Source organism: Mus caroli, unplaced genomic scaffold (assembly GCF_978045245.1).
Source record: "Mus caroli unplaced genomic scaffold, Mus_caroli_1 scaffold_14, whole genome shotgun sequence".
Lineage (NCBI taxonomy): Eukaryota > Metazoa > Chordata > Mammalia > Rodentia > Muridae > Mus > Mus caroli.
Window position 1 is genome coordinate 22,219,339 of NW_028227269.1, and position 72,089 is coordinate 22,291,427.

Here is a 72,089-nt window from a genome sequence, read left to right on the forward strand (position 1 = left end):
TGGAATTTTAGGGTCACTTATATATACTCTCATATCATCTGGAAATAGTGATATCTTGACTTCTTTCTTTCCAATTTGTATCCCCTTGATCTCCTTTTGTTGTCGAATTGCTCTGCCTAGGACTTCAAGTACAATGTTGAATAGGTAGGGAGAAAGTGAGCAACCTTTTCTAGTCCCTGATTTTAGTGGGATTGCTTCCAGGTTCTCACCATTTACTTTGATGTTGGCTACTGGTGTGCTGTAGATTGCTTTTATCATGGTTAGGTATGGGCCTTGAATTCCTGATCTTGCCAAGACTTTTCTCATGAATGGGTGTTGGATTTTGTCAAATGCTTTGTCAGCATCTAACGAGATGATCATGTGGTTTTTGTCTTTGAGTTTGTTTATATACTGGATTACCTTGATGGATTTCTGTATATTGAACCATCCTTGCATCCCTGGGATGAAACCTACTTGGTCAGGATGGATGATTGTTTTGATGTGTTCTTGGATTCAGTTAGTGAGAACTTTATTGAGGATTTTTGCATTGATATTCATAAGGGAAATTGGTCTGAAGTTTTCTATCTTTGTTGGGTCTTTATGTGGTTTAGGTATCAGAGTAATTGTGGCTTCATAGAATGAGTTGGGTAGAGTACCTTCTGTTTCTTTTGTGGAATAGTTTGTGAAGAACTGGGATTAGATCTTCTTTGAAGGTCTGATAGAAAACTGCACTAAACCCATCTTGTCCTGGGCTTTTTTTGGTTGGGAGACTATTGATGACTGCTTCTATTACTTTAGGGGATATAGGACTGTTTAGGTCATTAACCTGATCCTGATTAAACTTTGGTACCTGGTATCTGTCTAGAAATTTGTCCATTTCATCCTGGTTTTCCAGTTTTGTTGAGTATAGCCTTTTGTAGAAGGATCTGATGGAGTTTTGGATTTCTTCAGGTTCTGTTTTTATGTCTCCCTTTTCATTTCTGATTTTGTTAATTAGAATGCTTTCCCTGTGCCCTCTAGTGAGTCTAGGGTTTGTCTATCTTTGTTGATTTTCTCAAAGAACCAGCTCCTCGTTTGGTTGATTCTTTGAATAGATCTTCTTGTTACCACTTGGTTGATTTTGCCCCTGAGTTTGATTATTTCCTACCGTCTACTCCTCTTGGGTGAATTTGCTTCCTTTTTTTCTAGAGCTTTTAGGTGTGTTGTCAAGCTGTTAATGTGTGCTCTCTCTAGTTTCTTTTTGGAGACACTCAGAGCTATGAGTTTTCCTCTTAGGAATGCTTTCATTGTGTCCCATAAGTTTGGGTATGTTGTGGCTTCATTTTCATTAAACTCCAAAAAGTCCTTAATTTCTTTCTTTATTCCTTCCTTGACCAAGGTATCATTGAGGAGAGTGTTGTTCCGTTTCCACATGAATGTTGGCTTTCTATTATTTGTTTTGTTATTGAAGATCAGCCTTAGTCCATGGTGATCTGATAGGATGCATGGGAAAATTTCAATATTTTTGTATCTGTTGAGGCTTGTTTTGTGTCCAATTATGTGGTCAATTTTGGAGAAGGTACCATGAAGTGCTAAGAAGAAGGTATATCCTTTTGTTTTAGGATAAAATGTTCTGTAGATATCTGTTAGAGCCATTTGTTTCATAACTTCTGTTAGTTTCACTGTGTCCCTGTTTAGTTTCTGTTTCCATGATCTGTCCATTGGTGAAAGTGGTGTGTTGAAGTCTCCCATTTTATTGTGTGAGGTGCAATATGTGCTTTGAGCTTTACTAAAGTTTCTTTAATGAATGTGGCTGCCCTTGTATTTGGAGCATAGATATTCAGAATTGAGAGTTCCTCTTGGAAGATTTTACCTTTGATGAGTATGAAGTGCCCATCCTTGTCTTTTTTGATGACCTTGGGTTGGAAGTCCATTTTATTAGATATTAGAATGGTTACTCCAGCTTGTTTCTTTAGACCATTTGCTTGGAAAATTGTTTTCCAGCCTTTCATTCTGAGGTAGTGTCTATCTTTTTTCCCTGAGATGGGTTTCCTGTAAGCAGCAAAATGTTGGGTCCTGTTTGTGTAGCCAGTAGTCTATGTCTTTTTATTGGGGAGTTGAGTCCATTGATATTAAGAGATATTAAGGAAAAGTAATTGTTGCTTCCTATTATTTTTGTTGTTAAAGTTGGCATTCTGTTCTTGTGCCTGTCTTATTTTAGGTTTGTTGAGGGATTACCTTCTTGTTGTTTCTAGGGCGTGGTTCCTGTCCTTGTATTGGTTTTTTTCTGTTATTTTCCTTTGAAGGGCTGGATTGGTGGAAAGATAATGTGTGAATTGGTTCTGTCATGGAATTCTTTTGTTTCTCCATCTAAGGTAATTGAAAGTTTGGCTGGGTATAGTATCCTGGTTTGGCATTTGTGTTCTCTTAGTGTCTGTATAATATCTGTCCAAGCTCTTCTTGCTTTCATAGTCTCTGGTGAAAAGTCTGGTGTAATTCTGATAGGCTTGCCTTTATATGTTACTTGACCCTTTTCCCTCACTGCTTTTAATATTCTATCTTTATTTAGTGCATTTGTTGTTCTGATTATTATGTGTCAGGAGGAATTTCTTTTCTGGCCCAGTCTATTTGGAGTTCTGTAGGCTTCTTGTATGTTCATGGGCATCTCTTTCTTTAGGTTTGGGAAGTTTTCTTCTATAATTTTGTTGAAGTTTTCTTCTATAATTTTGTTGCCGGTCCTTTGAGTTGAAAATCTTCATTCTCATCTACTCCTATTATCCGTAGGTTTGGTATTCTCATTGTGTCCTGGATTTCCTGGATGTTTTGAGTTAGGATCTTTTTGCATTTTGTATTTTCTTTGATTGTTGTGCCAATGTTCTCTATGGAGTCTTCTGCACCTGAGATTCTCTCTTCCATCTCTTGTATTCTGTTGCTGATGCATCTATGGTTCCAGATTTCTTTCCTAGGGTTTCTATCTCCAGCGTTGCCTCACTTTGGGTTTTCTTTATTGTGTCTACTTCCCTTTTTAGGTCTTGGATGGTTTTATTCAATTCCATCACCTGTTTGGTCGTGTTTTCCTGTAATTCTTTAAGGGATTTTTGTGCTTCCTCTTTAAGATCTTCGAACTGTTTAGCAGTATTCTCCTGTATTTCTTTGAGTGAGTTATTAAAGTCCTTCTTGATGTCCTCTACCATCATCATGAGATATGCTTTTAAATCCGGGTCTAGCTTTTCAGGTGTGTTGAGGTGCCCTGGACTGGGCAAGGTGGGAGTGCTGGGTTCTGGTGATGGTGAGTGGTCTTGGTTTCTGTTAGTAAGATTCTTACATTTACCTTTCGCCATCTGGTAATCTCTTGAGTTAGTTGTTATAGTTGTCTCTGGTTAGAGCTTGTTCCTCAGGTAATTCTGTTAGCCTTTATCAGCAGACCTGGGAGACAAACTCTCTCCTCTGAGTTTCAGTGGTCAGAGCACTCTCTGCAGGCAAGCTCTCCTCTTACAGGGAAGGTGCAGAGATATCTGGCGTTTGGACCTCCTCCTGGCCGAAGATGAAGGCCCAAAACAGGACCTATCCCTGAAGCTGAGTTGCTTCGGCCTTCCCAGAAGCTGTTAGCTTCTGTATTCCACACTCTCACCTGTGCAGAACACTCTCAGAGGAGTCCCAGAACCAAGATGTCTGCCGCAGATGCTCAGGCCCTCTGGTAGAATTTTTAGGGTCACTTATATATACTATCATATCATCTGGAAATAGTGATATTTTGACTTCTTTCTTTCCAATTTTTATCCCCTTGATCGCCTTTTGTTGTCTAATTGCTCTGACTAGAACTTCAAGTACTATATTGAATAGGTAGGGAGAAAGTGAGCAGCCTTGTCTAGTCCCTGATTTTAGTGGGATTGCTTCCAGCTTCTCTCCATTTACTTTTATGTTGGCTACTGATTTGCTATATATTGCTTTTATTATGTTTAGGTATGGGCCTTGAATTCCTGATCTTTCCATGACTTTTATCATGAGTGGGTGTTGGATTTTGTCAAATGCTTTCTCAGCATCTAACGAGTTGATCATGTGATTTTTGTCTTTGAGTTTGTTTATATAGTGGATTACATTGATGGATTTCCGTATATTGAACCATCCCTGCATCCCTGGAATGAAGCCTACTTGGTCATGATGGATGATCGTTTTGATGTGTTCTTGGATTCGGTTAGCGAGAATTTTATTGAGTATTTTTGCATCGATGTTCATAAGGGAAATTGGTCTGAAGTTCTCTTTCTTTGTTGGGTCTTTATGTGGTTTAGGTCTCAGAGTAACTGTGGCTTCATAGAATGAATTGGGTAGAGTACCTTCTGTTTCTATTTTTTTGGAATAATTTGAGGAGAGTTGCAAATAGGTCTTTGAAGGTCTGATAGAACTCTGCACTAAACCCATCTGGTCCTGGGTTTTTGTTTGTTTGTTTGTGTTTGTTTTTGTTTTGTTGGGAGACTATTAGTGACTGCTTCTATTTCTTTAGGGGAAATGGGACTGTTAAGATCATTAATCTGATCCTGATTTAACTTTGGTACCTGGTATCTGTCTAGGAAGTTGTCCATTTCATCCAGGTTTTCCAGTTTTGTTGAGTATAGACTTTTTTAGTAGGATCTGATGATGTTTTGGATTTCCTCAGTATCTGTTGTTATGTCTCCTTTTTCATTTCTGATATTATTAATTAGGATACTGTCCCTGTGCCCTCTAGTTAGTCTGGCTAAGGGTTTATCTATCTTGTTGATTTTCTCAAAGAACCAGTTCCTGGTTTGGTTGATTATTTGAATAGTTCTTTTTGTTTCCACTTGGTTGATTTCAGCCCTAAGTTTGATTATTTCCTGCCATCTACTCCTCTAGGGTGAATTTGCTTCCTTTTGTTCTAGAGTTTCTAGGTGTGCTGTTATACTACTAGTGTATGCTTTCTCTAGTTTCTTTTTGGAGGCACTCAGGGCTATGAAATCTTTCCTTTGCAATTTAGAGTTTCCATGTGATGAACGATCTGAAGAATGGTTTGCAGATGGAGAGGTAAAATAGAGTCAAGAGACAGAAGATACAGTAAGGAGAACTCCTGAAGGAAGGTTGGTGAGAATGTAGCAAGACCTTACTTGCAGATCAGTAACACTGAAATATATAGGATCTCAGCACCATCTGCTCAATATCCCATGAATGTAAGAACTGGTCATTTTCACATTTGTGTGTGTGTGTGCATAGTTGGAATACATGTGCAGGGGTATGCCTGCTTATGGGGCCTGTGTACACAAAGGTTCAAGTTAACCTCAGGTGTCATTTCTCAAGTGCCACCCACTTGTTTTGTTTTTTGAGTTTATTGGTTTTTTTGAGACAAGATCTCTCATCGATCTAGGGATTGTCAGGAAGTTTAAATAGGCTGGGCAGGAAGTCACAAGAATACCTTTCTCTACCCACTACCCCTGGTACTGGGATTACAAGTGTGTGCTACCGAACACAGATCTCTTACATAATTGTAGGGAGCAAAGTCAGATTATCATGCTTGCAAGCAAGCAAATGATTTACCAACTGACATATCTCCTCATTCTTTAAAACAACTTTGAAGCAGTCTGTTCTTTGACTTAATAACTAGAAAGTTGTGAGGACTAAGAAACATTGATATGTCAGTGGTATGACAGTTGAAGCCCCCCCCCAATAAAAGCTGAATTAAGTATATTAAAAATGCCAAGAAAGAAGAGAGTTCTAAAACCTGACCCAAATAAAATGCTATCCTATCCAAGTGAGCAGAAGGCAAAGAACTGGTGTGTTATTATAAATACTGGGCACCAGAAAACAGAATAACATTCTTTAATGTGCTAAAAGGAAACAACTGCCTATCTGGATTTAGAGAGTGAAACTACTCAGAAATTTAACATCAAATGAAATATTTCATCAAGCATAAACACAGTACACCTACTTTGGACCAGCCAGAACTTACAGAATGACAATGATTATAAATATTTGGGATTTGTTCAATGAATCTATGTATGGTTGCTATGACAGCTACTTGCACATCAGCGTTTACGTCAGCAATGTTCATAACTACGTTATCGAATCAACTATGTCACAACAGTGGAGGGATGGATTTTAAATATGTGTGTATACACAATGGATTCTGTCATAAAGAAGAACAAAGTTACACTATTTTTTGGAAAAGGGATGCAACTGGAGCTCATATAAAGCAAAATAAGCCAGCTTAGAAAGACCAACATCAAATGATTTTTCTGATTTGTAATTACTAGATTTTATATCGATGTGTAAAATCACCTATGTCAACCTTAAAAATAAAACACCTATGTTAATAGGCCATTGAAGTAGAAATGAAATTCCATAGAAGAGTAAATGAAACTAATGGGGAGAGTGGAGGAACAAAATGGGGAGGAAACTGTGCTCAATGTACAGCGTAGAGCATCTGAAAATGTTTTGTAACACAGTGCCATATTCAGTAGTTTTACACAGTGAAAGTATGAAAGTATAATAGTGCATGATTGTCTAAACATAATACAATGACACACATCATACCATAATAAGAGCAAAGCAGAGAACTATCATGGCCATATCAATTGTGCAGACAAAGAACCCAACGTCTACTCATGTTTTTAAAAAGACACTCAGAAATCAGAAATACCAGACAGATCCATCAATTTGCCTAAGAATTTCATGAATTCATTGTTTTTAATTGCTGAGTAGTACTTCATTCTGTAGATGTACCACATTTTCTGTATCCATTCCTCTGTTAAGGGACATCTGGGTTCTTTCCAGCTTCTGGTTATTATAAATAAGGCTGCTATGAACATAGTAGAGGATGTGTCCTTAATACAAGTTGGAACATCTTCTGAGTGTATATCCAGGAGAGGAATTGTTGGACCTTCTGGTAGTACCATGTCCAATTTTCTGAGAAACTACCAAACTGATTTCCAGAGTGGTTTATCAGCTTGCAATCCCATCAACAATGGAAGAGTGATCCTCTTTCTCCACATCCTCCCCAGCATCTGCTGTTACCTGAATTTTTGATCTTAGCCATTCTGACTGGTGTGAGGTGGAATCTCAGGGTTGTTTTGATTTACATTTCCGACAATTAAGGATGTTGAACATTTTTTCAGGTGCTTCTCAGCCCTTCGGAATTCCTCAGTTAAGAATTCTTTGTTTAGCTCTGTACCCCGTATTTAATCGGGTTATTTGATTTTCTGGAGTCCATCTTCTTTTTTTTTTTTTTTTTTTTTTTAGTTTTTTTTTAAATATTTTTATTAGGTATTTTCCTCATTTATATTTCCAATGCTATCCCAAAAGTCCCCCATACCCTCCCCCCCACTACCCTACCCACCCACTCCCACTTTTTGGCCCTGGCGTTCCCCTGTACTGGGGCATATAAAGTTTGCAAGTCCAATGGGCCTCTCTTTCCACTGATGGCCGATTAGGCCATCTTTTGATACATATGCAGCTAGAGTCAAGAGCTCCAGGGTACTAGTTAGTTCATAATGTTGTTCCACCTATAGGGTTGCAGATCCCTTTAGCTCCTTGGGTACTTTCTCTAGCTCCTCCATTGGGGGCCCTGTGATCCATCCAATAGCTGACTGTGAGCATCCACTTCTGTGTTTGCTAGACCCCGGCATAGTCTCACAAGAGACAGCTATATCTGGCTCCTTTCAGCAAAATCTTGCTAGTGTATGCAATGGTGTCAGGGTTTGGAGGTTGATTATGGGATGGATCCCTGGATATAGCAGTCTTTAGATGGTCCATCCTTTCATCACAGCTCCAAACTTTGTCTCTGTAACTCCTTCCATGGGTGTTTTGTTCCCAATTCTAAGAAGGGGCACAGTGTCCACACTTTGGTCTTCATTCTTCTTGAGTTTCATGCGTTTAGCAAATTGTATCTTATATCTTGGGTATCCTAAGTTTTTGGGCTACTATCCATTTATCAGTGAGTACATATTGTGTGAGTTCCTTTGTGACTGTGTTACCTCACTCAGGATGATGCCCTCCAGGTCCATCCATTTGCCTAGGAATTTCATAAATTCATTCTTTTTAATAGCTGAGTAGTACTCCATTGTGTAAATGTACCACATTTTCTGTATCCATTCCTCTGTTGAGGGGCATCTGGGTTCTTTCCAGCTTCTGGCTATTATAAATAAGGCTGCTATGAACATAGTGGAGCATGTGTCCTTCTTACCAGTTGGAACATCTTCTGGATATATGCCCAGGAGAGGTATTGCAGGATCCTCCAGTAGTACTATGTCCAGTTTTCTGAGGAACCTCCAGACTGATTTCCAGAGTGGTTGTACAAGCTTGCAATCCCACCAGCAATGGAGGAGTGTTCCTCTTTCTCCACATCATCGCCAGCATCTGCTGTCACCTGAATTTTTGATCTTAGCCATTCTGACTGGTGTGAGGTGGAATCTCAGGGTTGTTTTGAGTTGCATTTCCCTGATGATTAAGGATGTTGAACATTTTTTCAGGTGCTTCTCTTCCATTTGGTATTCCTCAGGTGAGAATTCTTTGTTCAGTTCTGAGCCCCATTTTTTAATGGGGTTATTTGAATTTCTGGAGTTCAGCTTCTTGAGTTCTTTATATATATTGGATATTAGTCCCCTATCTGATTTAGGATAGATAAAGATCCTTTCCCAATATGTTGGTGGTCTCTTTGTCTTATTGACGGTGTATTTTGCCTTGCAGAAGCTTTGCAACTTTATGAGGTCCCATTTATCGATTCTTGATCTTACAGCACAAGCCATTGCTGTTCTATTCAGGAATTTTTTCCCCTGTACCCATATCTTCGAGGGTTTTCCCCACTTTCTCCTCTATAAGTTTCAGTGTCTCTGGTTTTATGTGGAGTTCCTTGATCCACTTAGATTTGACCTTAGTACAAGGAGATAGGAATGGATCAATTCGCATTCTTCTACATGATAACCGCCAGTTGTTCCAGCACCATTTGTTGAAGATGCTGTCTTTTTTCCACTGGATGTTTTTTGCTCCCTTGTCAAAGATCAAGTGACCATAGGTGTATGGGATCATCTCAGGGTCTTCAATTCTGTTCCATTAGTCTACTTGTCTGTCGCTATACCAGTACCATGCAGTTTTTATCACAATTGCTCTGTAGTACAGCTTTAGGTCAGGCATGGTGATTCCATCAGAGGTTCTTTTATCCTTGAGAAGAGTTTTTGCTATCTTAGGATTTTTGTTATTCCAGATGAATTTTCAGATTGCCCTTTCTAATTCGTTGAAGAATTGAGTTGGAATTTTGATGGGGATTGCATTGAATCTGTAGATTGCTTTTGGCAAGATAGCCATTTTTACAATGTTGATCCTGCCAATCCATGAGCATGGGAGATCTTTACATCTTCTGAGATCTTCTTTAATTTCTTTCTTCAGAGACTTGAAGTTCTTATCATACAGATCTTTCACTTCCTTAGCTAGAGTCAAGCCAAGGTATTTTATATTGTTTGTGACTCTTGAGAAGGGTGTTGTTTCCCTAATTTCTTTCTCAGCCTGTTTAACCTTTGTGTGCAGAAAGGCCATTGACTTGTTTGAGTTAATTTTATATCCAGCTACTTCATTGAAGCTGTTTATCAGGCTTAGGAGTTCTCTGGTGGAATTTTTAGGGTCACTTATATATACTATCATATCATCTGCAAAAAGTGATATTTTGACTTCTTCCTTTCCAGTTTGTATCCCCTTGATCTCCTTTTGTTGTCTAATTGTTGTTAAAGTTGGCATTCTGTTCTTGTGGCTCTCTTCTTTTAGGTTTGTTGAGGGATTACCTTCTTGCTTTTTCTAGGACGTGGTTTCCATCCTTGTATTGGTTTTTTTCTGTTATTTTCCTTTGAAGGGCTGGATTGGTGGAAAGATAATGTGTGAATTTGGTTTTGTCGTGGAATACTTTGGTTTCTCCATCTATGGTAATTGAGAGTTTGACTGGGTATAGTAGCCTGGGCTGGAATTTTCATTCTCTTAGTGTCTGTATCACATCTGTCCAGGCCCTTCTGGCTTTCATAGTCTCTGGTGAAAAATCTGGTGTAATTCTGATAGGCTTGCCTTTATATGTTACTTGACCCTTTTCCCTTACTGTTTTTAATATTCTATCTTTATTTAGTGCATTTGTTGTTCTGATTATTATGTGTCAGGAGGAATTTCTTTTCTGGCCCAGTCTATTTGGAGTTCTGTAGGCTTCTTGTATGTTCATGGGCATCTCTTTCTTTAGGTTTGGGAAGTTTTCTTCTATAATTTTGTTGAAGTTTTCTTCTATAATTTTGTTGCCGGTCCTTTGAGTTGAAAATCTTCATTCTCATCTACTCCTATTATCCGTAGGTTTGGTCTTCTCATTGTGTCCTGGATTTCCTGGATGAGTTAGGGTCTTTTTGCATTTTGTATTTTTTTTTTTTTTTTTTTTGGTTTTTCGAGACAGCGTTTCTCTATATAGCTCTACCTGTCCTGGAACTCACTTTGTAGACCAGGCTGGCCTCGAACTCAGAAATCCTCCTGCCTCTGCCTCCCAAGTGCTGGGATTAAAGGCGTGAGCCACCACGCCCAGCTGCATTTTGTATTTTCTTTGATTGTTGTGCCAATGTTCTCTATGGAGTCTTCTGCACCTGAGATTCTCTCTTCCATCTCTTGTATTCTGTTGCTGATGCATCTATGGTTCCAGATTTCTTTCCTAGGGTTTCTATCTCCAGCGTTGCCTCACTTTGGGTTTTCTTTATTGTGTCTACTTCCCTTTTTAGGTCTTGGATGGTTTTATTCAATTCCATCACCTGTTTGGTTGTGTTTTCCTGCAATTCTTTAAGGGATTTTTGTGCTTCCTCTTTAATGTCTTCTACCTGTTTAGCAGTGTTCTCCTGTATTTCTTTAAGTGTGTTATTAAAGTCCTTCTTGATGTCCTGTACCATCATCATGAGATATGCTTTTAGATCCGGGTCTAGCTTTTCCAGTGTGTTGGGGTGCCCTGGACTGGGTGAAATGGGAGTGCTGGGTTCTAATGATGGTGAGTGGTCTTGGTTTCTGTTAGTAAGATTCTTACATTTACCTTTCGCCATCTGGTAATCTCTGGAGTTAGTTGTTATAGTTGTCTCTGTTTAGAGATTGTTCTTCTGGTGATTCTGATTACCGTCTATCAGCAGACCTGGGAGACAGGCTCTCTCCTCTGAGTTTCAGTGGTCAGAGCACTCTCTGCAGGCAAGCTCTCCTCTTTCAGGGAAGGTGCACAGATATCTGGCGTTTGGACCTCCTCCTGGCTGAAGATGAAGGCCCAAAACAGGACCTTTCCCAGAGGCTGTGTTGCTTTGGCCTGTCACAGAAGCTGTCAGCTTCTGTAGTGCACACTCTCACCTGTGTAGACTAAGTTCAGAGGAGTACCAGAACCAAGATGGCTCCCACCTATCTAGAGGCAAAAGCCTCCCGGGCCAGACGGACACCTGTCCTCTGGCCTGGAGGGTGGCCGGATGTCTCGAGCCAGAAAAGGTGGCTGCCTCAGAAGCTCTGTGGCTCCCGCCTGTCCCAGAAGCTGTCAGCTTCTGTGGTGCACACTCTCATCTGTGCAGACTAAGTTCGGCTGAGTCCCCGAACCAAGATGGAGTCCATCTTCTTGAGTTCTGTATATATATTGGATATTAGTCCCCTATCTGATTTAGGAGTGGTAAAGATCCTTTCCCAATCTGTTGGTGGCCTTTTTGTTTTATTGACAGTGTCTTTTGCCTTGTAGAAGCTTTGCAATTTTATGAGGTCCCATTTGCCAATTCTCACTTTTACAACACAAGGCATTGCTGTTCTGTTTAAGAATTTGTCCCCTGTGCACATATCTTCGAGGGTTTTCCCCACTTTCTCCTCTATAAGTTTCAGTGTCTCTGGTTTTATGTGGAGTTCTTTGATCCACTTAGACTTGAGCTTTGTACAAAGAGATAAGAATGGATCAATTCCCATTCTTCTACATGACAACCACCAGTTGTGCCAGCACCATTTGTTGAAAATGCTGTCTTTTTTCCACTGGATGGTGTTAGCTCCCTTATCAAAGATTAAGTGACCATAGGTGTGTGGGTTCATTTCTGGGTCTTCAATTCTATTCCATTGGTCTACCTGTCTATTGCTGTACCAGTAGCATGCAGTTTTTATCACAATTGCTCTGTAGTACAGCTTGAGATCAGGCATGGTGGTTCTACCAGAAATTCTTTTATCATTGAGAATAGTTTTTGCTATCCTAGTTTTTTTCTTTTGTTATTCCAGATGAATTTGCAAATTGCCCTTTTTAATTCATTGAAGAATTGAGTTGGAATTTTGATGGGGATTGCATTGAATCTGTAGATTGCTTTTGGCAAGATAGCCATTATTACTATATTGATCCTGCCAATCCATGAGTATGGGAGATCTTTCCATCTTCTGATATCTTCTTCGATTTCTTTCTTCAGAGATTTGAAGTTCTTTTTGTACAGATCTTTCATTTCCTTATTTAGAGTCACACCAAGGTATTTTATATTATTTGTGACTATTATGAAGGGTGTTGTTTCCCTAATTTCTTTCTCAGCCTGTTTTTCCACTGATTTGACTTAATTTTATATCCAGCTACTTCACTGAAGCTGTTTATCAGGTTTAGGAGTACTCTGGTGGAATTTTTAGTATCACTTATATATACTATCATATCGTCTGCAAATAGTGATATTTTGACTTCTTTCTTTCCAATTTTTATCCCTTTGACCTCCTTTTGTTGTCAAATTTCTCTGGCTAGGACTTCAAGTACTATATTGAATAGGTAGGGAGAAAGTGGGCAGCCTTGTCTAGTCCCTGATTTTAGTGGGATTGCTTCCAACTTTTCTCCATTTACTTTTATGTTGGCTACTGGTTTGCTGTATATGGCTTTTATTATGTTTAGGTATGGGCCTTGAACTCCTGATCTTTCCAAGACTTTTATCATTAATGGGGGTGTTGGATTATTGTCAAATGCTTTGTCAGCATCTAACGAGATGATCATGTGGTTTTTGTCTTTGAGTTTGTTTATATAGTGGATTATGCTGATGAATTTCTATATATTAAACCATCCCTGCGAGCCGGGCATGGTGGTGCATGCCTTTAATCCCAGCACTCGGGAGGCAGAGGCAGGATTTCTTTAGGAAATGCAGATCATACTGAGCGGATCAGAAGATCACAGACCCAATGCATAGCATCTTCTCAATTGATCATAAGACAGCTTTTGGAACATATAAATCCTGTGGAGAAGAAAACAATCTCAAAGCAAGATGCTCTGACATCTGTGGAATTAACACCAGGGCTACATTTGGGAGACATTACATCTACAAAGTTAAAGTCAAGTCAGAGCTGGAGCATATCAAATCTATGCTGTCAACCCCAGAGATGCAGGCAGGAGATAGGAAACATGAGATGCTGCCTCCAGGCTCCAGCCTGAAGGGTTTAAAACCAAAGTTACTACCTTCAAAGCCAAAAATCAAAGATAGGAAATCAGTGATGTTAACTGAAAAAGAATGTTTCAAGAGGATAAAATCTACTGTAGTATCCCCAAGTAGTTCCATGAGAGGAGATATGAAGTCTGTGAAGTTGATTCCAGGTTCGAGAACTCAAGATTTGAAAAATAAGGGGTTGGCCCTTGGTACACATGTTCAAGATGTAAATGCCATGAACTTGAAACTTGAACCAAATAAGCAAGGTGGGAGTCCCATGACTTTTGTACCAAGAATGCTGTTTCAAGAGAAGTCTATGGAGGTGTTTCAAGGGCCTCAACTGCAGTGTATGAAACCCAAGGAACTGACTTCACAGCCACAAATGAAAGATAAGAAACCTGTGATCATGCCATGTTTGAAACAGCAGAATCTAAAACATGTAACTGTAGCTAAAACAGAAGGGATGGATCCAAGGAGTAAAATTTGTGGATTTCATCTCAACAAAATAAGGGTGTAAAGGGGTGACACCCAGGAACTTAACTCTTACATCTAGACAGGATGACCTGATAGCTATAAAGTCACTAGAGTGGAAAGGTAGGATTTTTGACCAACAGAACAAACAGATTGAATCAGAAAATACATTGCCCATGGAGTCAGATCAAGAACCCAAACCTGCAGATATGAAACCCATAGAGATCCACTCTAAGTTCCAGTTCAAAGGTATGACCTCATTTGAATTGGCTCCTGAGCAGGTTGTTCAAAGTGTAAAAGTTGAGGAGTTCCAAAATGAACTACAGGTGCAAAGTATGAGTCCTTGCCAGTTGACTACAGGGTCCCAGATGCACCAAGAGAAAGCCTTAGAGTTAAAAATTGGACCCACAGATTCATGGTGTGGAAACTGTGGCACCAAATACAGAATCCCAACTTTGAAGCACTAAGACTATACAATGGATAACAATATCTCAGTTTCAAAGTCATAAAGGTATAGGGTGAAACTCAAGATCGGTCTCAAAAAGCCAGCCCTACAGAACTGAAGCCACCTGTGCTATGGAGAGGTATGAGGTCATTTGAGCTGACTACCAGGTCAAAAATTCAAGGAGAAGAATCTGTGGCATTTCATCCACAGTTACAGGGAGTAAAAACATCTCCATTAGCAATAGAGTTCCAAAAACCCAAAACCCAAAATCTTTAACTTGACTTCAGAGCCACAACTCTGAAGAGGCATCACAACCCTGATCTAAACAAAGATCCACAGGCTGAAAGCATAAGATTTGTTCAGTGGATACCACAAGAGGAGTGCCCCGGTGTGAAGTTTTTAGGATCCAATAGTAGGTCACTATTTCAAGGTGTCAAATGGATAGAACAGAAACCCTCCATAAAATTGAGAGGTGGGAAGCCATCAGATGTGACTTAAGGGCCAAAACTACAAGGGAAAAAAATCTGGGGATTTTAACCTCAGGCCACAAGAAGAGTGTGTGAAGACCTTCCAGTTGTCACCAGGACCAGAGCTGCAAAAAGGGGGAAACTTTGCATCATCTTCAGAACCACAGTCTCAGTGTGTGGAAACTCCATCATGGCAGTGTGGACTGCAGCTTGAAAATAAAAAATCAGTCTTCCAAGATAAATGTATACAGAATCTTGGGTTAGAGCCTCAAGGAATCACATCCAAAGAGTTAAAACCCTCAGTACAAGAAAGGGATGTGCCGGGCAGAGGCAGGCAGATTTCTGAGTTCGAGGCCAGACTGGTCTACAAAGTGAGTTCCAGGACAGCCAGGGCTACACAGAGAAACCTGGTCTTGAAAAATCAAAATAAATAAATAAATAAATAGGATGTGAAGACATCTGAAATGTTCATGACAAGGCCCAAGACAAAAGGTAAAGAACTGTCTTAGTCAACCCAGTAATGCTTGTCTCATGGGTTACAAACCTTGTCTCATTGATTACAAATCTGAACAGCCTTTTAGAAGTACGAAAGAATGTGACCCAACCTTATGGTCAAAGAAGAGTAATATAAAAATCAATGACATTCAAAGCCAGGTTCCACAAAGAAGACAGAAGCTTGCCTGAATTGGCCCCTGGGGTAAAGTGACAAGAAGTGAAACTCTTAAAGTCATCCCCAGGAACACAGCAGCCTCAAAACATGATATCTTTAGTGATTAAACAAGGGCCACAGTCATCAGAATCCAAATCTGGTGTAATAGGCCGAGGGTCACAGTCACAAAACAATAAAAGTATAGGGTTGAACAGTGCTGCTCCTTTGATGTGACAGCTGAGCATCCATCTCCCTCCCCCTCAGATGGCTTCTTTAGCATGGTAGAGCAGTGAGGATTGGTTTGGTCTCATAACCAAATTACAGTGAAGACACTGGCCACATAATACGCATGCTCTAAGTTTAAAAAAAAAAAAATCTGAATCTTGGGCAACTGTTCTCGTGTAACGATTTTACATTTCTAAAAGCAGTTCTTGTCCAGAGCTGGAAGAACTTAAGTCGTCTCAGATGAGCATGGGAATGGATGGAGGGAGGTAAACAAAAAACAAAATTAGAAAAGATGAGGTCTGATAGGGGAGCAGGTGGATAAGAAAGTCAAAACAGTAATTTAAAGTTTATTCTAGCTATAATGTAGGTTATTCTGACTTTAAGGTAGCATCACACAGCACACTTCTGAGACCATTCCCGAGATCTTCTGTTTTATAGATCTGTGCGATCTCTGGCACTAGGCAGGTCATCTGAGTTTGGATCACATAGCAGTGAACAAATGGATAAAAGAACTTTAGAAACAGTTAAAGCAGGAGACCAGTGTGATCTTAGAATATCAAGACAATTGCTGCCATTAAATCTGTTAATATTTGGATGATAAATTCTTGTTGTAAATGCAACCTTAGGGGGTTGGAAGAGTGAGTCTGTAGGAAAATGAATTGTCAAAAAGAATACACCACCTTGATATGGGCTGTCATTAGGTTACTTAATTGTGGCTTGCCAATGAAACGTGTCATCTCCAACTGGACCTGCAGAACATTGTGCCGGAGGGCCATGGGCCAAATCACTAAGTTCCTTTAAAAAAAATTATATTGGATATTTTCTTTATTTACATTTCAACTGTTATCCCCTTCCTGGTTTCCCCTCCTGAAAACACCCTGCCCCATCCCCTCCCCTCTACCTCCTCCCCCCTCCCCCTGTTCAGCAACCCACCCACTCTGGCTTCCTGGCCCTGGCATTCCTCCACACTGGGTCATAGAACCTTCATAGGACAAAGAGCCTCTCTTCCCATTGATGACCAACTAGGCCATCCTCAGCTGCATATGCAGCTGGAGCCATGAGTCCCATCATATGTGCTCTTTGGTTGGTGGTTTAGTCCCAGGGTGCTCTGAGGGTACTGGTTAGTTCATATTCTTGTTCCTCCTATGGGGCTGTAAACCCCTTCAACTCCTTGTATCCTTTCTCTGGCTCCTTCATTGGGGATCCTATGCTCAGTCCAATGGATGGCTGTGAGCATCCACCTCTGTATTTGTGAGGCACTGGCAGAGCCTCTCAGGAGATGGATAGCCATCTTAGAAGGGGGAAAAAAACACTAAGTTCCTTATTAATCCGTTTCAGTGCCATAGTCTGTGCTTTTCGCCGGGCTCCTTACTATCCCAATGCGTACTCAAAGGTCCTGCCAAAACTCTTGATTATCCCAGCGGCGAGGAACGATTGTCTCTTCTTCTCACACCGGCTTTGCCAGACACACACGTGTGCAGGACACAGCCACAAGTTGTCCGCTCCGACAGAACTACTGCCAGCTGCCACGCTCACCCGCTGCCCACCTCCAATTGGCCACCGCCTCCATCGCGAGCTCCTGGCAAGCTGACGGTTGAAGGGGAGCAGTTTGCCTCCCTCTGACCGTTGAAGGGGAGCAGTTTGCCTCCCTTGTCCAGGCCGAGTGGACGTGTCACCCTCTTGCCATCTCCCTGTAGGAACACCATCTTCTTACTAATCCTATCAAGGTCGGACCAGGAGGGCTGGGGACAGAGGCGGGTGATGGGCTGACGGGGGACTGGTCAGGTCTTAGATTTTAGAATGAAGATTGTTCCAGCTTCCTCAATTAAAAATAGAAGCAAATCTATATTTGCATCTTGTTTAACAGACACCCTCAACATTAATTGGAGTCACAAGGGATTTTCGAGTTCTGTACTTAAAAATCTGGAACAGAGACCAGATTGCTGTTCTCTCTCTGTGTGTCTCTCTATCTCTGTCGCTGTCTCTGTCTGTCTGATTCGGTCTCTCTCTCTCTCTCTCTCTCTCTCTCTCTCTCTCACACACACACACACACACACACACACACACACACATACACACACACAGCTCTCACGGCTCCTCTGAAATTCATAGACAAACTCAGGTAAAAGTTATTGTCATTGTCCTGAGTCCAAAACATGCAGGAAAGGGCAGACTAGAAAAATGGGTACACCTTTTGTGCTTCACTCCTGTGGAAGAATTCTTTTCTCTTCAGGTAGTTCTGGTCTCTGCTCTTAAAGCCTTCAGCCGATTGGGTCATGCCCACTCACAATATGGAAAGCAATCTGCTTTAAAGTGCACTGATTCTAAATGTTAATCAGATGTAAGAATTACTGTCAGCCGGGCATGGTGGTGCACACCTTTAATCCCAGCACTTGGGAGGCAGAGGCTGAGTTCCAGGCCAACCTGGTCTACAAAGTGAGTTCCAGGACAGCCAAGACTATACAGAGAAACCCTGTCTCGAAAAAACAAAAAAAGGAATTACTGTCAAAGAAATGTTCTAGGATAATATATGACCAAACAACTGGGTTCCATAGCCTAGCCAAGTCTACATAAGATTAACCATTACAGCCAGGAGTGGTGGCGGACGCCTTTAATCCCAGCACCTGGGAGGCAGAGGCAGGCGGATTTCTGAGTTAAAGGCCAGCCTGGTCTACAAAGTGAGTTCCTGGACAGCTATACAGAGAAACCCTGTCTTGAAAAACCGAAAGAAAGAAAAAAAAAGATTAACCATTACAATTCTTTCTCTTGTTTAGGTTTATTTTTATTATTTTTAAAATTGTGTGTTTGTGTAATTGTGTATGTGTGTAATTGTGTGTAAGAATATGAGCACAGGTGCCAGCAGAAGCCAGAGGTGATTGGATCCCCCTAGAGCTAGGATTACTGGTTATCATGAACCATCTGACATAGATCCTGGGAATCGGACTTAGGTCCTCTGAAATGCAGTATGTGCTGTTAACTGCTGAACCATCTCCCTGTGCCCTCCTCTTGTCCTCTTCTTCCTCCTCCTTCTCCTTTTTCTTCATTTGTAAAGATTTTCATAATTTTAGTTCTTAGATTTAGGTTTTTACTCTATCTTGAATTCGTTTTTAAATATGATATAAAGTAAAGGCCCAACTTCATTCATTTACATGTGGTCTTCAAGTTGTGCCTGAACCAATTATTAAAGTGAATTTATTTGTTTGTTTATTTAATTTTGCACTGAATGGTCACGGTACCTCTGCAGAGAACCAGCTGATTTTCAGTGTTAAATTCCATTGACCCAAGGCCAAGCGTGGTGGCGCACGCCTTTAATCCCAGCACTTGGGAGGCAGAGGCAGGCGGATTTCTGAGTTCAAGACCAGCCTGGTCTACAGAATGAGTTCCAGGACAGCCAGGACTACACAGAGAAACCCTGTCTCAAAAAAAAAAAAAAAAAAAAAATTCCATTGACCCTAAAAGTCTGTCCCTGTGCCAGTTGTACAACTGTTTTTGATTACTGTAGTTTGTACACCGTTTCAAAAACAGAAACGGAGTTATTTAACTATTCTTTTTTCAAGATTTTTTATTTTGGCTTCTGGAGGACCTTTGTGATTTCTTTATTTTTAGGACAGGGTCTCATTTCTGCAAAAAAAGGTCATTGGTATTTGGATAGGTGACCAAGCCCCCTCAGTCAGTCAACAGGTTCTCCAGCGCAGGAGTGAGGATTAAAAAGGAAAAGACAGTTAGACAACATTGTAGCATGACCCCAGTGTATCCTGAGACTGAAGGCAAACTTAATTTTCCCAATCCACTTTTATATCATTTTATTTGCATGCAAGTATTAAGTGTGAGCAGTACTATAAGGAACTAACCAGGCACTAAGCAGAGTCCCGGGATTATTCCCATATCAGCTGTTTAAGAGGGATGAGTCATAATGACCAAAATACTTGAGCTCACTTTCTTGTCAAAGCCCAAAATCTTGCCTGAAGCTTGCTTCTTTTGTTCCACCCTAAGATTAAAATTCCTGCCTTAACCTACTTCCCTATTATAGCCTAAAGTTAGATGCTCGCCTAAATGCACTTCCTTATCAGGCCCTGATGTCAGATTCCTGCCTGAACTTACTTCCTTGTCATGTCCAAGATTCCTGCCAAGCGGCACCCTAAAAGGCTCTCCAGAGATAGCCATAATAGAGCATCCCTATAGAATCTATAGATTGCTTTGATACTGTTGCTATTTTAGCATCAAACCTTCTAATCCTGAACAAGGAACATCTTATTTACTACTCACTTTCTACAACGTTTTGTAGTTTTGCATCTCATGCCATAGCTACCTCCCACTAACCTACCTCCTACTGTTGTTACCTTGTGGTGAGGATCCAACACTGGACCCAAGGCTTGTTGAAGCAAGTTTCCTGGCATTTCTGATTTGTGAGTGTCTTTTAAAAAACATGAATAGATGTTGGGTTCTTTGTCTGCACAATTGATATGGCCATGACAGTCCTCTGCTTTGTTAGGATTATGGTATTGTGTTAGTTAGGGTTTTACTGCTGTGAACAGACATCATGACCAAGGCAAGTCTTATAAAAAACAACATTTAATTGGGGCTGGCTTACAGGTTCAGAGGTTCAGTCCATTATCAGCAAGGTGGAGCATGGCAGTATTCAGGCAGGCATGTCGCAGGAGGAGCTAAGAGTTCTATGTCTTCATCCAAAGGCTGCTAGTGGAAGACTGACTTCCAGGCAACTGGGGTGAGGATCTTATACCCACACCCACAGTGACACACCCATTCCAACCAGGTCACACCTATTCCAACAAGGCCACACCTTCAAATGGTGCCACTCCCTGGTCCAAGGATATACAAACCATCACATTCCACTCCCTGGTCCCCATAGACTTGTTCAAAAACATGAGTCTATGGGGGCCATACTGAAACATAGCATAATGCAAAATGCATTTAGTCCAACTTTCAAAGTCCTCATAGTCTAAAGCAGTAGCAACAATGTTAAAAGTCCAAAGTTCAAGGTCTCTTCTGAGATTCATTCAACTTAATTAACTGTAATCCCCAAAGCAAGGCAGGAAACCAGCTGGGCAAACTCCAAACTCTGCATCTCCAAGGCTGATGTCAAAGCGCTCTTCAGAGATCCACTCCTTTTTCATCTTTGTTGACTGCAACAAACTGCTTTCTCCTGGGCTGGTTCTACTCCCCGTTAGCAGCTTTCCTCAACATGTATCCCATGGCTTTGGCATCTTTAACATCTTTGAGTCTCCAAGGCAATTTCAATGTTACAGCTTCTTCTTTCAGTGTCTGGGATTCCACTTGATCTTTTGGACTCCTCCTAAGGGCTGGCATCACTTTTCCAGCTCTGCCCTCTGTAGCACTCAAAGCTCAGGTTGATCCACTTCACTACGGCTGCTGTTCTTGGTGATCATCTCATGGTACTGACATCTTCAATACACTGGGGTGTTCCACTCCAACTAGGCTTCACCAATAGCCTCTCATAGGCTCTCTTCAGGGTGCCAAGCCTCAAATCCTTTGCATTACCCCTTCAGTCCTGGGTCATCAACTACAGCTGAGGCTTCACCTTCTCCAATGGCCTTCCCTGGCCTCTCACCGTGCTAAGCCTCAGCTTCTCTCCATGATCCCTTCATTCCTTCACAAGCAGTATCACCTGAGTGACTCTTACACATTACCAAGTCCAGCTGCAGCATGAGGTACAACCTTGGGTATCTCTGGAACACAGCTTCTTTGTGCTCCCAGAAAACAATTTCCAGAAGATTTCACCTCAGTGATGCTGGTCTCTTCTTAATCACTGCTAATCCCTTAGCTCCAGCTAACCAGCATCAATTTTCCCAGTACTTCCTTCCATTCTTAACTCTAGAGCCAGAGCCACATGGCTGAAGCTGCCAAGTTCTGCTGCTTACAGGAACTAGAACATGATCCCCTTGTACTATTACATTATCACTAGCTTTATGTTTTCTAAATCCTTCACTGCCTAAGCTTGGCTATCCTGGTTCTTGCTCTATAGATTGACCTTGAATGCAGAAATCAGCATGCCTGTCTCATGGGATCAAAGGTGTGTACCGCCATGCCTGGTTCTAAATTTAGCTGGGTAGGTCTTGCCCCAAGGTCCCACTCCCTTAATCTGTTATTTCCTAGAACACAGAATTTTGCTCCATTTCACTTCCTGGTATGCCTTTCATACTCCAACCATATATTTTATATTTTGCCTTTCTAAGCTTGCTATGCTTGTTCAAACTTCTCTTTGTGAGACTTAACCAGAGAACAAAGTCTCTGCTGGGCTTTTTTGAAACTTCCTTTGTCAATGCAAGAAATGCAATTAATCCAAGTCTCTTCACCTTAGCCTCAGGCAGACTTTTCAGACAAGAGTAAAAAGTAGCCACATTCTTCACCAAAATACCACAAAAACAGTCTTTATGCCACATACTGAAATTCTTCTCCTTTGAAATCTCTTGGGCCAGGTCAACACAGTTCAAATTACTCCCAGCAACAAAGTCTTCCATATTCCTACTAGGATGACCCATTAAGTCCCATTTAAAGCATTCCACCGAGTTCCAAATCCAAAGTCCAAAAATCCACATTCTTTCAAATAAAAGCATGGTCAGGCCTATCACAGCAATGCCCCACTCCTGGTACCAACTTCTGTGTTAGTTAGGGTTTTACTGCTGTGAACAGACACCATGACCAAGGCAAGTCTTATAAAAAACATTTAATTGGGGCTGGCTTACAGGTTCAGAGGTTCAGTCCATTATCATCAAGGTGGGAGCATGGCAGTATCCAGGCAGGCATGTCACAGGAGGAGCTAAGAGTTCTATGTCTTCATCCAAAGGCTGCTAGTGGAAGACTGACTTCCAGGCAACTAGGGTGAGGATCTTATACCCACACCCACAGTGACACACCCATTCCAACCAGGTCACACCTATTCCAACAAGGCCACACCTTCAAATGGTGCCACTCCCTGGTCCAAGGATATACAAACCATCACAGGTATACTGTACTGATCATTGTGTTATGATGTTTAGACCATCATGCACTATTTTACTTTCACTGTGTAATTCTACTGTACATGACACTGTGTTACAGGAGAACCTTTTCAGGTACTATACACTGTACATTGAGCACAGTCCCCCATTCCTCCCCACTTTGCTCCTCCACTCTCCCCATTATTTCACTTACTCCTCTAGGTAATTTCATTTCTACTTCAATGGCCTGTTGACATAGGTGATTTTACACATCTATATAAAAATCAAGGGATTACAAATGAGAAAAATCATTTGATGATGGTCTTTCTAAGCCGGCTTATTTTGCTTTATATGAGCTCCAGTTGCATCCCTTCCCCAGAAAACAGTGTAACTTTGTTCTTTATGACAGAAAGAATCCATTGTGTATGCACACATATTTAAAATGCATTCCTCCACTCTTGTGACATAGGTTGGTTCCATAACATAGTTATGAACATTGCTGTAGTAAATGCTGATGTGCAAGTGTCTCTGCCATACCAACTTTCCACACGTTCACTGAATAAATCCCAAGTATTTATAATCATTGTCATTGTGTAAGTTCTGGCCAGCCCAAAGTAGGTGTACTGTGTTTATGCTTGATGAAAAATTTCATTTGATGTTAAATTTTTGAGTAGTTTCACTCTCTAAATCCAGATAGGCAGTTGTTTCCTTTTAGCACATTAAAGAATGTTATTCTGTTTTCTGGTGCCCAACATTTATAATAACACACCAGTTCTTTCCCTTCTGCTCACTTGGATATTGAAAGATCCTGACAGAATGTAAAAGGTCACAGAAACCCTGAAATTGGCAAAATAGATTTCATTGTTAGCAGAACTAGCTTCACTGATTTAGAAAAATAGAGGTGCACAATGCTCTGGCCACTCCTTGAACCCGTGTGTCTGCCAATGTTTTGACCGTTCCTTGAACCCATGTGTGTGCCCATTGATGAAGCCCATGGCCAGGTGTTTGTGATATTGGTTGCCGGGAAAGAGTTGGAAAATCTCCCCAGAAACCACAGCCGGGCCAATCCAGAGTTGCTACATCTTCACCAGACTCTTTCCTTGTACCCCTCCCATACCCATTTCTTGAGAATAGATATTGTTTAGATCTGGAAATCCCCTACTCTCCCCCTTCTCCTTTCCCCTTGAGGTCAACTCCTCTACCCCTGCGTGGGATATGAGCTTTCCCTGAATAAAGCCTCATGTGGTTTGCATCAAGCTTGGTCTCTCGTGAGTTCTTGGGGGTTCGCTATTATCCCGAGGCCTGAGCGAGGGGCTCCTCTCGGGGTCTTTCAATATGATAACTCTTTTATTAGGGGTAGGCTTTAGAACGCCCTTCCATACTTGACATTTTTTTTTAATTTGGTTTTTTCAAGACAGGGTTTCTCTGTATAGCCCTGGCTGTCCTGGAACTCACTTTGTAGATCAGGCTGGCCTCGAATTCAGAAATCCTCCTGACTCTGCCTCTTGAGTGCTGGGATTAAAGGCGTGTGCCACCACGCCTGGCCATACTTGACATTTTTGAATGTACTTAATTCAGCTTTTACTTGGGGGGGGGGTCTTCTGCTGTCATATCACTGACATATCAATGTTTCTCAGTTCTCACAACTTCCTAGTTATTAAGTCAAGAACAGACTACTTCAAAGCTGTTTTTAGGGATGAGGAGATATGTCAGCTGGTAAACTACTTGATTGCTTTGCAAGCAGAAGGACCTGACTTTGTTCCCTACAATTATGTAAGAGATCTGTGTTCGGTGGCACACACTTGTAATCCCAGCACCAGGGGTAGAGGGTAGAGATGGATATTCTTGGGGCTCCCTGCCCAGCCAATTTAGACTTCCTGACAATCCCCAGACCAAAGAGAGACCTTGTCTCAAACAAACAAACAAACAAACGATGTGGGTGGCACCTGAGGAATAACACTTGAGGTTGACTTGGACCTTCCTATATACAGGCCCCATAAGCAGGCATACCCCTGCACATGTGTCCTAACATGCACACGCACATGCACACACAAAAACATAAAAATGACCAGTTTTTACATTCATGGGATATTGAGTAGACAGCACCGAGTTCCCACATTTCAGTGTTACTGATCTGCAAGTAAGGTCTCGTTACGTTCTCCCCTGCTTTCCTTCGGGAGTTCTCATTACTGTATCTCCTGTTTCTTGCCTCTATTTTTCCTCTCCATCTACACACCATTCTTCAGATCTTTCATCACATGGAAACTCTAAATTGAACAGGAGGGATTTTCGAGATATGCTTTCATTCATTATCCCAGGCTGGCTGGGAACTTAGATATCCTAAGCTGGCTTTGAACTCGTTATAATCCTTTTATGTCTGCCTCCAGAGTGGAGCATTTACAGGCATGCAACACCACAATCTGGCCTTGTGGTGGTTTTGAAGCCTAAGAGTTTAATCAAAGTATTCCCTTTACCTTTAATGATGGGTCCATCAAGCCAGACACTAAAATTCATGATCTGAAGGTGTTGATGACCTCTCATGATGTGAACTCAGCACCATCAACAGTCTGCTAAGAGATAAATGTGCAGGCGTGTCTGTGAGGGAGAGTCAGGACTGGGCTCATGAAGATAGGAAGACCCACCCTAACCCTGGGCAGCATGGCTCCATGGGCTTTGAGCATTAGAAGGAAGAAATAGAAACTGAGAATCACACAGTCAGCCTGCAGTTAACGGGTTCCTGGGACACCTTATTAGTTCTTATGCTTTTCAGTGTGAAGGCCAATTTCCTCGCATTTCCCAAGGGCTAGAAGTAAATGGTAAATTTGTCATTTGGAGCTTCTAAGTGAGCATGTCAGGGGATGTCTTCTGCTGGATTGAAAATGTTATAGCACAGTGGTTAAGAGTACTTGCTGCTCTTGCAGAGGACCCAGGTTCAACTCCCAGCATCCACATGGTGGGTCACGTCCATCTGTAAATCTAGTTCCAGGGGATCTAACACCCTTTTCCAGACTCAGAGAGCACCAGGCATGCATGTGGTATGCACGCATACGGGCAAATACACATGGAAAAACTTATGTTATTAATAAATACTCATAAATATTTATGGAACATAATTTATTTTTGCATTGTATAATAACTAAATCAAGCTAATTAACACATTTTTCACTTCAGGTTTTTTATGTATATGATGAGAAATTTAGATCGATTCTTGTAACAATTATGGTTTTCAAAAAAGTTTTAATTAGTTAATTGTCCAAGGTGGTTAAATATTTTTTCTTTTATATTTTGTCTGTTGTAGTTTTCCACATTTGAATTCTTTAAAATCCACATTATTTTTCACATTCAAATTCATTATACATTTGGTTTTTTTGAGACAGGGTTTCTCTGTGTAACTATGGCTGTCCTTGAATTCTTTTTGTAGACCAGGGTGGCCTCAAACTCAGAGATTTGCATGTCTCTGCATTCTCTGGGCTGGAATTGAAGGCATGTGCCACAATTGCCTGCCCTCTTTTCAATCCTTTTTATTTAAGGTTTATTTTTATTTCATGTGTATGTGCTTTTTTCCTGCATGTGTGCACACCTCATGATGTCTGGTGCTTCCAGGGGTCATAAGAGAGCATCAGATCCTCTGAAACTGGAGATACAGCTATAAGCCACCAGGTGGGTGGCTGGGAACTGAACCTAGGTCCTCTGTAAGAGCAACCAGTCAGTGCCCTTAACAGTTGAACCATCTCTCCAGCCCCCTCACATTTGAATTCTCAGTTCAATGAGAGTCCATCTCTGAGTCCCATATTGAGAAAGCATCCACCTTTTCTCTTTAGTAATTGCTGTCATCTTAGTTTCTTTTTTGTTGCTGTGACAAAACACCCTCACTAAAGTGACTTCATTGGGGGAAGGGTTCATTTCAGCTCAAAATCATTTAAAGTTATGTTCTGTCAGGCCACTGTGGGAGCGGAAGAAGCCACAGGTGTAGGAGCTTAGAGTAGCGACTCAGACTCACAGTACATCCGCAGTAAAGAAGCCCAGAGCAATAATGAGTCCAAGCTGCTGCTCAGGCCTCTTCCCCATCAGACACAGTCTAGGATCCCAGTCATAGAATGGCGCCACTCAGAGGCACCTCGAGACAGTTTTCCAGACAGTTCCCTACAGGCATGCTCAGAGGCTCATCTCCAGATGATTCTGGACTTTGCCATGCTGACATTTGTCATCACAGTGGTGGGAGTGCTCTCTTCTTGCTCTGTATGGAGCTCACCTCAATTAAGCTGTCGTATTTTGCCACATGTAAGTGAACTTCCTTCAAAGCTGGGTGTTTTGATTTGTTTCAAGACAGGCTCTCTCTCTGTAGTCCTGGGTGTCCTGGAACTCATTATTTAGACCAGGCTGGCCTTCAATGCACAGAAATCCTTTACCTCCTGATGTTTCAGAGCCTTTAAAAAATTTAATCCCTCCTGCCTGTTCCTGTTCTTAGTAACTGTGCTTTTGTAGCTGTTTTAGTTTTTGGTCCTGCAAGTCTCTCCCTCTCTTCTCATTCTCCATTAAGAAGGCCCCAAAGTAAAATTTAACTTGGGGAGGACTGACATTTTTGTTACTAAAATCATCCCAGCCAAGAGCCTGAAATCTCTATCCAATTATTCAGATCATCATGTATCTCCTGTGTTAATTGTTTATGGTTTTATAAATGAAGGCCTTCTGTATTATTTATTAATTCAATAATTTGATATTTTATACTTTAGTAATATAAAGAATTTATTTTATTACTGTAACTGTTATAGAGTTTTTACTGAAGTAAAAAGGCTGTGTGTTTTTGTTTTTTTGGTGGTGGTGGTGGTGGTTTTTTTTTTTTTTTTTTTTTTAGATAGGATCCTGCTTTTTAGCCTTGGATAGGCTGGTGCTCACTACATAGATTGCCACAAACCTGTGACAATCTTCCTCCTTAGCCCAAGTGTTGGTATTACAGGCATGTGCCACGAGTTTCAGCAGCTATTAATATTTGTAAGTTGTTTTTGATTCCTAAATTTGATGAAGTGTACTGTATGCACTATACATAGCTTGTTTAGTAGTGTTTGCCTGGAACCTCAGCACTTGGGAGGCAGAGGCAGGAAGATCGGGAGTTCAAGGTCATGTTCAGCTAAATAAGAAGACCAAAGCAGCCCAAGCTATATGAGTTCTTAGTTCAATATAGCAACAAAGGCGGGGCAGAGTGGTCCATTCCAGTAGCTTGTGCTGGAAGGCAGAGGCAGATGGATCCAGAATTCTAGGTCATCGTCAACTGCTTAGCAAACTCAAGGCCAACCTGGGATACATAAGTCCTTGTGTCAAAAACACAAATCAGAACAATATGCATGTGTGCATATATTAGATTTGTTGTGAATGGCTATTACTGTCATTTTCATAGTTATTGGTTTAATCAAGTAACATATGTCTTTGTAAATTCTGGTCACTTATGTTGCATTGAGGAGCAGGCAACATAATGTTCCAAACTTATGGGACATTTTGTAAGACCCCCTTTCAGGGACCCCCACTCTAGTCTCGGGAGAGAGAGCGCACCCAAAGAAGCATGAGAATCCTTCTTACTGTAAACACATGAGGCAGTTTAATGTCAGAGCTCAGGGTCGAAACGTATCTCACACAGGAGACAGTGGATTCGACCCCAAGGCTCGAAAGCTAGGGGTTTTATGGGGTAAAGGGCTTAGGGGTGGGGAATTCAGCCTAGTGACACACTATTGGTTTATCCAAACATCAGCAGAAAAATTATATGTCTGTGCAGGTCAGGGTGTCAGCAGCAAAAGAATATGTGCAGGAGTTCTGTGAGTTGGATATTTATCAATGCTAGCAGAGTATCTGTCAATTTATGACTTTAAACTGCAATGGGCAGAGGGAGGTGCTGGGCCAGATGGTTGTTGACTCAGTTCAGATAGCCCTGTTGTGTCCTCACATTCCTCTTTATCTTTATGGTCAAGCTGTTCCCAGGAATGTTTTAGCTACGGGGCATGCCCGGGTTTGTTTTTCTTTGTTCTCAGCCCCAGGCACCCTCTAGGCTCACAAACAACCAGCAATTTCTGAGTACTTTATATGACTTACAGGTCTTGAAATTTCATCTTTCTTTCAATTTCAGTGGAAACATACTCTGAGCTGATTCTTCCTCACCTGGTGAGCAGGAATTTTATAGCCACCATTGGCCTAAATATCTATCAGAAAAAGGAGGGGGAGGGGGAGGGGGAGAGAGGGGAGAGGGGAGAGAGGGGAGAGGGAGAAGGGGAGAGGGGAGAGAGGGGAGAGGGGGGAGAAGGGGGAGGGGAGAGGGGAAAGAGGGAAGAAGGGAGGAGAGGGGAGAAAAAGATTTGGGAGTAGCAGATCAGTATAGGGAAATATGTATAATATAGTAAATTATGGCTGAATTCAAAGAAGCCAAGACAGAAGAAAGCTCATAAAGGCAAAGAGTGAGAAGTTGGGACTGGAGAGATTGCTCAGAGGTTAAGAGCACTGGCTGCTCTTGTAAAGGACTTGGGTTCAGGGACAGCACCCACATGATAACTCACAGCTGTCTGTAACTCCAGTTCCAAGGAATTCAACTCCTTCACAGAAGCACACATGCAAGCAAAACACCCATGCACATAAAATAAAAATAAATGAACACTTTAAAAGTATATATTTTGCCAGGCGTGGTGGCACACACCTTAAATTCCAGCACTCAGGAGGCAGAGGCAGGCAGATTTCTGAGTTCAAGGCCAGCCCACAAAGTGAGTTCTAGGACAGCCAGGGCTATACAGAGAAACCCTGTCTGGCAAAAACCAAATAAATAAATAAATAAATAAATAAATAAATAAATAAATAGAGTATATATTTTTAAAAGAATGAGAAAATTATGTGCGCTATTTGAATTTGAAATTCATGGATCTGAAGCATGAGTTTGCTTCAGTCTATTGGTTGAAGGGCTGTCACTATGCAGATATTCTGTTGGGAACATCTTGACTATAAGGTTGCAGTTTTTAGAGAACACAGATTAAACCTGTAGAATCTGTGTACATACTGAGGCATACAACACACATGCGATTCATGAAGAACAGTGATTCTCAACCTTCCTAATGCTGCAACCCTTTAATTCAGTTCCTCTCGCTGTGGTGAGCCCCAACCATAAAATGATTTCTCATCAGAATGTAAATAAACTCTGTTTTCTGATGGTCTTAGGTGACAACTGTGAAATGATCCTTCAACCCCCAAGAAAGTCATGACCCACAGGTTCAGAACCACTGATGTAGAAGGACTCTCTTGTGACACATGTAGTTTTTGGAACTATATTTATCTGCAGCAGTCAGGAGTCTAGCACAAAACTAGTCTAGTTTTATTTGTGCATCAGCATCTCCTCACCCTGTGTCCTCTGAGCATGTGTCACTCTAAGAATCTTGATTCTTTCTCTTTTTTTTTAAAGATTTATTTATTATATGTAAGTACACTGTAGCTGTCTTCAGACACTCCAGAAGAGGGAGTCAGATCTCTTTACAAATGGTTGTGAGCCACCATGTGGTTGCTGGGATTTGAACTCCGGACATTTGGAAGAGCAGTCCGGTGCTCTTACTCACTGAGCCATCTCACCAGCCCTTGATTCTCTTTTTTAAATGAGATCTTTATATGAGACATTTCTTTGTCTCAACACTGTCACCAATACGTTTTTTAAAAAACAGTCTGACAGTGAAGTGAATGAGGACCTCAAAGTAGCCTCTGAGTTTTCACTGTTGCTTTTCAGTGTTTTTCCTGTAGGGAGTCTCCCTCTCCCTCTCCCTCTCCCTCTCCCTCTCCCTCTCCCTCTCCCTCTCCCTCTCCCTCTCCCTCTCCCTCTCCCTCTCCCTCTCCCTCTCCCTCTCCCTCTCCCTCTCCCTCTCCCTCTCCCTCTCCCTTCCCCTCCCCCCTCCCTGTCCCCCTCTCCATCCCCCTCCCCCACTCTCTCATACTAATCAATTCAACCAGAACCTTGTAAAAGTAAAAGGACATCTTTCAGATCCTATACAAAGCAACTCAGGAAACATAGATTCAGGAGCCTTTGCGCCCATATTGTAAAGAAAGCAGGGGAAAGTGGGAGGTTCTATGGGCAAGCAGTTCTGGCTGTGGAGTGCTGGGGATGAACAGGATCCATGTGACCAATAGAAGATAAAACAAAAGCATCTACATACCTAGTAAATGTCCATAAAACAGGAGCCAGATACCTACGGATATGTGTCCCAGGTCTCTAGTCATCTGGTCTGTACTTATGTATGTTTCTGACATCCAACAGTACAGGGAGAAGGTGACCAAGCTCCCTAAGCAGCAACATGGGACAAGAAGAGGTTCCATGAGTAGCTTCCTGAGCTCCATTTTGAAAGGCATTTTATTCTCACTTTCTTTTCACAGAGGATAAACTACATTTTAAGAACGTGTGTTCTCTCCAGTATCTGTAGTTATTTCACCATGCAGGCATTTTCTTTTGCTTTGTATCTTTACTTAATGGTCCCATCATGAACATAGATTATTAAATAATGCATCATTAAGCAAGCATAAAATAAATTAAAAAGAATCAAAACTACCACTAGATGTATTTGGCTCTGTGAAAAGTGTGTTACTAAATCATGGACATACTATATGCTCCAGAATTTTTATCTAGTCTCTTTAGACATTGATGCCCTGATGCAAAAGGAAGGAGTGCATATTTGCTTTATTTTAATGGTGACAAGTATCACCAATACCGTTAAACTGACTGGGGGCATTGCTGCAAAGTCCCAGGAGTTTACTACTTTCTAGGAAGATCTTATGGGATAGTATTGAATTCTTGCCACCAAGCTTCCCCTGGTTCTCACCTTTTCAGCCCCATCTTCCACAGCTCACCAAAAGTGTACCTGAAAATTGAAGCAGGGCTCCAGAACTTAGCACAACTCATGTCATGATGGACATGCCATCCAGGCCATAAAACTGAGCACATAGAAAGAAACTAAAACAAAGGCTTAATCCATCAAAGTCCATAGTTCTGGGAGTCTCAAAATGTACTAGCCTCATTTTGGTTTTTGGTTGGTTGGTTGGTTGGTTGGTTGGTTGGTTGGTTGGTTGGGTTTTTTTTGTTTGTTTGTTTGTTTGTTTTGTTTGTTTGTTTTTTGGTTGTTTTTTTTTTTTTTTTTTTTTTTTTTTTTGGCTTCTGCTTCTGGCTAATTGTTCTTGCTAACTGGAGTATGTCAACCCAGAACATGGTTTTTGTCCTGGAAAGGCCACCCTGAAAAAGGTTTGGGGCTACACTGGAATCCAGAACATCCATTGTAGTTGCTTGGTGTCTAATAAAGACTTTCAGTTGGCTTACAGCCAACTGAATGCCCCACAACAAAAATTATACTATGCCGTTTTCAGTGATGTCTTACTTGCTTATAATGTTCATTTTCACCCAGAAATCAGCTGACTCTCTGAGTTCTATCACAAATAGAAATTTGTGGAGTAAAAGGTGTTCTGTGTTCACTGATGCATTTTTATTACATTTACCACACTTTAAAAAAATTACCTGTGTATGTGCATGTGCATGCGCATACATGTGTGCAAGTGTCATGGGGCATAGAGAAGTAGAAGACAACCTGCAAGAGTCAGTTCTTTCCATCTACCTTGAAGGTCATAGGAGTTAAAAGTAGGTTTCAAGGCTTGGCAACAGGCACCTGTACCTACTGAACCATTTTGCTGGTTCCCACATGATCTCTTATTTGTTTAGGTGGCTGGTTTCCTTATTAATGCATGTCTCTAGAGTACAGCGTTCATATTTATGTTTACTCTGAGTATACCACATAGCAATCTAGAACTTAGTTTTTAAAAAACACATAATAACATGTGTGTGTGTGTATGTGTGTGTGCAAATGCCATGGCGTGCATGTGGAGGTATGTGGGAGAACTTGTGAAAATTGCTTCTCTTCTTTTACTGCCAGAGCTCCCAAGATGGACCCCAGGTCCTTGGGCTTGTTGTCAAGCACTTTTGCCTACATATCCATCTTGCTGGTTCCTTACTATATTTAATAAATTATTAAAAAACAAAAAAATTAGTAACTAATGATATGGTTATAGAAGACAGCTGAGTTGATACCTGATTAAAACATATCAATATCCCATGTGTAAGATGAGATATACTGTCAATAAAATCTCCAATCTACAACATAAACCTTTCTTGTTTTTTTTAATTTTTTATTAGATATTTTCTTTATTTACATTTCAAATATTATCCCCTTTTGTAGTTCCCCCTCCCCCTCCCCCTGCTCTCCAAGCCACCCACTCCCATTCCTGGGCCTGGCATTCCCCTATTCTGGGGCCTACAGCCTTCACAGGACCAAGGGCCTCTCCTCCCATTGATAACCAACCAGGCCATCCTCTGCTGCATATATAGCTAGGGCTACAAGTTCCACCATGTATTTTCTTTGGTGGTATAGTTCCAAGGAGCTCTGGGGGTACTGGTTAGTTCATATTGATGTTCCTCCTGTGGGGCTTCAGTCCCCTTCAGCTCCCTGGGTATTTCTCTGGCTTCTTCATTGGGGACCTTGTACTCTGTCCAATAGATGACTGTGAGCATCCACTTCTGTATTTGCCAGGCACTGGCAGAGCCTCGCAGGAGACAGCTATATCAGGCGCCTGTCAGCAGGCTCTTGTTGGCATCTGCCTAGTGGCTGGGTTTGGTGGTTGTTTATGGGGTGGATCCCCAAGTGGGGCAGTCTCTGGATGGTCGTTCTTTCAGGCTCTGCTCCAAACTTTGTCTCTGCAACTCATTCCATGGGTATTTTGTTCCCCATTTGTCTTAGTTAGGGTTTTACTGATGTGAACAGACACCATGACCAAGGCAAGTCTTATAAAGGACAACATTTAACTGGGCCTGGCTTACAGGTTCAGAGGTTCAGTCCATTATCATCAAGGTGGGAGCATGGCAGTATCCAGGCAGGCAAGGCACAGTCAGAGCTGACAGTTCTACATCTTCATCCAAAGGCTGCTAGTGGAAGACTGACTTCTAGGCAACTAGAGTGAGGATCTTATGCCCACACCCACAGGGACACACCCATTCCAACCAGGTCACACCTATTCCAACAAGGCCATACCTCCAAATGGTGCCACTCCCTGGTCCAAGGATATACAAACCATCACACCATTCTAAGAAGGAACGAAGTATCCACACTTTGGTCTTCCTTCTTCTTGAGTTTCTTGTGGTTTGTGAGTTGTATCTTGAGTATTCAATGCTTCTGGGCTAATATCTACTTATCAGTGAGTACACATCATGTGTGTTCTTTTGTGATTGAGTTACCTCACTTAGGATGATATCCTCCAAATCCATCCATTTGTCAAAGAATTTCATAAATTCATAGTTTTTAATAGCTGAGTAGTACTCCATTGTGTAAATGTACCACATTTTCTGTATCCATTCTTCTGTTGAGGGACATCTGTGTTCTTTCCAGCTTCTGGCAATTATAAATAGGGCTGCTATGAACATAGTGGAGCATGTGTCCTTATTACAACTTGGAACATCTTTTGGGTATATGCCCAGGAGAGGTGTTGCTGGATCTTCCAGTAACACTATGTCCAATTTTCTGAGGAACCACCAGACTGATTTCCAGAATGTTTGTAGCAGCTTGCAATCCTACCAGCAATGGAGGAGTGTTCCTCTTTCTCCACATCCTTGCCAGCATCTGCTGTCACCTGAATTTTTTATCTTAGCCATTCTGACTGGTGTGAGGTGGAATCTCAGGGTTGTTTTGACTTGCATTTCCCTGATAATTAAGGATGTTGAACATTTTTCAGGTGCTTCTCAGCCATTCGGTATTCCTCAGTTGAGAATTCTTTGTTTTTCTCTGTACCCCATTTTTAGTAGGGTTATTTGATTTTCTGGAGTCCAGCTTCTTGAGTCCTTTGTATATATTGGATATTACTCCCCTGTCTGATTTAAGATTGGTAAAGATACTTTCCCAAACTGTTGGTGACCTTTTTGTCTTATTGACAGTGTCTTTTGCCCTACAGAAGCTTTGCAATTTTATGAGGTCCCATTTGTTGATTTTTGATCTTACAGCACAAGCCATTGCAGTTCTGTTCAGGAATTTTTCTCCTGTGCCCATATCTTCGAGGCTTTCCCCCACTTTCTCCTCTATAAGTTTCAGAGGTTTTATGTGGAGTTCTTTGAACTACTTAGACTTGAGCTTTGTACAAGGAGATAAGAATAGATCAATTGGTATTCTTCTACATAATTGCCAGTTGTGCCAGCACCATTTTTTGAAAATGCTGTCTTTTTTCCACTTTTAGTTCCCTTATCAAAGATCAAGTGACCATAGGTGTGTGGCTTCATTTCTGGGTCTTCAATTCTATTCCATTGATCTATCTGTCTGTCACTGTACCAGTGCCATGCAGTTTTTTATCACAATTGCTCTGTAGTACAGCTTGATGTAAGGCAAGGTGATTGCACCAGAGGTTCTTTTATTGTTGAGAATAATTTTTGCTATCCTAGGTATTTTTGTTATTCCAGATAAATTTGCAAAGTGCCCTTTCTAACTCTATGAAGAACTGAGTTGGAATTTTGATGGGGATTGCATTGAATCTGTAGATTGCTTTCGGCAAGATAGCCATTTTGACTATATTAATCCTGCCAATTTATGAGCATGGGAGATCTCTAGGTTTCTCTAGGTTGAACAGATTGAAAAACTCACAGGTCAGAATGACTCTGTCCCTTATTGTTAGCTGAAGGCTGATGACAGATCAGCTGTATATCTTTCTGCTTTAAGACTCTGGTCTTTGACAGCATGTGGAAGAAAGTTGAAAAAGAGGGTGTGGCTAGAGTAGAACCATCTTTCTAACATCTTCACTTCCAAAGTCATGCAAACAGCCCCATAACTCCTCCAAGGTCCCTTTCCCTGAACTTCTGTATCCCATATGTTTTCATCGAGAGCCCAAAATATGGGAAAGAAACTCAGTGGGTCAGGAGAATGAACAAAGAATAGCCAAGAGTTTGACAAGGGAGGTCTGTTACCTTTATTCCTCTACTATGGATCAAGGGTAGACATCTTTACAGGAAAAGATATATCAGGATCTCTGTGTCTCCCACTGCTACATTCCCATTCCAATGCTTCTAATGGGGGGCACTCTGGTCTATGATGAGGACAGCAGAGAGTATATAATTTTAATATGTTTATAGCTGTGCTGTGCCACTAATTAGCTACATGGCTGGCATGACTCCATTTTTGCCCTCATGGTTGTTACATGAAGGGAGTTCTGTTGGATGATATCAGTAGTTACTATGCTAAATAGTTTCTTTACTTCTATTACCAGTTTCACAACTGGATGACTCCAGGATGAAACTTATGGAAAGTGATCTGACAAGGTAAGTGGAGTCTATATTTAGACTCTCCTACTGACAGTTTCATGTCAACTTGATACAAGCTAGTGTCATTTTGGAAGAGGAACCCTCAGTTGCTCCTTCCAGATTGTCTTGTGGGAAAGCCTGTGATGCATTTCCAGCTCACTGTGGGTTGGTGCAACCCCAGGCTGGTGGTCACAGGTGACATAAGAAGGCAGGGTGAGCAAGCTATGAAAGCTAACCAGTAAATAGACCCTGTGTATTAGCTCCTGCCTCATGGATCCTGCCTTGAGTTCCTACCCTGAATTCCCTCAGCAATGGAGTATGACTTGAAAATTGGAACAAACCATTTACCTGCAAGCATATTATGGTCATGGTGTTTCATCACAACAATAGAAACCCCCTCTTCCAGCCTGAACAGCACAGGGTAGCTAGAGCGCAGGGTCGGATGACACCCGCCAGCTACCCACAACACCCGCCACAGGATTTTGAGACTTCTGGTGAGTGGAACACAGCTTCTGCTCCAGTCCAATCACGCGGGACCTGAGACTGCTTTGGTTGGGGAGGCAGAAATCCGGCCTGAGTAGGGCCACAAGCCTCTTCCGGTCAGAACAGCACCGGGGTAGCTAGGGCGCAGAGTCGGCTGACACTCGCCAGCTACCCACAACACCCGCCACAGGATCTTAAGACTTCTGGTGAGTGGAACACAGCTTCTGCTCCAATCCAATTGTGCGCGGGACCTGAGACTGCATTAGTTAGGGAAGCAGAAAACCGGCCTGAGTAGGGCCACAGGCCTCTTCCGGCCTGACCAGCACCGGGGTAGCTAGAGCACAGGGTCGGCTGACACCCGCCAGCTACCCACGACACCCGCCACAGGATTTTGAGACTTCTGGTGAGTGGAACACAGAGTCTGCTCCAATCTTTAAACAGTGACAACGATAACAACTAACCCCAGAGATTACCACATGGCGAAAGGTAAACGTAATAATCTTACTAACAGAAACCAAGACCACTCACCATCATCAGAACCCAGCCCTCCCACTTCACCAAGTCCAGGGCACCCCAACACATATCTCATGATGATGGTAGAGGACATCAAGAAGGACTTTAATAACTCACTTAAAGAATTACAGGAGAACATTGCTAAAGAGTTACAAGTCCTTAAAGAAAAACAGGATAACACAATCAAACAGGTAGAAGTCCTTAAAGAAAAACAGGATAACACAATCAAACAGGTAGAAGTCCTTAAAGAAAAACAGGAAAACACATCCAACCAGATGATGGAAATGAACAAAACCATACTAGACCTAAAAAGGGAAGTAGACACAATCAAGAAAACCCAAAATGAGGCAACACTGGAGATAGAAACCCTAGGAAAGAAATCTGGAACCATAGATACGAGCATCAGCAACAGAATACAAGAGATGGAAGAGAGAATCTCAGGTGCAGAAGATTCCATAGAGGACATCAGCACAACAATCAAGGAAAATGTAAAACACAAAAAGATCCTAACTCAAAACATCCAAGAAATACAGGACACAATGAGAAGACCAAACCTACGGATAATAGGAGTGGATGAGAATGAAGATTTTCAACTCAAAGGACCAGCAAACATCTTCAACAAAATTATAGAAGAAAACTTCGCAAATCTAAAGAAAGAGATGCCCATGAACATACAAGAAACCTACAGAACTCCAAATAGACTGGACCAGAAAAGAAATACCTCCCGACACATAATAATCAGAACAACAAATGCACTAAATAAAGATAGAATACTAAAAACAGTAAGAGAAAAAGGCCAAGTAACATATAAAGGCAAGCCTATCAGAATTACACCAGATTTTTCACCAGAGACTATGAAAGCCAGAAGATCCTGGACAGATGTTATACAGACACTAAAAGAACACAAATTCCAGCCCAGGCTACTATACCCAGCCAAACTCTCAATTAACATAGATGGAGAAACCAAAGTATTCCACGACAAAACCAAATTCACACATTATCTCTCCACGAATCCAGCCCTTCAAAGGATAATAACAGGAAAAAAACAATACAAGGACGGGAATCACACCCTAGAAACAACAAGAAGGTAATCCCTCAACAAACCTAAAAGAAGACAGCCACAAGAACAGAATGCCAACTTTAACACCAAAAATAACAGGAAACAACAATTACTTTTCCTTAATATCTCTTAATATCAATGGACTCAACTCCCCAATAAAAAGACATAGACTAACAAACTGACTACACAAACAAGACCCAACATTTTGCTGCTTACAGGAAACTCATCTCAGAGAAAAAGATAGACACTACCTCAGAATGAAAGGCTGGAAAACAATTTTCCAAGCAAATGGTATGAAGAAACAAGCTGGAGTAGCCATTCTAATATCTGATAAGATTGACTTCCAACCCAAAGTCATCAAAAAAGACAGGGAGGGGCACTTCATACTCATCAAAGGTAAAATCCTCCAAGAGGAACTATCAATCCTGAATATCTATGCTCCAAATACAAAGGCAGCCACATTCATTAAAGAAACTTTAGTAAATCTCAAAGCACACATTGCACCTCATACAATAATAGTGGGAGACTTCAACACACCACTTTCACCAATGGACAGATCATGGAAACAGAAACTAAACAGGGACACAGTGAAACTAACAGAAGTTATGAATCAAATGGATCTGGCAGATATCTACAGAACATTCTATCCTAAAACAAAAGGATATACCTTCTTCTCAGCACCTCATGGTACCTTCTCCAAAATTGACCACATAATTGGTCACAAAACAGGCCTCAACAGATACAAAAATATTGAAATTGTCCCCTGCATCCTATCAGATCACCATGGACTAAGGCTGATCTTCAATAACAAAATAAATAATAGAAAGCCAACATTCACGTGGAAACTGAACAACACTCTTCTCAATGATACCTTGGTCAAGGAAGGAATAAAGAAAGAAATTAAGGACTTTTTAGAGTTCAATGAAAATGAAGCCACAACATACCCAAACTTATGGGACTCAATGAAAGCATTTTTAAGAGGAAAACTCATAGCTCTGAGTGCCTCCAAAAAGAAACTAGAGAGAGCACACATTAGCAGCTTGACAATACACATAAAAGCACTAGAACAAAAGGAAGCAAATTCACCCAAGAGGAGTAGACGGCAAGGAAATAATCAAACTCAGGGGCGAAATCAACCAAGTGGAAACAAGAAGAACTATTCAAAGAATCAACCAAACAAGGAGCTGGTTCTTTGAGAAAATCAACAAGATAGATAAACCCTTAGCCAGACTCACTAGAGGGCACAGGGAAAGCATCCTAATTAACAAAATCAGAAATGAAAAAGGAGACATAACAACAGATCCTGAAGACATCCAAAACACCATCAGATCCTTCTACCAAAGGCTATACTCAACAAAACTGGAGAACCTGGATGAAATGGAGAAGTTCCTAGGCAGATACCAGGTACCAAAGTTGAATCAAGATCAGGTTAATGATCTAAACAGCCCTATATCCCCCAAAGAAATAGAAGCAGTCATTAATAGTCTCCCAACCAAAAAAAGCCCAGGACCAGATGGGTTTAGTGCAGAGTTCTATCAGACCTTCAAAGAAGATCTAATCCCAGTTCTTCACAAACTATTCCACAAAATAGAAACAGAAGGTACTCTACCGAACTCATTCTATGAAGCCACAATTACTCTGATACCTAAACCACAAAAAGACCCAACAAAGATAGAAAACTTCAGACCAATATCCCTTATGAATATTGATGCAAAAATTCTCAATAAAGTTCTTCCTAACCGAATCCAAGAACACATCAAAACAATCATCCATCCTGACCAAGTAGGTTTCATCCCAGGGATGCAGGGATGGTTCAATATACGGAAATCCATCAACATAATCCAGTATATAAACAAACTCAAAGACAAAAACCACATGGTCATCTCGTTAGATGCGGAAAAAGCATTTGACAAGATCCAACACCCATTCATGATAAAAGTCTTGGAAAGATCAGGAATTCAAGGCCCATACCTAAACATGATAAAAGCAATCTAGAGCACACCAGTAGCCAACATCAAAGTAAATGGTGAGAAGCTTGAAGCAATCCCTCTAAAATCAGGGACTAGACAAGGCTGTCCACTTTCTCCATACCTATTCAACATTGTACTTGAAGTCCTAGCCAGAGCAATTCGACAACAAAAGGAGATCAAAGGGATACAAATTGGAAATGATGAAGTCAAAATATCACTTTTTGCAGATGATATGATAGTATACATAAGTGACCCTAAAAATTCCACCAGAGAACTCCTAGGCTGATAAACAGCTTCAGTGAAGTAGCTGGATATAAAATTAACTCAAACAAATCAATGGCCTTTCTCTACACAAAGAATAAACAGGCTGAGAAAGAAATTAGGGAAACAACACCCTTCTCAATAGTCACAAATAATATAAAATATCTTGGCGTGACTCTAACTAAGGAAGTGAAAGATCTGTATGATAAAAACTTCAAGTCTCTGAAGAAAGAAATTATAGAAGATCTCAGAAGATGGAAAGATCTCCCATGCTCATGGATTGGCAGGATCAACATTGTAAAAATGGCTATCTTGCCAAAAGCAATCTACAGATTCAATGCAATCCCCATCAAAATTCCAAATCAATTCTTCAACGAATTAGAAAGTGCAATCTGCAAATTCATCTGGAATAACAAAAAACCTAGGATAGCAAAAACTCTTCTCAAGGATAAAAGAACCTCTGGTGGAATCACCATGCCGGACTTAAAGCTCTACTACAGAGCAATTGTGATAAAAAACTGCATGGTACTGGTATAGTGACAGACAAATAGACCAATGGAATAGAATTGAAGACCCAGAAATGAACCCACACACCTACGGTCACTTGATCTTCGACAAGGGAGCTAAAAACATCCAGTGGAAGAAAGACAGCATTTTCAACAAATGGTGCTGGCACAACTGGTTGTTAACATGTAGAAGAATGCGAATCGATCCATTCCTATCTCCTTGTACTAAGGTCAAGTCTAAGTGGATCAAGGAACTTCACATAAAACCAGAGACACTGAAACTTATAGAGGAGAAAGTGGGGAAAAGCCTTGAAGATATGGGCACAGGGGAAAAATTCCTGAATAGAACAGTAATGGCTTGTGCTGTAAGATCGAGAATTGACAAGTGGGACCTCATGAAACTACAAAGCTTCTGCAAGGCTAAAGACACCATCAATAAGACAAAAAAACCACCAACAGATTGGGAAAGGATCTTCACCTATCCTAAATCAGATAAGGGACTAATATCCAATATATATAAAGAACTCAAGAAGGTGGACTCCAGAAAGTCAAATAACCCCATTAAAAAAATGGGGCTCAGAACTGAACAAAGAATTCTCACCTGAGGAATACCGAATGGCAGAGAAACACCTGAAAAAATGTTCAACATCCTTAATCATCAGGGAAATGCAAATCAAAACAACCCTGAGATTCCACCTCACACCAGTCAGAATGGCTAAGATCAAAAATTCAGGTGACAGCAGTTGCTGGCCAGGATGTGGAGAAAGAGGAACACTCCTCCATTGTTGGTGGGATTGCAAGCTTGTACAACCACTCTGGAAATCAGTCTGGCGGTTCCTCAGAAAATTGGACATAGTACTACCGGAGGATCCAGCAATACCTCTCCTGGGCATATATCCAGAAGATGTCCCAACCGGTAAAAAGGACACATGCTCCACTATGTTCATAGCAGCCCTATTTATAATAGCCAGAAGCTGGAAAGAACCCAGATGTCACTCAACAGAGGAATGGATACAGAAATTATGGTACATTTACACAATGGAGTACTACTCAGCTATTAAAAAGAATGAATTTATGAAATTCCTAGCCAAATGGATGGACCTGGAGGGCATCATCTTGAGTGAAGTAACACAATCACAAAAGAACTCACACAATATGTATTCACTGATAAGTGGATATTAGCCCAAAACTTAGGATACCCAAGATTTAAGATACAATTTGCTAAACGCATGAAACTCAAGAAGAATGAAGACCAAAGTGTGGACACTGTGCACCTTCTTAGAATTGGGAACAAAACACCCAGGGAAGGAGTTACAGAGACAAAGTTCGTAGCTGTGATGAAAGGATGGACCATTTAGAGACTGCCGTATCCAGGGATCCATCCCATAATCAACTTCTAAACGCTGACACCATTGCATACACTAGCAAGATTTTGCTGAAAGGACCCAAATATAGCTGTCTCTTGTGAGACGATGCCGGGGCCTAGCAAACACAGGAGTGGATGTTCACAGTCAGCTATTGGATGTATCACAGGGCTCCCAATGGAGAAACTAGAGAAAGTACCCAAGGAGCTAAAGGGATCTGCAACCCTATTGTTGGAACAACATGATGTACTAACCAGAACCCTGGAGCTCTTGTCTCTAGCTGCATATGTACCGAAAGATGGCCTAGTCGGCCATCAATGGAAAGAGAGGCCCATTGGACTTGCAAACTTTATATGCCCCAATATAGGGGAATGCCAGGGCCAAAAGAATGGGAATGGGTGGGTAGGGAAGTGGGGGGCGCTATGGGGGACTTTTGGGATAGTATTGGAAATGTAATTGAGGAAAATATGTAATAAAAATATTTTAAAAAAAATATTAAAAATAAAAAAATAAATAAATAAAATTAACTCAAACAAATCAATGGCCTTTCTCTACACAAAGAATAAACAGGCTGAGAAATAAATTAGGGAAACAACACCCTTCTCAATAGTCACAAATAATATAAAATATCTTGGCATGACTCTAACTAAGGAAGTGAAAGATCTGTATAATAAAAACTTCAAGTCTCTGAAGAAAGAAATTATAGAAGATCTCAGAAGATGGAAAGATCTCCCATGCTCATGGATTGGCAGGATCAACATTGTAAAAATGGCTATCTTGCCAAAAGCAATCTACAGATTCAATGCAATCCCCATCAAAATTCCAACTCAATTCTTCAACGAATTAGAAAGTGCAATCTGCAAATTCATCTGGAATAACAAAAAACCTAGGATAGCAAAAACTCTTCTCAGGGATAAAAGAACCTCTGGTGGAATCACCATGCCGGACCTAAAGCTTTACTACAGAGCAATTGTGATAAAAACTGCGTGGTACTGGTATAGTGACAGACAAATAGACCAATGGAATAGAATTGAAGACCCAGAAATGAACCCACACACCTACGGTCACTTGATCTTCGACAAGGGAGCTAAAAACATCCAGTGGAAGAAAGACAGCATTTTCAACAAATGGTGCTGGCACAACTGGTTGTTAACATGTAGAAGAATGCGAATAGATCCATTCCTATCTCCTTGTACTAAGGTCAAGTCTAAGTGGATCAAGGAACTTCACATAAAACCAGAGACACTGAAACTTATAGAGAAGAAAGTGGGGAAAAGCCTTGAAGATATGGGCACAGGGGAAAAATTCTTGAATAGAACAGCAATGGCTTGTGCTGTAAGATCGAGAATTGACAAGTGGGACCTCATGAAACTGCAAAGCTTCTGCAAGGCAAAAGACACCATCAATAAGACAAAAAAACCACCAACAGATTGGGAAAGGATCTTTACCTATCCTAAATCCGATAAGGGACTAATATCCAATATATATAAAGAACTCAAGAAGGTGGACTCCAGAAAGTCAAATAACCCCATTAAAAAATGGGGCTCAGAACTGAACAAAGAATTCTCACCTGAGGAATACCGAATGGCAGAGAAGCACCTGAAAAAATGTTCAACATCCTTAATCATCAGGGAAATGCAAATCAAAACAACCCTGAGATTCCACCTCACACCAGTCAGAATGGCTAAGATCAAAAATTCAGGTGACAGCAGTTGCTGGCCAGGATGTGGAGAAAGAGGAACACTCCTCCATTGTTGGTGGGATTGCAAGCTTGTACAACCACTCTGGAAATCAGTCTGGCGGTTCCTCAGAAAATTGGACATAGTACTACCGGAGGATCCAGCAATACCTCTCCTGGGCATATATCCAGACGATGTCCCAACTGGTAAGAAGGACACATGCTCCACTATGTTCATAGCAGCCCTATTTATAATAGCCAGAAGCTGGAAAGAACCCAGATGTCCCTCAACAGAGGAATGGATACAGAAATTATGGTACATTTACACAATGGAGTACTACTCAGCTATTAAAAAGAATGAATTTATGAAATTCCTAGCCAAATGGATGAACCTGGAGGGCATCATCTTGAGTGAGGTAACACAATCACAAAGGAACTCACACAATATGTATTCACTGATAAGTAGATATTAGCCCAAAACTTAGGATACCCAAGATATAAGATACAATTTGCTAAACGCATGAAACTCAAGAAGAATGAAGACCAAAGTGTGGACACTGTGCCCCTTCTTAGAATTAGGAACAAAACATCCATGGAAGGCGTTACAGAGACAAAGTTTGGAGCTGCGATGAAAGGATGGACCATCTAGAGACTGCCGTATCCAGGGATCCATCCCATAATCAGCTTCTAAACGCTGACACCATTGCATACACTAGCAAGATTTTGCTGAAAGGACCCAAATATAGCTGTCTCTTGTGAGACGATGCCGGGGCCTAGCAAACACAGGAGTGGATGCTCACAGTCAGCTATTGGATGTATCACAGGGCTCCCAATGGAGAAGCTAGAGAAAGTACCCAAGGAGCTAAAGGGATCTGCAACCCTATAGTTGGAACAACATGATGAACTAACCAGTACCCCGGAGCTCTTGTCTCTAGCTGCATATGTATCGAAAGATGGCCTAGTCGGCCATCACTGGAAAGAGAGGCCCATTGGACTTGCAAACTTTATATGCCCCAATATAGGGGAATGCCAGGGCCAAAAGAATGGGAATGGGTGGGTAGGGAAGTGGGGGGCGCTATGGGGGACTTTTGGGATAGCATTGGAAATGTAATTGAGGAAAATATGTAATAAAAAATATTAAAAATTAAAAAAAACAATAGAAACCCTAACTAAGCCATCACCTTAATTGTAAATACTAGAAGTATAAAATACCTGGTACTTTTACTTCATTTACTATGAGAGCAATTGTCTCATTTCTAAATAAACTTTCTATTCTTATTGGTTAGCTTACTGGTTCTTTGATTTCACTTCAGTTCCACTGACCTACCCTGCTGTGTCCAGTATTTCAGGACTTCCTATGGGCTGGACCCAGGGCTATATATTATGCTCAATAGACAAGAGCTTTCCAAAGATCTTCCAACATCTGGAAACTGCAAGGTCAGGAAACAGAGTTTCTGGGTAGGGGGTAGAGAAATATTTAATATAAAATAAAGGAAGGAAGAAGAGTAACAGGGGGAGGGAAAAGAAAAAAACTCTAGGTCATAAAGAACTATTTTTTGAGATTTATTTATATTTTATGTGTAAGAGTGTTTGCATGCACATATGTCTGTGCACCACATGCATGCCTGGTTTTCTCACAGGCCAGAATAGGGTATATGATCCCCTGGTACTGGAGTTCCTGGTGTTTGTCAACCACCATGTGGGTGCTGAGAATCAAACCTCTGGAAGAACAGCCACTGCTCTTAACTACTGACCCTTCTCTCTAATCCCCAAAGCAGTGAGGTTGGTTTTTTTTTTAATTAAAAATACATTTATTTATTTTTAACTTTTCTTTTTTGTGCATGTGTGCACATGTATGCCACATGTTTGCAGAGGTCAGAGGGCAAGCCACAGCAGTCAACTTTGTAACATGCAAATCTTAGGGTTTGAACACAGGTCATCCAGCTTAATGTCAAGTTTAATGGGAACTGTGTGTGTGTGTGTGTGTATAAAACTTAGGTGTCATTCCTTGGATCTATCCATCTTGTTTTTGAAATAAGGTCTCTCAGTGGGACTCACTAATTAGCCTTGACTGGCCAGTGAGCACCAGGGATGTGCTTGTCTAGCACTGGGGCACCATGTGCTTTTATTATCATGTGTGCTCTCGAGATGGGACCCACCTTCTCTATCTGTGTGCTGTGCACTTCACTGGCTCATCTCCCTTGCTCCTGGTAGAGGGATTCTTTACAGAAGTAACTGATGCTTGTGAATGGCTCCCCTTTCCACCCTCACCTCCCTGGACCAAAAATATTTTGGACTAGAAATGACCACTCTCTTTGTCCTAATTTTCCCACTACTGATTCCAAAGAAAGTGAAAAAAATTCTCTTTGTTTGCAGCTTGACCTGTATGGAACTGAATTTACCAGAATCCCGTGAAACATTCCCTGTTACTCTTCTTCCTTCATCTCTGACACTGTGGCTCAGGAGAGTGTCCCACTTTGCTGTTACTATGAAATTGGGGAATGTTCTACTGGCTACAGCATATCCTCTGAACCCTCCAACAACAGCTCAATCCTGTCTTATCTTCCAATCTTTCCTGAAAGAACAGCTTGTCAAATCCAGAGCAATATTGTCTGCAATTCCCCGGAAAAGGAATTGGCCCAGTCCAGGAGCCAAAGCACACCACTGCCTGACCTTACAGTAACAGACACTGAGAAGTCAGATCTTTTCCAGAATCTTGCAGTCCTTCCTCCATTAGAAGCTCATAGCTCTTTTATTAGCTCTATTTTACAACCCCTAGATACTTGCAAACATGAAATAACAAAAGATAAGGGAAAGAATCAGTTTATGTCAGATCATGGGTCAAATTGTGTTTTGAATGAGAGTCTGGGACCCATTGTCTGGGCTACTCTCCAGCTCTGTTCTTTAGTCAGAAGTCAGTTGGAGGGGAATATGTCTCAGAAGGTTTCTACTCTGCAGAAACAAGTGGTACCTCTGCCTGAGAAGAAGTCGTGGAAAACACTCAATTGTTGGATGGATGTACAAGGAGTTCCTGAACAAGAGATCTCCCACACTCAGGTACCTACACTCATCCCTCAGAGCACTGAGCCAAGAACCAACAGATCTTCAGATGTTCCATCAATTCATCCCCATGTGAACATCGGGGTCAATTCTGAAGTAAATAGGACAGAAACCAGAATGTCATGGTCACTTACCTCCAACAAGCAGTTAGAATCTGAGAATGACCACCAAATCATTAGATACAATCCTTTACTTATATAAATGGATATGCCATCTTCCAGAAATGTAGAAGTTAATGCAATTCAGGAAGAAACCACTTTACTGAGAAAGGATCCAAAGCACGTGTTAGAGCTGAATACAGAACAGAGAGTCATAGGTCTTCCAGAAGAAAGGATAAAGTCACATAAGGCACAAGGAACTAATGTGGAGCTGACACCCAAGACACCATGTTCAGCCACAGACAGCATAAAGGTCACTTCAATGGCATTGCTTCAGGTTATAAATTCAATGGGGATGATCCCAGATTCACATTTAGATGTGACAAATTCTGTGGGAAAAACAAAAGATAAGACTAACTTATCACAGCCATCAAACCAAGCTGAATCAGTGAGTATACCCCCACCCCGAGTCATTAAATCCAGTAATTGAATCAATAAAAGTAGCAAGTCCTCCGCATCACACAAGGGAATCAAAGATTATGACCTCAAGACCAAATCAAATCACAAATATCTCAAAAGTAACTCCTGTAGCATTGTTTCACATCATGGATTCTAGGGGGCTGATTAATGAATTATGTTCACGTCATAGAATCAACAGGGATATCCCCAAAGCCACAACACCAAGTCATGGTATCAGTGGAGGAAGACACATTGCATAAGCATCAAGCTATAGAACCAGCAAAGATGAGTCCAGGGCCACACCACACAGTCTTCAAAGCTGGGGAAAGGAATCCAAAGCCTCAGCCTAAAGTCACAGAAACATTAAACCTGGACCCAGGGTCACAGAATCAAACCACGAAACAGATCAGGTTTACTCCTAGTTCTCTCCAACCTCCACAGCCACCGTCTAATGTCCTGGACTCAACAAGGGTGATTCCAGATGTATCAGAGAAATCCATACATGCTCTAAAGGGAAACTCAGTGGCACAGGGGTCACCCACTGGAATGATCACAGCACTACAAGCTGGTTTGACTGCACAGTCAGTGGCTCAAGCCAAAGAATCTCCAGAGTTGCCTTCTGCATCCCAGGTTCAAGTCAGAGACTCCATAGGGATGACACCACATCAAGACACAGAGGATGTGTCATTGACTCCAAAACTTCCCCCTCAGGTCATGGACTCTTCAGAGTTCACCCCATGGCACCAATACTTAGACTGTTTAGAGGTGAGTCCAAAATAAAATCACGGAGAGAAATCCGGCCCACACAGGGCCACAAGCCTCTTCCGGTCAGAAAAGCACCTGAGCAGCTGGGGCGCAGGGTCTGCTGACACTCGCCAACTGCCCACAACACCCGCCACAGGATCTTAAGACTTCTGGTGAGGGGAGCACAGCTTCTGCTCCAATCCAATTGCGCGGGACCTGAGACTGCATTAGTTAGGGAAGCAGAAACCAGCCTGAGTAGGGCCACAGGCCTCACCCGGCCGGATCAGCGCCAGGGTAGCGGGAGCGCAGGGTTGCCTGACACCCGCCAGCTACCCACGACCCCCACCGCAGGATTTTGGGACTGCTGGTGAGTGGAACACAGCTTCTGCTCCAGTCCAATCACGCGGGACCTGAGACTGCTCTGGTTGGGGAGAGAGAAATCCGGCCCACACAGGGCCACAACCCTCTTCCGGTCAGAAAAGCACCTGAGCAGCTGGGGCGCAGGGTCTGCTGACACTCGCCAACTGCCCACAACACCCGCCACAGGATCTTAAGACTTCTGGTGAGGGGAGCACAGCTTCTGCTCCAATCCAATTGCGCGGGACCTGTGACTGCATTAGTTAGGGAAGCAGAAACCGGCCTGAGTAGGACCACAGGCCTCATCCGGCTGGATCAGCGCCGGGGTAGCGGGAGCGCAGGGTTGCCTGACACCCGCCAGCTACCCACGACCCCCGCCGCAGGATTTTGGGACTGCTGGTGAGTGGAACACAGCTTCTGCTCCAATCCAATTGCGCGGGACCTGAGACTGCATTAGTTAGGGAAGCAGAAACCGGCCTGAGTAGGGCCACAGGCCTCACCCGGCCGGATCAGCGCCAGGGTAGCGGGAGCGCAGGGTTGCCTGACACCCGCCAGCTACCCACGACCCCCGCCGCAGGATTTTGGGACTGCTGGTGAGTGGAACACAGCTTCTGCTCCAGTCCAATCACGCGGGACCTGAGACTGCTCTGGTTGGGGAGAGAGAAATCCGGCCCACACAGGGCCACAAGCCTCTTCCGGTCAGAAAAGCACCTGAGCAGCTGGGGCGCAGGGTCTGCTGACACTCGCCAACTGCCCACAACACCCGCCACAGGATCTTAAGACTTCTGGTGAGGGGAGCACAGCTTCTGCTCCAATCCAATTGCGCGGGACCTGAGACTGCATTAGTTAGGGAAGCAGAAACCAGCCTGAGTAGGGCCACAGGCCTCACCCGGCCGGATCAGCGCCAGGGTAGCGGGAGCGCAGGGTTGCCTGACACCCGCCAGCTACCCACGACCCCCGCCGCAGGATTTTGGGACTGCTGGTGAGTGGAACACAGCTTCTGCTCCAATCTTTAAATAGTGACAACGATAACAACTAACCCCAGAGATTACCAGATGGCGAAAGGTAAACGTAATAATCTTACTAACAGAAACCAAGACCACTCACCATCATCAGAACCCAGCACCCCCACTTCACCCAGTCCAGGGCACCCCTACACACCGGAAAAGCTAGACACGGATTTAAAAGCATATCTCCTGATGATGATAGAGGACTTCAAGAAGGACGTTAATAACACACTTAAAGAAATGCAGGAGAACACTGCTAAAAAGGAAGAAGACAATAAAGAGGAAGCACAAAAATCCCTTAAAGAATTGCAGGAGAACACTGCTAAAGAGTTACAAATCCTTAAAGAAAAACATGATAACATAATCAAACAGGTAGAAGTCCTTACAGAAAAACAGGAAAACACATCCAAACAGATGATGGAAATGAACAAAACCATACTAGACCTAAAAAGGGAAGTAGACACAATAAAGAAAACCCAAAATGAGGCAACACTGGAGATAGAAACCCTAGGAAAGAAATCTGGAACCATAGATGCAAGCATCAGCAACAGAATACAAGAGATGGAAGAGAGAATCTCAGGTGCAGAAGATTCCATAGAGAACATCGGCACAACAATCAAGGAAAATGTAAAATGCAAAAAGATCCTAACTCAAAACATCCAAGAAATCCAGGACGCAATGAGAAGACCAAACCTACGGATAATAGGAGTGGATGAGAATGAAGATTTTCAACTCAAAGGACCAGCGAACATCTTCAACAAAATTATAGAAGAAAACTTCCCAAATCTAAAGAAAGAGATGCCCATGAACATACAAGAAGCCTACAGAACTCCAAATAGGCTGGATCAGAAAAGAAATACCTCCCGACACATAATAATCAGAGCAACAAATGCTCTAAATAAAGATAGAATACTAAAAGCAGTAAGAGAAAAAGGCCAAGTAACATATAAAGGCAAGCCTATCAGAATTACACCAGATTTTTCACCAGAGACTATGAAAGCCAGAAGGGCCTGGACAGATGTGATACAGACACTAAGAGAATGAAAATTCCAGCCCAGGCTACTATACCCAGCCAAACTCTCAATTACCATAGATGGAGAAACCAAAGTATTCCACGACAAAACCAAATTCACACATTATCTCTCCACGAATCCAGCCCTTCAAAGGATAATAACAGAAAAAAACCAATACAAGGACAGGAACCACGCCCTAGAAACAACAAGAAGGTAATCCCTCAACAAACCTAAAAGAAGACAGCCACAAGAACAAAATGCCAACTTTAACATCAAAAATAACAGGAAACACCAATTTCTTTTCCTTAATATCTCTTAATATCAATGGACTCAACTCCCCGATAAAAAGACATAGACTAACAAACTGGCTACACAAACAAGACCCAACATTTTGCTGCTTACAGGAAACTCATCTCAGAGAAAAGGATAGACACTACCTCAGAATGAAAGGCTGGAAAACAATTCTCCAAGCAAATGGCATGAAGAAACAAGCTGGAGTAGCCATTCTAATATCTGATAAGATTGACTTCCAACCCAAAGTCATTAAAAAAGACAGGGAGGGACACTTCATACTCATCAAAGGTAAAATCCTCCAAGAGGAACTATCAATCCTGAATATCTATGCTCCAAATACAAAGGCAGCCACATTCATTAAAGAAACTTTAGTAAATCTCAAAGCACACATTGCACCTCATACAATAATAGTGGGAGACTTCAACACACCACTTTCACCAATGGACAGATCATGGAAACAGAAACTAAACAGGGACACAGTGAAACTAAGAGAAATTATGAATCAAATGGATCTGGCAGATATCTACAGAACATTCTATCCTAAAACAAAAGGATATACCTTCTTCTCAGCACCTCATGGTACCTTCTCCAAAATTGACCACATAATTGGTCACAAAACAGGCCTCAACAGATATAAAAATATTGAAATTGTCCCATGCATCCTATCAGATCACCATGGACTAAGGCTGATCTTCAATAACAAAATAAATAATAGAAAGCCCACCTTCACGTGGAAACTGAACAACACTCTTCTCAATGATACCTTGGTCAAGGAAGGAATAAGGAAAGAAATTAAGGACTTTTTAGAGTTCAATGAAAATGAAGCCACAACATACCCAAACTTATGGGACGCAATGAAAGCATTTTTAAGAGGAAAACTCATAGCTCTGAGTGCCTCCAAAAGGAAACTAGAGAGAGCACACATTAGCAGCTTGACAACACACCTAAAAGCACTAGAACAAAAGGAAGCAAATTCACCCAAGAGGAGTAGACGGCAGGAAATAATCAAACTCAGGGGTGAAATCAACCAAGTGGAAACAAGAAAAACTATTCAAAGAATCAACCAATCAAGGAGCTGGTTCTTTGAGAAAATCAACAAGATAGATAAACCCTTAGCCAGACTCACTAGAGGGCACAGGGAAAGCATCCTAATTAACAAAATCAGAAATGAAAAAGGAGACATAACAACAGATCCTGAAGACATCCAAAACACCATCAGATCCTTCTACCAAAGGCTATACTCAACAAAACTGGAGAACCTGGATGAAATGGACAAGTTCCTAGACAGATACCAGGTACCAAAGTTGAATCAAGATCAGGTTAATGATCTAAACAGCCCTATATCCCCCAAAGAAATAGAAGCAGTCATTAATAGTCTCCCAACTAAAAAAAGCCCAGGACCAGATGGGTTTAGTGCAGAGTTCTATCAGACCTTCAAAGAAGATCTAATCCCAGTTCTTCACAAACTATTCCACAAAATAGAAACAGAAGGTACTCTACCCAACTCATTCTATGAAGCCACAATTACTCTGATACCTAAACCACAAAAAGACCCAACAAAGATAGAAAACTTCAGACCAATATCCCTTATGAATATTGATGCAAAAATCCTCAATAAAGTTCTTGCTAACCGAATCCAAGAACACATCAAAACAATCATCCATCCTGACCAAGTAGGTTTCATCCCAGGGATGCAGGGATGGTTCAATATACGGAAATCCATCAACGTAATCCAGTATATAAACAAACTCAAAGATAAAAACCACATGGTCATCTCCTTAGATGCGGAAAAAGCATTTGACAAGATCCAACACCCATTCATGATAAAAGTCTTGGAAAGATCAGGAATTCAAGGCCCATACCTAAACATGATAAAAGCAATCTACAGCAAACCAGTAGCCAACATCAAAGTAAATGGTGAGAAGCTTGAAGCAATCCCTCTAAAATCAGGGACTAGACAAGGCTGTCCACTTTCTCCATACCTATTCAACATTGTACTTGAAGTCCTAGCCAGAGCAATTCGACAACAAAAGGAGATCAAAGGGATACAAATTGGAAAAGAGGAAGTCAAAATATCACTTTTTGCAGATGATATGATAGTATATATAAGTGACCCTAAAAATTCCACCAGAGAACTCCTAAGCCTGATAAACAGCTTCGGTGAAGTAGCTGGATATAAAATTAACTCAAACAAATCAATGGCCTTTCTCTACACAAAGAATAAACAGGCTGAGAAAGAAATTAGGGAAACAACACCCTTCTCAATAGTCACAAATAATATAAAATATCTTGGCGTGACTCTAACTAAGGAAGTGAAAGATCTGTATAATAAAAACTTCAAGTCTCTGAAGAAAGAAATTATAGAAGATCTCAGAAGATGGAAAGATCTCCCATGCTCATGGATTGGCAGGATCAACATTGTAAAAATGGCTATCTTGCCAAAAGCAATCTACAGATTCAATGCAATCCCCATCAAAATTCCAAATCAATTCTTCAACGAATTAGAAAGTGCAATCTGCAAATTCATCTGGAATAACAAAAAACCTAGGATAGCAAAAACTCTTCTCAAGGATAAAAGAACCTCTGGTGGAATCACCATGCCGGACCTAAAGCTCTACTACAGAGCAATTGTGATAAAAACTGCATGGTACTGGTATAGTGACAGACAAATAGACCAATGGAATAGAATTGAAGACCCAGAAATGAACCCACACACCTATGGTCACTTGATCTTCGACAAGGGAGCTAAAAACATCCAGTGGAAGAAAGACAGCATTTTCAACAAATGGTGCTGGCACAACTGGTTGTTAACATGTAGAAGAATGCGAATAGATCCATTCCTATCTCCTTGTACTAAGGTCAAGTCTAAGTGGATCAAGGAACTTCACATAAAACCAGAGACACTGAAACTTATAGAGGAGAAAGTGGGGAAAAGCCTTGAAGATATGGGCACAGGGGAAAAATTCCTGAATAGAACAGTAATGGCTTGTGCTGTAAGATCGAGAATTGACAAGTGGGACCTCATGAAACTACAAAGCTTCTGCAAGGCTAAAGACACCATCAATAAGACAAAAAAACCACCAACAGATTGGGAAAGGATCTTCACCTATCCTAAATCAGATAAGGGACTAATATCCAATATATATAAAGAACTCAAGAAGGTGGACTCCAGAAAGTCAAATAACCCCATTAAAAAATGGGGCTCAGAACTGAACAAAGAATTCTCACCTGAGGAATACCGAATGGCAGAGAAGCACCTGAAAAAATGTTCAACATCCTTAATCATCAGGGAAATGCAAATCAAAACAACCCTGAGATTCCACCTCACACCAGTCAGAATGGCTAAGATCAAAAATTCAGGTGACAGCAGATGCTGGCGAGGATGTGGAGAAAGAGGAACACTCCTCCATTGTTGGTGGGATTGCAAGCTTGTACAACCACTCTGGAAATCAGTCTGGCGGTTCCTCAGAAAATTGGACATAGTACTACCGGAGGATCCAGCAATACCTCTCCTGGGCATATATCCAGAAGATGTCCCAACCGGTAAAAAGGACACATGCTCCACTATGTTCATAGCAGCCCTATTTATAATAGCCAGAAGCTGGAAAGAACCCAGATGTCCCTCAACAGAGGAATGGATACAGAAATTATGGTACATTTACACAATGGAGTACTACTCAGCTATTAAAAAGAATGAATTTATGAAATTCCTAGCCAAATGGATGGACCTGGAGGGCATCATCCTGAGTGAAGTAACACAATCACAAAAGAACTCACACAATATGTATTCATTGATAAGTGGATATTAGCCCAAAACTTAGGATACCCAAGATATAAGATACAATTTGCTAAACGCATGAAACTCAAGAAGATTGAAGACCAAAGTGTGGACACTGTGCACCTTCTTAGAATTGGGAACAAAACACCCAGGGAAGGAGCTACAGAGACAAAGTTCGTAGCTGTGATGAAAGGATGGACCATTTAGAGACTGCTGTATCCAGGGATCCGTCCCATAATCAGCTTCTAAACGCTGACACCATTGCATACACTAGCAAAATCTTGCTGAAAGGACCCAAATATAGCTGTCTCTTGTGAGACGATGCCGGGGCCTAGCAAACACAGGAGTGGATGTTCACAGTCAGCTATTGGATGTATCACAGGGCTCCCAATGGAGAAGCTAGAGAAAGTACCCAAGGAGCTAAAGGGATCTGCAACCCTATTGTTGGAACAACATGATGTACTAACCGGAACCCTGGAGCTCTTGTCTCTAGCTGCATATGTATCGAAAGATGGCCTAGTCGGCCATCAATGGAAAGAGAGGCCCATTGGACTTGCAAACTTTATATGCCCCAATATAGGGGAATGCCAGGGCCAAAAGAATGGGAATGGGTGGGTAGGGAAGTGGGGGGCGCTATGGGGGACTTTTGGGATAGTATTGGAAATGTAATTGAGGAAATTATGTAATAAAAATATTAAAAAAAAAAAAAAAAAAAACAAAATAAAATCACAAACAGAGAATCTATGGAGTTGACCTCTGATACCTGGCCACAAAGGAAGAATCCTACAGAGAGGACACCATCACCTCATCAAATAACAGAATCTATGACAACAGCCCCAGGGTCACCAGATCAAGGGACAGTACCTATAGGGATGACCCAATGGCATCAACTTACAGAATCTGAAGTAGTGCCAGCTACTCTAAAACTTTGAGAAGTGGAGTGTTTGGGGAAAAACACAACTCCACAACCTAAGGTTATGGAGTCAGTGAACTTACCCCCGAGTTACAGAATGTAAACTCTAAGAACCTAGTTCCACATCCAAGATTGCAAAGTACAAAACCCGTGGACATATCCAAAGATTTAGTTCCAGATAAGGTAAAAGCTGGACCACTGAGCCCAACTGTGGTATCTATAGATCTGGCTCCAGACCAACATCAGCAGAGCATACAGTCTGAGGAATTAACCTCCATACCACAATTGCAAACTGAGAAACCTGTCCCATCAGCCCCAGAGTCTCAGCTTCAAGATGTGAAGTCTGGCCAACTGACAGTTGAACCACAACTTCAAAATGTACAATGGGCTGGGTTGCCCCCAAATCCACAGGTGCAAAGTGAATCAGTAAATTTGATTCCTGGTTCACAGTCTCGAGTTATGGAAGGTGTTCATTCAGCCCTACCACAAGAGGTACCAGAAGATATAAAAATGGTGGCTTGACCCCAAGACTGCCACTTGAAGATATAAAATCTGCAAACTTGGCCCCAAAACCATGTTCCCAAAACACCAGCTCTGATAATATAGCCCATGTACCACTGCTTGAAGATATGAAGATTCCACTAGTAGACTATAGAAGTTTAATTCCTGAGACACTGTTGGAAAGTATGAAAGTTGGTGAGTTGACCACACACTGTTATGCAGTAAAATCTTCAGATGTGAGCCTCAACTCAAGTTATTCTTTCCCAGAACCTAAAGGGCTGAATGAACAACAGCAAGCCTCAGAGGCAAGGGTGACCTCTGACACTTGGCATCAGGTGGAAGAATCTGCTGAGTCATCATCAGTAGGAGTAACTCCAGCACCACTGAGCCTAACCTCAGAATCTACAGAGATGAGCTTACCACCACTCCAAGACACTCTTGAACCTAGGACCCAAGTTGTGAAAGACATGAAGGAAACTCCAGAATTACAAACTGAAATTAAAGATATTCTGAATTTGTGGCACCAGAACCACAGCCTGTGGATGTGGACTTTGCTCATGTGATGCCAGAACCATGTTCAGAAGTTACTAACCCATCATAAATAAGTCTGTATGAATGCACAGCAAGCACTGAATTGACATTGTCTGAAGTTGATGATACCCAGGGAATCATTGTAGAAACCTATTCAGAAATGGGATCTCAGGGATTGAATCTAGGACCAAGAGTGCAAATTGAGGAATCAGAGTCAATGGCAGGAAAAATGAAATTTGAAGAATTAACCCCTGAACCATCTGTACTAGTTGTAGAACCTATAGAGTTAACTACAGGACCCACACCACATATTATAGATGTGATTCCAGGGCCAAAGCTCCACAACATAAAGTCAGTGCAAATAGATACAGGACTAGAGTTACAAAGTGAGTTATCTGTGGATTTAGTACAACAGTCATCTAAAAGAGTGGTAGATCCTGAAAAGGCAAAACCAGAGCCAGGGCTACAGAGTTTATTACCAAAGAAATTGGTTGAGGCTACACAAATTCCAAATGTGAAATCTATGCATTTGAATCTGGACCAAGAGCCACCAGTTGTCAAATCACCATTGATTCCAGGCCCACAACTGCAAAGTGTCAGATTTCCAAAGTTATATCAAGGGTGTACTGGCTAGTTTTGTGTCAACTTGACACAGCTGGAGTTATCACAGAGAAAGGAGCTTCAGTTGAGGAAATGCCTCCATGAGATCCAACTGTAAGGCATTTTCTCAATTAGTGATCAAGGGGGAAAGGCCCCTTGTGGGTGGGACCATCTCTGGGCTGGTAGTCTTGGTTCTATAAGAGAGCAGGCTGAGCAAGCCAGGGGAAGCAAGCCAGTAAGGAACTTCCCTCCATGGCCTCTGCATCAGCTCCTGCTTCCTGGCCTGCTTGAGTTCCTATCCTGACTTCCTTGGTGATGAACAGCAGTATGGAAGTGTAAGCCGAATAAACCCTTTCCTCCCCAACTTGCTTCTTGGTCATGATGTTTGTGCAGGAATAGAAACCCTGACTAAGACAAAGGGCTACTTCTTCAAGGGGAAAATCCAGGATATTCTATCTCGGGTCCACCACATTATAGTTTGAAATCTGATGAAGCAATATCTTATTCCCCAGTGCCAGAGATCAGATCATCTGGTTTTATACCAGGGACAAAGGTTCCAGAACTACAACTGCAAGATGTGAAATCTATGGAAGTAAATCTAGGGCCATGTCTGCAAGATGTGAGATTTTCTGATTCGATCCCCAAACCTAAGCAAGATGCTTTTAAATATACACAGTTCACGCCAGCTTTTCCACTTCAAGAGAGAACATCTCAGGGATGTATGCCAGAATCAATTTTGCCACTAAGCCAAGAGCCAAAGTTCAAAGATAGGAAGCTTGCTCTGCCTACACAAGGATCAGAGTTTCACAGCATGAAATTTGCAACACAAGCCTATGAACTGCAGCATCCGTGTGTGATATCTGAGGAGGTCAACACAGGACCTCAGGAACAAGAGGAGTAGACGGCAGGAAATAATCAAACTCAGGGGTGAAATCAACCAAGTGGAAACAAGAAAAACTATTCAAAGAATCAACCAATCAAGGAGCTGGTTCTTTGAGAAAATCAACAAGATAGATAAACCCTTAGCCAGACTCACTAGAGGGCACAGGGAAAGCATCCTAATTAACAAAATCAGAAATGAAAAAGGAGACATAACAACAGATCCTGAAGACATCCAAAACACCATCAGATCCTTCTACCAAAGGCTATACTCAACTAAACTGGAGAACCTGGATGAAATGGAGAAGTTCCTAGACAGATACCAGGTACCAAAGTTGAATCAAGATCAGGTTAATGATCTAAACAGCCCTATATCCCCCAAAGAAATAGAAGCAGTCATTAATAGTCTCCCAACTAAAAAAAGCCCAGGACCAGATGGGTTTAGTGCAGAGTTCTATCAGACCTTCAAAGAAGATCTAATCCCAGTTCTTCACAAACTATTCCACAAAATAGAAACAGAAGGTACTCTACCCAACTCATTCTATGAAGCCACAATTACTCTGATACCTAAACCACAAAAAGACCCAACAAAGATAGAAAACTTCAGACCAATATCCCTTATGAATATTGATGCAAAAATCCTCAATAAAGTACTTGCTAACCGAATCCAAGAACACATCAAAACAATCATCCATCCTAACCAAGTAGGTTTCATCCCAGGGATGCAGGGATGGTTCAATATACGGAAATCCATCAACATAATCCAGTATATAAACAAACTCAAAGACAAAAACCACATGGTCATCTCGTTAGATGCGGAAAAAGCATTTGACAAGATCCAACACCCATTCATGATAAAAGTCTTGGAAAGATCAGGAATTCAAGGCCCATACCTAAACATGATAAAAGCAATCTACAGCAAACCAGTAGCCAACATCAAAGTAAATGGCGAGAAGCTTGAAGCAATCCCTCTAAAATCAGGGACTAGACAAGGCTGTCCACTTTGTCCATACCTATTCAACATTGTACTTGAAGTCCTAGCCAGAGCAATTCGACAACAAAAGGAGATCAAAGGGATACAAATTGGAAAAGATGAAGTCAAAATATCACTTTTTGCAGATGATATGATAGTATATATAAGTGACCCTAAAAATTCCACCAGAGAACTCCTAAGCCTGATAAACAGCTTCGGTGAAGTAGCTGGATATAAAATTAACTCAAACAAATCAATGGCCTTTCTCTACACAAAGAATAAACAGGCTGAGAAAGAAATTAGGGAAACAACACCCTTCTCAATAGTCACAAATAATATAAAATATCTTGGCGTGACTCTAACTAAGGAAGTAAAAGATCTGTATAATAAAAACTTCAAGTCTCTGAAGAAAGAAATTATAGAAGATCTCAGGAGATGGAAAGATCTCCCATGCTCATGGATTGGCAGGATCAACATTGTAAAAATGGCTATCTTGCCAAAAGCAATCTACAGATTCAATGCAATCCCCAGCAAAATTCCAAATCAATTCTTCAACGAATTAGAAAGTGCAATCTGCAAATTCATCTGGAATAACAAAAAACCTAGGATAGCAAAAACTCTTCTCAAGGATAAAAGAACCTCTGGTGGAATCACCATGCCGGACCTAAAGCTCTACTACAGAGCAATTGTGATAAAAAAAACTGCATGGTACTGGTATAGTGACAGACAAATAGACCAATGGAATAGAATTGAAGACCCAGAAATGAACCCACACACCTACGGTCACTTGATCTTCGACAAGGGAGCTAAAAACATCCAGTGGAAGAAAGACAGCATTTTCAACAAATGGTGCTGGCACAACTGGTTGTTAACATGTAGAGGAATGCGAATTGATCCATTCCTATCTCCTTGTACTAAGGTCAAGTCTAAGTGGATCAAGGAACTTCACATAAAACCAGAGACACTGAAACTTAATAGAGGAGAAAGTGGGGAAAAGCCTTGAAGATATGGGCACAGGGGAAAAATTCCTGAATAGAACAGTAATGGCTTGTGCTGTAAGATCGAGAATTGACAAGTGGGACCTCATGAAACTACAAAGCTTCTGCAAGGCTAAAGACACCATCAATAAGACAAAAAAACCACCAACAGATTGGGAAAGGATCTTCACCTATCCTAAATCAGATAAGGGACTAATATCCAATATATATAAAGAACTCAAGAAGGTGGACTCCAGAAAGTCAAATAACCCCATTAAAAAAATGGGACTCAGAACTGAACAAAGAATTCTCACCTGAGGAATACCGAATGGCAGAGAAACACCTGAAAAAATGTTCAACATCCTTAATCATCAGGGAAATGCAAATCAAAACAACCCTGAGATTCCACCTCACACCAGTCAGAATGGCTAAGATCAAAAATTCAGGTGACAGCAGATGCTGGCGAGGATGTGGAGAAAGAGGAACACTCCTCCATTGTTGGTGGGATTGCAAGCTTGTACAACCACTCTGGAAATCAGTCTGGCGGTTCCTCAGAAAATTGGACATAGTACTACCGGAGGATCCAGCAATACCTCTCCTGGGCATATATCCAGAAGATGTCCCAACCGGTAAAAAGGACACATGCTCCACTATGTTCATAGCAGCCCTATTTATAATAGCCAGAAGCTGGAAAGAACCCAGATGTCCCTCAACAGAGGAATGGATACAGAAATTATGGTACATTTACACAATGGAGTACTACTCAGCTATTAAAAAGAATGAATTTATGAAATTCCTAGCCAAATGGATGGACCTGGAGGGCATCATCTTGAGTGAAGTAACACAATCACAAAAGAACTCACACAATATGTATTCACTGATAAGTGGATATTAGCCCAAAACTTAGGATACCCAAGATATAAGATACAATTTGATAAACGCATGAAACTCAAGAAGAATGAAGACCAAAACTTAGGATACCCAAGATATAAGATACAATTTGATAAACGCATGAAACTCAAGAAGAATGAAGACCAAAGTGTGGACACTGTGCACCTTCTTAGAATTGGGAACAAAACACCCAGGGAAGGAGTTACAGAGACAAAGTTCGTAGCTGTGATGAAAGGATGGACCATTTAGAGACTGCTGTATACAGGGATCCGTCCCATAATCAGCTTCTAAACGCTGACACCATTGCATACACTAGCAAGATTTTGCTGAAAGGACCCAAATATAGCTGTCTCTTGTGAGACGATGCCGGGGCCTAGCAAACACAGGAGTGGATGTTCACAGTCAGCTATTGGATGTATCACAGGGCTCCCAATGGAGAAGCTAGAGAAAGTACCCAAGGAGCTAAAGGGATCTGCAACCCTATTGTTGGAACAACATGATGTACTAACCAGAACCCTGGAGCTCTTGTCTCTAGCTGCATATGTATCGAAAGATGGCCTAGTCGGCCATCAATGGAAAGAGAGGCCCATTGGACTTGCAAACTTTATATGCCCCAATATAGGGGAATGCCAGGGCCAAAAGAATGGGAATGGGTGGGTAGGGAAGTGGGGGGCGCTATGGGGGACTTTTGGGATAGTATTGGAAATGTAATTGAGGAAAATATGTAATAAAAAAAAAATCACCACAAAAAAAAAAAAAAAAAAAAAAAAAAAGAATGAAGACCAAAGTGTGGACACTGTGCACCTTCTTAGAATTGGGAACAAAACACCCAGGGAAGGAGTTACAGAGACAAAGTTCGTAGCTGTGATGAAAGGATGGACCATCTAGAGACTGCCGTATCCAGGGATCCATCCCATAATCAGCTTCTAAACGCTGACACCATTGCATACACTAGCAAGATTTTGCTGAAAGGACCCAAATATAGCTGTCTCTTGTGAGACGATGCCGGGGCCTAGCAAACACAGGAGTGGATGTTCACAGTCAGCTATTGGATGTATCACAGGGCTCCCAATGGAGAAGCTAGAGAAAGTACCCAAGGAGCTAAAGGGATCTGCAACCCTATTGTTGGAACAACATGATGTACTAACCAGAACCCTGGAGCTCTTGTCTCTAGCTGCATATGTATGGAAAGATGGCCTAGTCGGCCATCACTGGAAAGAGAGGCCCATTGGACTTGCAAACTTTATATGCCCCAATATAGGGGAATGCCAGGGCCAAAAGAATGGGAATGGGTGGGTAGGGAAGTGGGGGGCGCTATGGGGGACTTTTGGGATAGCATTGGAAATGTAATTGAGGAAAATATGTAATAAAAATATTAAAAATAAAAAAAAAAGAATAAAGGTATGATTTAAATAATGTACACGGGGGTATAATTTCTCCCCTTTTTTGTTTTTAAGGAAATAGAGTTTTTAAAGTTCCACAATACCTTGTCTTTGAGAATTATTAAATTGTTGACAAAAAACACTTAAATACTTGACTGTTATAGTCGGTTTTAATATAACATGGACAGTTACTAATTACACTTTCAATTGTTTCTTTTGAAGAGCGGTCAAATATAAGGATCCTGAGTTTGTATCCTTTCAGGAGCTATCTGTAATCTTTATCAGTTAAAGCTTTATGTAACCCTTTATAACACAAAAGCAAATCCTGGGGGTCTTTTCCAGGCAACCCAGGACAATTTCTTAACTATCCAAAAACAGGCTTCTTAAAGGAACAGTATTTTTTCTTATAAGTTGCATAAGCAATTGCAAGCTTGAGAATTAATAGCATCTGAGGGATGAACAATTTTAAGCATTGTAAGCTCTGAGATATAATATTGACTATTAATATACAACTTAAAGTTTGATTGTTCAACATTTTAAAATACCATCTACAGTACACAATTTAATTATCTGTGCTGAAGCAGGAGAAAACTCAAAAGAATAAGCGTGTGATCCAATTCACATATACTTTTCTCCCATAGAAAGGCTGTTTTTAAACACAGTAAATGGGATGCATGCATGCATGCATGAATTTATAGAAGATATAGAAGCATGCATAAAAACAAATTTTAACTTATCTTTGGGATAATGATTATCAATTTTATTTAAAATGATGGTATGCAATAGATCAAACATCAATATTCTGTAATAACCAAATTAATGGCTGTTTGGAACAAGGAACAGACACTTATACATATAAGCAAACTCTGTACACTCTAACTTTATATAAAGTAGGCAAATCAAATCGCAATGTCTTGATAAATTCCACAGCCTGATTGACCTTTTATAAACTTTGAATTTAAACTTTATTTAGAACAACATCTGACTAGGTCTACAACAAGGCTCTTTTAGCTAAAAGGAAGGGAGGGAGAGCTGAAGTCCCAGGTTTCCCTAGTCACAGTTTGCAAAACTAAAGAAGTGCCACACAAGCCTCCTGAGGCTGATCCCCTCTGAGCTCAGCATCAACCCAAATGCAACCTTTTCTCAATCTGAGCACTCTGCCAGAGTTCTGGGCCAAAGATTATCCCTATTTTGAAGTATTCTTAAAGACCTGTTTTCCTGGGTTCGTTCATGCTGCATGTTGTTTAGAATGACTCCAACCCTGAGTTACCAATTTTAAGCTAACTTTCTGTTACAAGCAAAAGGCTGCCTGCTCCTTTAAGAGCTCCATTTGCCATCGGCTCCCAGCAGGGCTTTTCCAGCTGTACTTGACTCCCAGCCACACTGCAGCATAACTTATCAGTTTCTGCTGATAAGTGCAAATTGAGACTGCTTTTTAAACAAATTAAACTAAATCAAAGGATGTACAGCCAGCCGATAAAGTTTTAACCATTTTTTTAAAGATTTATTTATTATATGTAAGTACACTGTAGCTGTCTTCAAACACTCCAGGAGAGGGAGTCAGATCTTGTTATGGATGGTTGTGAACCACCATGTGGTTGCTGGGATTTGAACTCCAGACCTTCGGAAGAGCAGTCGGGTGCTCTTACCCACTGAGCCATCTCACCAGCCCCTTAACCATTTTTTTAACATGAAACACAGAACAAGAATCATTCAAACAACAAAACAAAAACAAACATAAATAGACAGACATATGGACAATCTGGTGCACCAAGGACAGACAATAGACAGAGAAGGACTAGAACTTGATGTCTCAAAGGGACCCAGATATCCTAACCAGAGCTAAGAATATCTCCATAGGAGCCAGAGAGGAAGCAGGACGTCTCCCGATTTCCTTCTGTCCCTAGGAGAGATCTGAAATATCTTATTTTCATTTTCCCTCTTTTTTTGCTAAAAGGTCCCAAACAGGGGATAACTGCTTTTCTGAAACTTATTTTCTCTCTCTCATGTTCAGACTCTAATTCTTTATCTCCTTCTTCCCGGAATTCTGCCAGAGAAGGGAGAGGAGACACAGTGGCAGCTTCTGATAGTTACTCCTCAATAAGAAAAGATGGTTGCAGGGACCACATTGGGACACTCATTAGCTAGTTTATCATTTAAATCTCTACCTACCTTTTGCTGTTTTTTACAGTGTATCTCTGCTCCATCTATAATAAGCCACGGACATGTCTGGTCTATGAAAATAAAAAGTTTATCAAATCTTTCTATTTAATTCCAACTCCTCTTTCCCTGAGAGCTATCTTTAAGCCTTTAATGGAGGCTGCCTCTTTAGATAGCTTATATCCCATTTCCTGGAGTGGAGATGATTAAACTCACCAAGGACTTCTTACTCCCGTGAGTGTCGGAAGTGGTCCTTCACTACGACTAAATTCTTGGGGTTGCGACAAACTTCTCTGGAACCTCCACTGGAAGGAAATACAATCTGAACCTTGCACTTATGTCGGGCACCACTTATGGGATTCAGTTATTCATGGGTGCGAGGGGGACCGCAAACCTGGAAGAAAATGGGATTGGAAGGAAAAGAAAAGCCGAAGACCAAGTAGAGTGCACCTATCAAGGTCTCCGTTTATTAGGCTGAGACACTGGGTTTTAAAGCATACATCGAGGAGAATAGGGAGGGGTTAAGGGGGAATTTAACAAAGAACAAAGAAGTGGGCATCTGCTGACATGAGGGCCGAAGTCAGGCTCCAGACAGCAGACACTCTGCATCTTATATCGGGAACATAGATCCTCCTTAACAGCCTTGGGGTGTCAGGCCGGGCTCAGCGTGTAACTCATGTCCTTGGAAATCATGAGAGTCAGGAAGAGATAGGGAAGAGGGGACTATAATTCAGCTTTTATAGCCTCAGGTGCCAGGAAGGGAACAGGGAGAAGGAAGTGATGACTGGCTCCTTAGCACAAGGCCATTTGGCCTGTCAGGGTGGGAGACAGTGAAAAGCTTTTTCTCATGGTATGGTCTCTGACAGTCTTAGAAAGAAAAAAAAAAAAAAAGACAACTTCTGTTCATGGATTGGATGATCTAATACCATGAGGGGTTTAGTCATTTTTTTTTAAACATATTTATTTTATTTGTTTAAGTACATAGTAGCTGTTTTCAGCCATACCAGAAGAGGGCATTGGATCCCATTACAGATGGTTGTGAGCCATCATGTGGTTGCAGGGAATTAAACTCAGGACCTCTGGATGAACAGTCAGTGCTCTTAACCACTGAGCCATCTCTCCAGCTCCAGTTTTAGCCATTTTTTAAAATTACTCTATTCTTTTTTTCTCTTCAAGACAGGAGTTCTCTGTGTAGCACTGGCTATCCTGGAACTTGCACTGTAGACCAGGCTAGCCTCAAACTCACAGGTATATGCCTGACTCTGCCTTCCTAGGACTGGCATTAAAGTTAGGTACCACCATTGCACGGCTAAAAAATACTATTTATTATTTTTAATGCCCATGAGTGTTTTGCTTACATGTATGTCTATGCCACGCATGCATGGAGGTCAGAAGATGGGGTGTTGGATCTCCTAGAACTGGACTTGCAGGAGATTGTGAGCCACCGCGTGGGTACTGATACTAGGTCCTCTGCAAGAATTACACATGCTCTTAACTATTGAGTCATCTGTAGCCCCAGGGCTTTAATGTCATCAATACACTCAAATTGTGACAGGGTCTCACTGCTGAGGCTTTCCCACGAGTAGAGGACTGTATTCTCCCAGGATCTCACCCCCTCTCCATTCCCAGGTCTTCCATAGACTTTTCCAAGGGTCTGTCTTCCTGACCTAGGGGCAGCATATATGGAGAATGAGCCAGTATAGCTTGTATACGTGCCTGATGTGCAAAGTGTAGGAGGTGTGTGTGTGTGCGTGCTGCATGTATGTATTATGTATGTACATACCTATGTATGCATACATGCATATGTCCTCCTGGTATCTAACAATGTAGAGATGGGAAGAGACAGGGAACACATAGGAGCTGGCCATCCCCCACATTGCTATGGTACAGTGAAGAACATCCAGGAATCCAAATTCTAAACCCTAATCAGGTTCTCCAGTCCCCTTTGAAGATATATTTGTCAAGGAAAAAGATTGGAGCATATTTATTTCATAGTTTGAGTTTGATGTATCACTTTCAAATATTCAGACACACAGCATGTCAGCCTTGAACTATATGCTTGCTCCAAACCCTGATATTGTCTCAGGAAGGATAACTATATTCTCACAAACTTCCTTCTTCCAAGGACACCCCATATGTCTACCTTCCTCAAATTCGGCTGAGATTCCCAATTTCCCTGGACAGATATAGGCCCTATAGTGCCTTCTTAACTCCACTACCCAGCAGGAACCAAAGGCTCCTTGGAGGCTCTGAGCTTCCCAGACTTGCTCCAGTCTCCCTTCAATGTACCGCTATGAGGATGGAACTGGGTTGGCTTACACCCAAGGGTACCCAGTAAAGTACTGGGACCGATGGAGACGCACTTCCAGATATGGCCACTAGGGGGCAGGAACACACAGCACCTGGAGTATAGCTACTCTGCAGAAGAAAGTGGGGCTTTGTGGTCACTTGAGCATCTAGTTCCAGTGCATGTGTGGGCCAGGAGGAGAAGAGAAAGGAGTAGAGGACTCTGGTAGCTTCTGCAGGCCCCATGAGGCTCCAACTTGAGCCTGAGAGTACTTCTTTCTTCTTGCCTTTCTATGCCTTTCCCGTCTTCTTCCCTTCCTGCTGTTTAGAGGCCGAGATCTAGGTTCAATCTTGACTTTGCTAGTCTAGGATACCTTTTCTCTCTAACCTTAGATGCCCAACTGCAAAGTGGGAAGAATAATATATCCAATTTAGTGCACATTCCCTTTACCTTTTCCTTGGGGTGGGGGGTTGGGACATTTTATATAGGACAACCCGTTCAGGCTGTCAGAAAGGAGCTCCAGGCTATATCCTGGGCAAAACTAGTCCCTCCCTCTACCCCAGTGTGAGTTGGCTCATCAGACCTCCGTTCCTGGTAGAGGATGCCATGAGATTCTGTTCAGTGGTGCTGGGCAGGCTGGCTGAACTAGTCAGACTGGAGTGACTTCTACCCCAGGCTGGGAACTTTAGCAATGTTGGAATGTATTCCGAACCTCAGCAGGTCCTGCTGCATGTCAGAAGAAATAAGCAGGTGTACAGGAAGGATGGATGGGTGGATAGGCGGAAGTGGAGGGGGAGGGAGGATGGAAGGAACAAGGGGAGGATGGATGGGAGGGAGGGAGGGAGGGAGGGAGGGAGGGAGGGAGGGAGGGAGGAATAGATTAGTTCATGCATTACTTCAGAGTTCTTGTAGCAAAGAGATTTCCATGCATGGTTCTAGCAGAACCCTAAGGACTTCTTAAGAGAACCAAGGTCTAGGCAGTCAATTGAGGGGTGTCCCATTTTGAGGCTCCCTGCCTCTTAGAGTCAGCACAGATAGTAGCCATAGGGGTTTTGGTCTACATTTTCAGATTCTTCCAGACTGCGGGGCTTGGTTCATGTTTGCATTTCTTTCTTTATTCAGTAAATACTTCCCAGGCCCTTCTCGCTAGGGGTCCCATCGACCGAGGTAGGCACCCCAGGAATGACTGAGCAGGGTGCTCTGAGGAAATGGTTTTAAGCATGAAGCTGCACCCACAGGGGCTCCCAGCCAGAGAAATCACTATCTCAAATCAGAGCCAGAGACCCAGGGTAAAGTAAAGACACATTTGCATAGAGCTAAGTCCAGACCTGGGATCCTAAGTTCCTGTTATCCCCCATTGCAAAGCTTCCAGGGAAAGGGTTTCTGGGAGAGCCCGGAAGTGGGGAATGTGTCATAAGCGTGGGCGCTCTCTCCCCAGCTGGCCTTGCCTTCTCTCCTGGCACTGGGTCACACCTGCAGGGCCTCACCCACTACTGACCTAGATTTCCTTGCCACTCTGTCAACAGTTCCAGGGTGGAGCAAAGTGCAGCTTCAGGGGCCCAAACAGAGTCATGACCAGCATCACAGAAACCTAACCCCGCCTCCCTTACCACCAGGATGGAGCTAGTGCCTGCATTTGTCAGGGTGGGAGTGAGTTTTCCTGGAGGCTTCTTGGACCCAACTATAGCTCTGACCTCTCCAGCTAGGCCATGCTCTGGTTGACAGGGCCTCCCAGTGGGTGGGGGTGGGTGGAACCTACTGGCATTTAGAGACAGAGACCACTAAGCAGCAAGAGCAAAGGTACTGTGTAATTGAGGTCATTGCTTCTTTAGAACGCTTCTAGTTTGCTGCTTAGAGACTCACAAGTCTGCTCAGGCCAGGCTCACAGCAGGATTCTCTAGAGACGCCCAGGCCCCTGTCTGCTAGAGTCTGGCCCTTAAGATCCGATCTCCGCCCTCAGCACCCAAAGTGTTCTTGGGATGGTTGATCTTGTGGTCACATAGCCTAGAAAATTCTGCTGTGAGGCCTGGGTCTCTATCTTTGGGATCAAGAGGACCCGTGAAACGCTGGCTGTGGCAAAGAACCACAAGCGGGTGGGATCCTGTAGGCCTTAAAACCTCCATCCAGGCTGAGCCTTCCTCCATTTCTCTGTCAGGCTCTTAGGGGTGAGAACATCGTCATCGCCTTCTCTTGGTTCTTCTCTTTGTAGCCTGCAATAGTTAACCCTAGTTGGGATGTCAGAGCTCAGCTAGACCGAGAGCCCCAGCAGTTCCCAGGGATTAGGGGTTTATGATCATGAATAGAAAGTACTATTCTTTCTAGATTGTTCTCAGATTGAAACTCCTAGTTAAAGATCTTTCCTAGGACTTTTAGGGTGTTGTGGTGTGTTCCTGTCATCCTGACACTTGAGAGGGGGAGACTGGGGAGCGGGAATTCAAGGCTATGAGTAAGGTTGGCCTGGGCTACCTTGTCTTGAAAGAAAGAAAAGATGAAAGGAAAGAAGGAAAGGAAAAGGGAAAGAAAGGAATCTCAGGACACTCAAATAATTGCTCCCTTACCTAGGGGAACACAATTTGATAACAGTCAAGAGCTGAAAGCACAGGGTAGGACCCACTTGCAGTCATTCTCCTGACCCCAGTGTGCAGGCCTACTGCCTGTGACCTTGCTTCCTAATCTGAGGTTCTTGGAAGTGCTGACACTTTTGCCTCTGGTTCTTTAGAGATAGCCCAGGCCTGTAGCCTGTCAAACATAGACCTCCGGGCACAGATTGTATCTGAACTCATAGGACAGTGAGTTGCAATGTGAAGCACTGGCAGCAAGCAGTTTTGAAGATCATGCTGGCTTCCCATTAAGGACAGGACAGGGGTCTAAGTTGTAGAGGGTGTTTCACTGGGAGCCCTAGCCTGGGCTTCCAGGTACAAGAGTGTCCCACTGTTTATAGAAAGATACCAGCTGGATCCTCTTGGTCCTGGCAGGGAATCCTAAACCTTGCAAATTTCTCTGGCACACCTGAAATTGTATCTGACTCCCTCTGAAGCCAAGGAGAGAACTGGCCTTGGTCCCTTCCCCCTGGGGAAGATGGATGGAGAGGAGAGGAAGCTATAAGGAGATTTTGAACTGGAGAATGCACTTTGGAGGTCAAGTGCAGATTTCTCTCTGTGCTCTGCCAGTATGGACATCTGGACCAGAAGGGCTGAGAGCACACCTGCTACAAATGCTCCAGGTAAAGAGGGCTGACCCACGCCCAGGACTTGACCGGAGGTGTCAGGAACACCTGGGCTTCCTGGATCCCTGCCAGACCTGGCAGCAGCTTCCATACCTGCGTAGCTGGTTGCTCCCAGCTGTGAAAAGTCTCCAGGAATTGGGTCAGGAGACCACACTTGACCTCCTGACAGGTGGGACAGCCACTTGGGAGGGAGCTGGGCACACTTTTCATTGACTTCCACTCCCTCTGCTCAACCATCTGCCAGTGTAGAGTCAACGTTTCCACACCGTCTACCGGAATCATGGTTAAGGAAGCTCTGCTTTCCTTGTCTAGACTAAAAGACAGGCCCTAGGCTCAACTAGGCCAGATAAGGGCTCCCTCAGGCATGTGAACAATAGAGGGGATCAAAATACTAGCCATGCATGGCACCCCAGTCCTCTGAAGAAGTGAAGAGTCAATTGCACTGGCAGCAAGCCTGAGGCTGTTTCTTCTAAGTTTCTAGACCCTCTGACTGGCTGACTTGTAAACAAGCCTGTTTCTTCCCTTCTCTGAGCCCATGTCTGTTGTTAGCCTGCGAACTGTGTTCCTATTCAAATCTGAATGGGCGCTTTTCTCATTTATATGTTGAAACCCCAGCCCTCAGGTTAAAGACAGTTGAAGGCAGAACTTTGAGAATTAAAGATGGTGGCACCCTTATGATGGGGCCAGTAGCCCTGTGAAGCAGGGCATTGTAGTACAGACCTGTGATCCCAGCACACACGAGGCAGAGGCAGGGAGATCAGAACAAACTTGAGACCAGACTGGTCTACATAGTAAACTCCTAGCTAGTCAGATTTACAAAGGAAACTGTCTCAAAAACACCGAAAAGATCACTATATGAGCACACAGCAGGAAGACACCATGCAAGACACCCTGATTCTAAATTTCTCAGCCCCCAGAACTATGAGGAACAACTTCATTGTTTGCAGCCATCAAGTGTATGGAAATTCTTAAAGCAGGACCCCAGAAGGTGCCCTTACTTGGGAACGGACTCCCTGCAGATAAGGTGTTCATAGCAGAGTGAGCTTCTGATCTGATGGGGCTGGCTTTCTGTTACAGATGGGAAATGTGGTCAGGGCATCCATCTCCTCAGGGCATCCATCTCCACAGCCTGTCACCTTTAGGCTTAAGTAGTCATGTCACCTGTTGCTCCCCTCTCCCCTCCTTGTCACTTGCCAGACTGCCTTGAAAATTACAGACTTGCCAACCACTGTCAAGTGAAACAATTCACTAAAATCATTCTGCCTTAGTCTCTGTTCCTCATGAGAGCTCTTAGCCGGTCTCCAAATAGCTTTCAATATATCCTAAACTTACCCTAAATTTTATCTGCTTGCCAAAAAGAAAAGAAAAAGAAGTAAAAAAGGAAAAATGAAATTTTCTATTTTATTTTTAAAAAGACTTATTTTTATTGTTTTTAAAGTATCGGTAAGGTATGTGTGTATGTGTACACATGTGTGTATGTGTTGTGTGTGTGTGTGTGAATGTGAATACAGCCTGCAGAGACCAGATTTGTTGGGTCCCCTGGAGCTGGAGGTACTGGTTGTTGTAAGCCACAATCAAAAAAGCAAGCAACCATTTCTGTCCACATGTGAGGGTGTGGGAGGGGGCATGATGCTCTTCCCTGCATTACCGTTATCCAGTACAAAGTCTGACCAAGCAGCTTGAAGAGCTGTGCTCCTGCTCTGGCTATGGGATAAACTCGGCCGTTTCCTCCAGAGTCAAGGAATTGAAGATGCAATATGTCATATAGAGACTAACGTAATAGAGAATAATCCAAATACACAAAAATGTTTACAACAGAGCTTGTGCCCTGCTAGCTCAGTCGGTAGAGCATGAGACTCTCAACTCAGGGTTGTGGGTTTGAGCCCCACGTGAGCACCAGATGTTACCTGTGCCCTGGACTGCTCACTGCCTGACCCTACCTGCCCTTGGGGGTTGGGGGTGAGTGGTGCAGAGTCAACCACACAGATTCTGGGAGCAGGTGAGAAACACCGCAGCAAGCTCTCTGAACACTGCTGCAAGCTCCTTTAATACCCTCCACTCGTGCCCTCATTGGTTCCCAAGAAAGCATCTCTTCTAAACAGCAGTTCCTGATTGGCTAGCATTGTCTACACCAGCAATCTGTCTCTCAGGCAGTCCTCAATTAGGTCCTCCTGCAGAAGATGCTTTTGTGGCTGTGCAGACCCCAGCATTTACATAGAAGCAGCCCCT

At 42.1% G+C, this 72,089-nt stretch overlaps 1 protein-coding gene and 1 pseudogene across 1 annotated transcript; one reads left to right on the plus strand and one right to left on the minus strand.

Annotated features, from left to right (window-relative positions):
* Positions 1 to 16,002: 16,002 nt before the first annotated feature.
* LOC110287962 (ubiquitin-conjugating enzyme E2 D3-like) lies at positions 16,003 to 16,956 on the minus strand (annotated as a pseudogene).
* Positions 16,957 to 27,530: 10,574 nt separating this feature from the next.
* Positions 27,531 to 57,986, plus strand: LOC147001207 (uncharacterized). The gene is given in 13 exon segments (XM_085830459.1): positions 27,531 to 27,563; positions 35,220 to 35,244; positions 35,862 to 35,913; positions 45,072 to 45,167; positions 46,107 to 46,149; positions 46,152 to 47,348; positions 47,350 to 47,525; positions 47,527 to 48,146; positions 55,279 to 55,539; positions 55,542 to 55,967; positions 55,970 to 56,467; positions 56,470 to 57,108; positions 57,505 to 57,986. Coding segments are annotated over 13 exon segments (4,548 nt in total).
* Positions 57,987 to 72,089: the final 14,103 nt, after the last annotated feature.